At 39.5% G+C, this 61,080-nt stretch overlaps 1 protein-coding gene across 2 annotated transcripts; it reads right to left on the bottom strand.

Annotated features, from left to right (window-relative positions):
* Positions 1-14,895: 14,895 nt before the first annotated feature.
* Positions 14,896-56,105, bottom strand: wnt10b (Wnt family member 10B). Of its 2 annotated transcripts, none has more exons than XM_012957324.3 (5): positions 55,845-56,105; positions 35,980-36,148; positions 25,766-26,028; positions 20,579-20,955; positions 14,896-17,359 (listed from the first exon to the last, which is right to left on the bottom strand). In XM_012957324.3, the coding sequence occupies exons 3-5, from the start codon at positions 25,926-25,928 to the stop codon at positions 16,901-16,903; spliced, it is 999 nt and encodes a 332-aa protein (XP_012812778.1). In that variant the 5' UTR covers positions 25,929-26,028; positions 35,980-36,148; positions 55,845-56,105; the 3' UTR covers positions 14,896-16,900. The 2 variants fall into 2 exon arrangements, with proteins under 2 accessions (XP_012812778.1, NP_001072771.1); NM_001079303.1 differs by having other exon boundaries at positions 15,725-17,359; positions 35,986-36,148; positions 55,845-55,959.
* Positions 56,106-61,080: the final 4,975 nt, after the last annotated feature.

Raw genomic sequence — 61,080 nt, 5'->3', positions numbered from 1 at the left:
ATGTCCAACATATGTCTTTCCGATTAGACTTGCACTGGGAAAGCCTCTGCAAGAGCACCATGATCCAGTCAGTACTATTCTCATCTGCCTGCAGGTGTGTAACTGAGGCTTCATGTAGGCATATGACATTGTAGCAAAAGGCAGATACTATAGAAGGATTTATGGATGAACATTGTTCAATCTGTGTTTATAAACATGATATATAATGATGGTATAGTTAAGAGGGTTGAATAGAGGTTGCCATTAAATATTTACATTACCCAAATCTTCCAGATCCTCTTGGAAATAACTTTTTTCAGCCTCCTCCTGAGGCTAGACCTCCGCAAATACACTGCAGGGGGATCTTCTGGCCCTGATAAATAAAATGTAAAGATAATCATTATACCTGCATTAAATGCCAGCAACTACTCAGCTATGCTTTGTGTGAGTTACAAGCAGGAATGGGCCTAACCTCAATAAGAAGGGAGCTGTAATACTAAAGGATTTCAGCTGCCGATATCGGTCCTTTAGACCAATTTGGCAGCTTATCTGCCCATTTATGGGCAACACTGATGGGCCTCCCTGACTGACATCTGGCCTGAAATTGTCCAGATCTCGTTTGGGCAGGTTTGATGTTTCCATTGGTAAATATCTAAATACATTCAGAGGTTGAATAGTTTATACCTTAAAGAAACATTTAGAGACTATTAATTGTGTCTTTGTGCCTGGTATATCCCCTGGAGCAATGGCCATAGGGGGGCCTTTTAAAATAAAACCTATTATAAAATGATAAAGATGTTTCAGATAGCAGCTGCAACAGCCCAGCACTCATCTGTGTAGAAGCCAAAGCTCCCCAGCAGTGATTTTCCTTTTTCCATATCACTTTATCAGAGAATTAATTAATACTAAACTATAAAGAGATTATAATTTCCCATTATATCATATGGGTGCTTACTATATACCCTACAACCATCCTGTTGTTCCCAGCCCAGGAGATACAGGGATTAATGTAAAGTGAGTTGAAATGGCAGTAATAATGGGTGTGGGCTGGGTGGAATGGGGTTTGGCTTCACTGGATCAAGGCAAAATAGTGTTTTCCAGTTTCTATAATAGGAATCCTGCTCTTTATTCTTTGGGTGTGAGGTTAAGGAGCAGAATGGCCTTAATAGATGTGAATCAATAAAGGATTTACCATAAAAATCATCCAGAACAGCTTTATCCACTGAGTGTTCAGTCCTGTAGCTCCCCAGGACACTGAACAACACCTGTGAATGAAAGAAAAGAACTTTAGGAACAGAATGCTTCATGGATATAAATGCTGCTATATAAATGATGCACAATAGGATTTTCTCTTTTAAAGGCTGAATGCAGTGGTGCCGCTACCAGCATTTTCCTTGGTGCACATTCAGGGTTTGGTTGGGGCAAAATTAAATGCCAGAGCTGCGTTTTGGGGGATACAAACTAGGGCCACTACCGATAGATAGATATGGAGTATGCAAAGGGTAAAAGGGAAACTTTTTCATACTAGTTTTAACACTTCTTGGGAGGGGTCCAAATGTCTGAGATTCTGGAGCTTATTTACTGACATGACTGTAAGTGTGGGTAACTGTGTATATTAAGGTAAGGAGGTGTGGGACAAAAAAAAGCTTGAACTGCGTGTATAGTAAGGCAACACGGCAGCAAGGGATGAGGCTCTAACTACAGTATTTCCTGAAGCCTCATGTCAGTAATACACAAAGCTACATTCAGGACACCACAGATCTCCTAAATAAACTTGCCGCTATAGGACACATGCCAGAGGAACCATCTTAGCTACAATGGGTGTGGAGTCCCTATACACAAACTTCCCTCCTAATGATGGAATTATGCAACATCACAATTTACCACCAGAACCAGTTATGCGCATTGTGGAGTTTCCCCTTACACACAATGCATTTTCATTTGGTCAGGATAGCTACTTGCAGCAGATGGGGGCTGCAATGGGCTGTCGATTTGCACCACAGTATACCAATCTGTTCAAGGCTAGATTGGAGGAGGAATTCAGGTCAACCTTTGCTACCAAACCTATCGGCTACATTAATAATATCATAATAATCTGAATGGCTAGTGCAGAAGACCTCCTATCCTTCTATAGGAATTACAGCTCCTTCCATCCCAACATAAAATTTAAACTTAGTTATTTCAAAACAAATATCAATTTCCTAGACCCAATTCATATAAAAAAACACTTAATTTACTGAAAACCCACAGACAGAAGCACATTCCTCAGAAATCACAGCTCCCACCTCAAACATACAAGGAAATCCATCATTTGCATCCAAGCAATAAGATAATAATTCCATGTGCTCAGACCCCACTGATACATGGGATACATGGTTGTCTGAACTCAGGACTTCATCCAACAAGGATATAGCCCTGGCATGACAGAAAGGCAAATAAAGAGAGCAGTTGCCATACCAAGGAAAACCTCCTTCAATACAAACAGATAGACAACAATAACCATACCCCCTTTTTCGTTACCTAGAACTCCCATCAGGAATTCCTACGCAAAACCATTATGGAACTGTAGCCAATATTCCTTAGGGACAAGAGGCTGCAAAATATATTTCAGGAACCTTCACTCTTAGCATACAAGCAGCCCCCCAATTTAAAAGAATTTATTGTGAATAGCTCTCTACAAGGCCCTGCAGAAACCTGTGCACACATACACGTAGTAGACCGGGTACCAATACTGCACTTAAGACAGGAACACTAGATAAAAGGTTCATTTACCTGCAAATCAAACAACATGGTATACCTAATAATGTGCTTGAAATGCCCCACTACAGGACTGTATGAGGGAGAAACAGCATAAACACTAAGCCAACGGATGAGCTCCCACAAGTTTAATATCAAGCATGGCAACACAGATGCCCCAGTGGCAGCACACTTCTGCAGCAATAACCACAGCATCAAAGATCTTTGGGTCACAATATGAATGGGTAACTTTAGGACACAACAGGAGCGTAAGGAGTGGGAATTCAAATTGATGAGACATTTCAACACTCTAGAATGTGGCCTAAACAGAGACAGGTTTTATGTTCAGAGAGGAAGTCAAACACTGAAACATCATGTTTACAAAAAAGAGACAAGAAATCCTGTGTTCCTTTTGTAAGTGATATGGTTGTATTTAAATTACCTTTCCTTCTCCTCTAAGGCTAATGTCCCACACAGAGATTAGTCGTTTAAAAAGCGAGTTCCAGCAACAAGTCGCTCGTGTTTTCCTAACAAGTGATTATTAGAGATTTCAACAACAGAGCAATAATCAGCAGGTACAACGGATGATACCACCATGGGCAGTAGCTAGGGCAGTACAAAATATCCTCAGGGTTGTCCACCTTAAGTAGTCTGGATCCTCTACAGCAGACGTGGATCAGGGATAGAATATCACCTGATACCCTTGTAACTACTGTTGTCCCTTCACTAAGGCAGCAGAGCCTTTAGGAGACTAATCCTTAACTATCCTCTCCTGGTTGGAGCCAAGTACTGACTGACTCACTTTCCTAGAAAGCGCTATGAAAAAATAACCTGATCTAGATAACCTTGGTCACAGGATCCCTGCTCCCTGACTTCTCTAAGGGTGATGACTTCCCTTAGGGCTGAACACTTCTGGGCCATGTAGATCCCAGGCTTCCTGAAGCACATTCACACAAGTCAACTGCTGAAGGCCAAGAAGGAAGGTCCACCCCTTCTCAAATGCTATATTAAAGTGTAGTAGGGAGTGGTCTAATCTATAGGCCAATTAGGTACAACATGTAAATATGAAAAATAAATACAATGGTTTTTGCCTGTAGGGGAAGTAATGAAGTGTATGGTTTAAAGCCATAGGGGCATATTAACCCTATGGGTCCCTACACCTTCTTGCTGAACTAAAGAGGAAAAGCCATAAGCGCATCATAATTGGGACTTATTGTAGCGCTGCTCTAGCTATCTTTAAAGCCACCTCAGAGATAGTATTGCCTAACTTTGGTGAAACAATACCCATTGCTAGGCAAAGCTCACAGTGGTCACACGCTCCAAAAATCTCTATATCCCTGAGCTAAACCGATTGAGTCCTTGTACTGGCAGCCTTGTCACTGCAGGGTACTAACCCTGCCACTGCTCTACTAACTACCCATCATACTGCCTCTCCTAGAGTTAACTGTTGCAAAACTATCCTGGCACTTACTACCTTATACTGAAACCTACCTCCATTCCAGGCTTCCAACACTATACCACTCCCTCCAGCAAGTGGGTAAACCAAAAGAGGCAGAACACGTTGTGGCCCATTTTATAGACTAGGTGCTTACTCCCCCTTCCAACTGTAATACAGGCCCCTGATAGCTGGCCAAGAACCCTCCTGGGGATCGTGTTATAAGTCAGCTAGCAGAAAATCCTATCATACAGGGATTTTATTTTCCTGAACTGGAACATGGCAGTGGGCACCAGTAGGTTAGCCCACTTGACATGTAAAGGACAGAAAGTGGCATCAAACAGAAATACATTTGCTTCTTGCCTCAGAGTCATCATTCTATTTAAACTGTATGAGTTGAGCTCTTCTCAACCAAGGCATGGAATCTTGCCCACTGCCATGTTCCAGTCTTGGAAAAGAAAATCACTGTAAGTAGGATTTTCCACTGTCCTGGTCCTTCACATGGTAGTGGGCACCACTGGGACCATACCAACAGGGGGGAAGCTGCAATGAGGCTAGTTGGCTGTCTCAGGGCCAAACTGAGCCCTGAGATGCCATGCATACCAAGTAGTACAGGACTAAAAGGATGCCAGAACAAAAAAAACATTATTTTTTTTAGAAATGAGCACAGAATTTAACATAGATGTTACTTTAAGAGTTAGATGACCACACATCTCATTTCTAAAACTTGATGGACATCTTTAGTGAGAACCAAACTGCCGCTCTGCAAACATCCTCTACTGACATTTGGACCTGAAATGCCCAGGACACTGCAACAGAATGGGCTCTTAAGTAAGAAGGGACTGTCGCTGTACATATTTTCAAGATACACATTGTGATCCTGCTGCCAACTGCAGATTTTATAGACTTGGTGCCAAGTTTTAGGCCAGATGTGGTTAGCAGAAAAGTGTCATCTTTCCTAATATTTTCCACTCTAAGAAGGTGTAGCTTTAGTCACTGCACCAAATCTCGATTGTGCCACAGTTATATTCTCTCCTTTTAGGAGAAGGAAAAGAGGCTGAATTCTGATAGGACTTGGGGCAAAAAAGTTATCAAACAGTACTGTTTAAGAATGAGGAGGCCATCTGATGCTACCAATGCATCCTTAGGTTTTAGTGTATCTTTGGTTAAAGCCTGAAAAAGAAAAGTCAAATCCCAAGGCGTTGTTCTATTCTTTACCACAGGTCTGAGCCTTTTAAGAGCTTGAAAAAGATGGACAATCAAAGGCTTGACCACCCAAGTTTCATTGTACAAAGCAGAAAATGCTGAAGCTTTTAGGGGTGAAGGATTTAACACTTTGTCAAGACTGTCTTGTAGAGATTCCACAATATCTTCTTAAGAGGCAGACATACGCGTCTCAGATTTTGTAGGATAGGCCACGATTTAACATAATAAAATTTAAATGAAATGTTAACCTCGCATTTTGTAGCCACGACAAGTAGCTGCTACTAAGTAGCTCTGTGTGTCTTAGCCCTTAGTGGTCTTGCATCCCTTAGTAAGCTTGCACTCCTTCCCTGGGTCTGCGTATGTGACCTCTAATGCCTGATTAGTATTACCTGCACTATGTTTATTATATGCCACAAAGTTAGAGGGTCTATGAAGGGGGTCTAATGAATATAGTGTAGATTCAAAAAAAAGTATAGTTTCTAAATCTACACTTAAAGCCCTTACGTATGAATTCACACCACGATCAGGAAGCTAAGAGGGTCTCAAATCGATCGCGAGTCTTTTCTGGCGATTTCGGGAAATCGCGCCGCCGCGTGTGCCATCCCGCCGGCGACTTACATGTTCGCCAGCGGGATGGCGGGTCATGGCAACTCGGGGAGATTAGTCGCCCGCGAACAGGGAGTTCTGTCCCGGGCGACTAATCTCCCCCGTGTGCCAGAGCCCTGAGGGTAAGAGATAACTTTGGAGGTAGCGGTCAGTAGGAAAGGGTCAGGTGTGTAAATCTGATAAGTAGCCAGTGTAGGGGTTTGCAGAGAGGTGCAACACAGGAGAGGAGAGTTGCTGTCAGCCCGTGGGGGTTAGTAGTTTTCTCCTTTTAACTCATGTATAACTTTTGATCACTGGCACAAGGCTGCTGAGCATAGGAAGGCATGTAACATTTGATGTTCTATAATAAAAGCTAGCTCCCACTACACTGATTGCAAGTTTTAGCCTACGATATTGACTGCATGATGCTGTATGCTTGACTCTTGTCATTGCTTAGCACTCTGGACCAACAGCTCTTTGAACTGAGCCATTTCATTGATTTGGGGAGATACTGTGTAATTTTAAAGCCTTGTCGGCTCTCATTGGAATGGTATAGAGCAGTGATCCCCAACCAGTGGCTCAGGGGCAACATGTTGCTCACCAACCCCTTGGATGTTGCTCTCAGTGCCCCCAAACCAGGTAGTTATTTTTGAATACCTGACTTGGTGGCAAGATTTACTACCAAATAAAGCCTCCTGTAAGCTGATAGTGTGCATAGAGGCTGCCTAATAGCCAATCTTAGCCCTTATTTGGCACCACCATGAACTATTGTTGCTCCCCAAGTCTATTAAAAAATGACTGTGGCTCATGAGTAAGAAAGCTTGGGGACTCCTGGTATAGAGTGTCTGGCAATAGTGGCATGTTTTTTCTCTTTTTCTTCTGTGCTATTTTTACATTTCACTCTTTTTTCCACCATCTCACTCTGGTGTTCACATTGCACTATTCCGTCTGCAACCAACCTGTCTGCTCTGCTTCTATTTATGAATACATACAAAATATCCTAGCTCCCAATGTGTAATGTATGCCCCTTTATATGGGTAAACATTTTCATTTCTTTCTAATTTTTAAAACACTTAGAACAAAGAATACTTGTACACCTTTTACATTAGACTTTTTCATGGGTCAAAGTTAGTAGCCAGAGGAAACAGTTGCACTAGATGCGTATAGCTTGCGTTGGCTCAGGCTTTCTTTTTAGGTTGCTTATGAGGCAACACCATGAGGATATAATCACTAAAAGTGCTGTTGTATTCTGACCTGTTGGGTATGTGTTAGTTGATAAAATTAATATTGCAGTTCCTTCCAATAGTAGTAGTAGTAGTGCTCAGTATATAAAATAAAATAGGACATAGGGTGTGTTAATATTTTGGTGTCTGTGGCTTCTTCCTCTCTGTCAGCCCTTACCCATACAGTATACCATGTGAAACTCAATATAAGCACATAGTCATAATAGGAAGCTGACACCAAACTGCTAATGGGCTCCATCTAGATTAAAAATATCAGACACAATGCCAGTCTAATCCACAGCCCCTGGCATCTCAAATCAGCCAGTTTGACATCCCTGACTGGGATTGTAAACTATCATGACCAGAGTTATTTTACCACTTGTCATGGCTTGTTTCTCTTCGATCACAATGCAGCCCCCATTACATTTTTCATGAAGCACAGCTAGAAATAGAAAAGAACCGTGTACACATTTAGCAAGAAAAAAAAATGTCTGTCAACATTTGATTGGTCTAGAATGAAATGTGTAAAGCTGTAAGTTTCAAACCCCTGGTGATGGCTGATTGATAGATGGGATTTTCCACCCTAGTATTTAGTGAGCTACGATTATTTGGTAAATCCATATTCTTCTAAGTGTGGATATTTTCACATTGTTATTATTATTATCTTTAATATACAGTATAGAGTGCCAATATCTTCTCCTGGGCATTACAGAAAATTATATGTCAGCATGCAAATACTTAGCACAGTCTTGTGCTGTTTATTTGTATCCTTTCATGCAAAGTATAGAATTAAGTCCACCAATGCCAAAGGGGTCTGGAGGGCATTGTAAAATAAGCTAGTCTTGCCTAGCCCCACAGCACTAAGTGTTCATTTGAAGAGTACATGTCCCAAAACATGATATTAATCAGTAAGAAAAACCCCAGGGGAGCGGTATGTCATGCAATTGATAAAAGCAATTTTCCTGCTATGTTGACACTAAGAGATTTAATTTCGTGTTACACCATTCAAGTTGATTGATGAAGCTGTGCATCGATTTAGCAGAGCTCAGGTCAATGAGTGATTGGAGGAGTGGAGAAAGGCAATGAAAGCAAAGTGTAATGATCTGATTTCCTAAAGATCTGGCAGTTCTAAACTGGCAAACAATTCTGTAACCTCATAAAAAGTGATTAATGTCATTGGAGTCCATTCAAAACGTGGATGAATGTCAACTTACCACAGATTCGCAGCAAGCATGAAATTACTTTGGCAAGTTACTCTGTCCATTTTCCAACTGATACTTTTGATGATCAGTGGGTTTATTTTAAATCCAGCATGGCCTAAGCACTGTCCCAGAAACAGAAAGTTGCTCTTACCTTTACAAACCATGCATAAATAAGGATTTCCTACATATATCCGTGTTTCTGTATATATTTATGAACAAAAACAGCTTTATTTGTACCACATTCTAAGGATTTAGGACACCTTAGACTCTCCAGGATAAAAATCACTCCCGAAAAACATCTGCCAAGGCTGTTGTAAAAAGCTACTTGCTTATACTGAAATGGTCATGGAGTTGGGTCAGTGACAAATCTTGGGTGTAGGCAAGTGTAAAAAGAACTTGGATTGAACTGTAGAATTGGAGAAATTCATTAGACAGATGCATTATCCCAGAACTTCTTGTTCCCTTTTGTGTTTGCACTGTAGACCTCTGACCTCAGTGTTTTCTTTTTCAGCAAGACAAGACAAGACAGTGTTTTTATACATGAAAATCAAGTACACTGTTAGAACAGGTTTCAGGTGACCAGTCTATACTTTGAATGTTGAAAGAGATCACTTTCTGAAGACAGGTAATCTAGTATAACCAGAAATAACTGCATAACCTTGCCCAAGTATGTGAATTTTTACTGAAAAGCCACAATGGAAATGTTTTGGGTGGCCCACATTTTTTGTGAACATACACTTATTTCAGTATGTATAGTACAGTGGTGCTATATGTAGTCACTCTGTCGGCTACCAGAGCTAACAAAATGTAAATATTAAGCCTATGCAGCATAAGGTACTTCTGTGGCTTTACAACCTAGGGAAGATGCTTTATGCAATCATAACTTCACATCACTGAATATTCTTATAGTGTGACATTATCAGATTTCAGCATTTCATATTTCAGTATTAAAACCTTTGTATACAAAGCCATAAAAGGTACATTATGGGGACTTTATTTGTTGTAAAAATAAATGTATTGCTCCGAAACAAGGTAACTTCCATGTCTAGTATGCTACCTGGCTCATTTTAACTAAAGGTGGCCATACACGTGGCGATCTGACGATGTTTCGTACGACCATCGGTCGCACGAAACATCGTAAGATCCGCCACACACCATTCAGGGCTGAATCGGCAGGTAAGGAGGTAGAAACAATAGGATTTCTACCTCCTTCTGCCGATTCAGATCTGAAGGGAGAATTTTGGTCAGGTGCCTTCTATGGCGCCCGATCAAAATTTTCCAACTGGTCCGATCGGCGAGTCGTCTGATATCAGCAGGTTCCTGCGATATCGGTCGACTCGCCGACATACCATACACGCACCGATTATCGTACGAAAGGAGGTTTCGTAAGATAATATCGGTGCGTGTATGGCCACCTTTACTAGGGTAGCAGAGAATCTAATCTTATAGTTCCCAGACTTATTTATTCATTGTGGCAAGCATACAAGCTTTTCTGGGAACATTCAACCCTTTTGTTGCTATTTCTTTTGCAATTGGTACTTACAATGTGGAAATCCTTTGCTTAAATTGTCTAGAGGTCAGTTCTGGCCCTGCCCATTTCAGAGATATCAGTCTTTAGCAGATGTGACCACTTAGTGTTAGTCTAGAACTTTTGACTAACTCTATGGCCAACCCAACCCAAGCGATTGCATGTAAACTAATTCAGTGTACCAAAGCAACATCTATCAAAGTCATGCTAACATTATTTTTTACATTTGGTTAAAAATAATAATCTTGTCATCCCCAGAACCAGATTTCCTGGAATCAAAACTGCCACCCCAATTTCCTAAACCACTAATATCGGGCTGCTTAGCTACAGAAATAGGGCATTTTGGGAAATTCAGGAAACTGGATCCTGAGGATGATAAGTTACATATTTATGAATACTAAAGCAAATAAGGAAATAAGGTTAAAGTTAGAAAAGAGCCTCACTGCAATAAATGAAATCTGGATCTTTCAACTTCAAACAAAAATTATGTGAGAGTATTTTTGACCATGGCCTTACTGCTGTCGTTGAACTACATCCCTTATAAGCCCACCACTAAAGCCCATTCTGTACATACAAACATTTGTTTAATAGGTAATTTTGTAGAAAAGATTTTCTCTTTGGGGCCTACTGTGAGAATGGGGCTTAGAATACATGCTCTGTCTACCCTGCCCTTGAACTGGCCCTATAGCTTACTCTGCTTCTTAAAATTTGCTGCAGATTAATGACGGGTGGAGATGAAGGTTGACTTGTTGTTGATACATGCTCTCCAGATCCAGCTCTGTAGGGTGTAAAAGTCCCTGAGGTGTTCTTTCTTCATGCACTGGCCTGCCTGTCATGTTATTAAAAAGGAATATTATTCTTCGCTCTAGTTTTTCTTTCTTAATTCAACCAATCTAGCTAATGAAGATCTTCACTTCCACATTTATGGGCATATAAAGAGCACAGATGTGCAGTTTGTGTGGTGACCAGGTCACTAGAGAAAAATGTGGTTTTTCCTTAAAAAAATAATATTTCTAGATTATGTCAGGCTGTTTAAATCCTTTATGTTATTGTTTGCTGAAGATGCAATGTTTTTATGTATCTTTATTTATTTTCAGTTTCCAGCTCCCATGATCCATAAAAATCATTTGGCCAATCATTTGGAGTTTAACTGGTAATAAAGGAGGTGGTCCACCATGATCAAACTGGGATTAGAAGGCGCTTTAACAATTTGAGCATGGAAATGCGGGGAACAGAATAGTGGCATCCTTGGATACTCCTAAAGCATTTGATAAGGTCAAAAGGAGGTCCTGGCACTTTTGGGTTCAGGTCTATTTCCTAGCCTGGTAGTTGCACGACAAGTCACAAGGCAATAATTCTAATCAACAGCCTACCTTTGGATGTTATTCAGCTTGGGCAAGGGAAAAGGCAAAGTTGTCCCCTCTACCCCCCTGCTCTTTGCCTGGCCATTAAGCCGTTGGCCAAACATAGTTACATAGAATTGAAAAAGACCAGAGTCCATCCAGTTTATCCCTTCCAAGTAAACCCAGCACACACAAATCTATACTGACCTATCTATACACTCACATACATAAGCCATATATACCAACATCAATACTAACTGTAGATTTTAGTATGACAATAGCCTTGGATACTATGCTTGTATAACTCATCCAAGCCCCTCTTGAAGACAAATTACAAACTAGGTACTCCCAGGAAGACAAGGGCCAGCCTCCAAATGGGCAGAATGGCAAAAAATAGCATATATCAATGATATGCTACTCTACCTAGCTAACCCGGAGGGGTTTTGGAAGCTGCCCTGACTCTAGTGCGGAAATGTGGTACTTACGCAGGACTGTGCATCAACTCATCAAAATCTGTAATTTTTCCATTAATGACCTCCATGTAATAACATGATTTAAATAACTAGAGATTGTTATTCATAGAGACTGCAAGAAATTTGTTTAAACAAACATCAACCCAATAGTCCAAACATTATCCTCCAAAACTGACATCTGGCAACACCTACCCCTCTCCCTACCAGGTAGAATAAACTACATAAGGATATTTTTTCCTAAATTTCTTTACAGTCTCTACAATTTAAACTTGTAGGTTGGGTCCGGTTTTCAGAAATTACATCCAAGTAGGATTCCACTTTAAAGCTAAGTTTTTTAGCACTGCATCCTGTGTAGTTTTGCATCCATTTAACTAAACAATTCCTGTCAACAATGCCCCTGGATTTTTCTGCCTGCAACATTGGGTTGAGGCATGAAGCGCCCAAAGTTTGTGGGGGAAGTGTCTGCAGGTATGTATATTGGCATTCAGTGTATTCAGTGTATGCTTGCTCCTACTGAATGTATTCACACACTTGTGCAAGGGTTCTCTGGCCTGTATACAGTTACTGGCAGGCCTTAATCATTGCTTGGTTGCCTTTGCCTCTCCTAAAAACCTAGCAATTGCAGACTGGCAATTTGTAGCTTCTGGTAAATGCCAGAGGGGCTGCTGTAAGGTGCCATAAACAGCCTCTTGTGTTGGACTGTTTTGGTCTCTGTATACTTGAAAGGCTTATTTTGAATCTCACTCTGGACCTTAAACCAAGTCTTGATCCTCTTGTTGTTTTGCCTGAATTCAACCTTTGCTTGCCTGGCTGCCTGTCCTAATGCCAGCTTGATTTTCTGTTTGTAACCTCTATTGCTTCCCCTGACTAGGATCTGCTTGACTCTTAATTTGCTCTACTCCCTGGCACCTCTTTTTTGGCTTGTGTCTCATTGACTACTGTGCTACATTGGCTATCTGTATCATCCTACGGCAAGTTTTGTATTGTGGGAGGCACTTGTGAGGCACTTCGCTTAATCTTAATCTGTGGGTTGTGTACATCTAGTAGTACCTCTGGCTTTGAAATAGGTTATAATGGGTATAAGACCAAGGACATGGTGGGCAGTTATTAAAGAGACTAATACAATATATTAATTAAAAAAAACCTTTTGGTTTTAAACCAAAACTTAGTTAAAGTTTCAGAATTAAATGATGATGCCCATACAAGGATGTTAGCGGAGACATGTGAACCTCCGACTATATAAATATAGAATAATAACAGTAGAGCTAAGCTTTATTGGTTCTTTTTACTGTTACCACTCATTATTATTTATTTTATGGTTTGCAATTTCTTATGACAATAGGACAAATACAGTAGCTTTAATATATATTCCTTAAAAATAACTGGTAAATGTATCAGCTTAAATGAGATTCAGAGTGTTATTAGTACCAAGTCTCTCAGAACAACCCCCTCCTATTAGAGCTGACACTTACAGAGCTCCATGGCCAGTGTGGGGGTGGCAGGCAGAGCAAACAGGTCATATTTGTCTGAGTGGCAATGCCTGCTGCCAGCCTGCCCACTCCATCTGCTGCACAAGCTCTAATGAGCAAAGAAAAGATGTGATGTTCAAAAGTCTTTCGGCAAATTAATCAGACCTTGTACCTAGTAAAGAGTCAGTTTAAACTGAGATTATTTAATGGCAATAATTATTTAAAGCAATAAATTGTAGGGATTTTATTCATTAGTCTGTATCCATGGCAACCTAACATTTGCTTTAACAATTCTAACTGCAGTAAACTGATGGAATGTGGTTAATTTTTGGTTTCTGTGGATTAATGTAATAGTGCAGATTTGATTTGAAGGCATCTGAGAAATGGTTCATTTGGAGCACCACTTGTTTCAGTGGCAAAATGGGTGTGACCCCACCTGGCATACTGTCACACCTCCATGCTTTTCATCAGTGTGAATTTGTGATTACCAAATGTTTTGTAGACAAAAATGACCTGTACCACAGTTCTACGCCCTGCCTTGATGGACTGAACAGGAAACAGTGCCATGAGTCAGCTTTTCTCAGTGCTCATCCCTTCTGTTAACCGATAGAGGGAACATGTCTCTCCCAACCCACATGTTTCAGTCAGTAAATGGAAGCACTTCTTTTATCTTAATGCATGATAGGTATCCCATAATTCAACAAATATCCCATACCACAAAAAAATGTGATTTAAAAAAGAAAAGTCTTCTGTGTTTGCTTAATTAAAGCTGCATAAATGGAGAAACAACTGTACAAGTGAATAGAGAACTGCGAGGTTGAAGGCTTTATTTACCCTTTGATAAAATATGCCTCTCAGGCACTAGGGATGCTGGTAGAAATGCAGACTCCTGGACAGAGTTTAGCGCTCTGTTAGTAAAGGAGTCCCAGAGGGTTCACTCAGACACTACTTTGCGTCTGTATTGGCACTTCATCATTGTAAGAAGACCCCGACCTTATGGGAAAAGCATAAATTAAAGGAGAATAAAGTTGGGAGCTGGGAGCATTAAGCACAGTTTCCCAGCACTGAATAAATCTGTCCTTTATCCCATGTCTGATTCCTGTGTCATATAATGAAGGGAAACAAATGACATAATTATCTCTATATGTAAGATAACAGCACAATGCCTGATATAGTACAGGTATGGGATCCCTTATCCGGAAACCCATTATCCAGAAAGCTCCGAATTACGGAACGCCCATCTCCCATAGACTCCATTTTAATCAAATAATTTAGAATTTTAAAACTGATTTCCTTTTTCCCTTTAGTAATAAAACAGTACCTTGTAATTGATTCCAACTAAGATATAAATAATCCTTATTGGATACAAAACAATCCTACTGGGTTTAATTAATGTTTTATTAATTTTTTAGTAGACTTAAGGTATGGAGATCCAAATTATGGAAAGATTCCTTATCCGGAATACCCTTGGCCCCGAGCATTCTGGATAATGGGTCCTATACCTGTACTGTGAATCAGCATTTTTAATTATTTTGCATTTATAATGAAGTTTTTCATCAGTAAAATTCTCAGTGGTGAATTTTCGTGCATCTATAATTATGTTTTTTGGCAACTTCTGTAGCAAAACCAGGGCATGCAGAGGGACAGCATAATGGCTGGGTTTACAACCCCTTTGAAAACATTAGGATCATTTCTAGAAAGTATGATAGGGGACAGTTCATGAAAATGTTTTATTTAGGGGTGCAATGAACACAATAGTCCAGAACTGTTATTTCTGACAGTAATATAAAATATGGCTGAACACATTTAAAGGATCTCTGCTTCAAATGACTGTTGTGCCAACTTGAATCATTTCCATATTTTAATTTTACTGGCCATTTTTTGCATAAGCCAAATAAACTACAACATGTCCAATGTGCAGTTTCAAATGTTCAAATGTATGGGATGGGGATGGATCCAGGGCTATTTGGGCGACAAGTAGGGTACTATGAACCAAATTATAGATTGGGGCTCTTATGCCTTTAGTTAAACCACAGCCCAAAATGTCAGTTACATTATGCATTTGCCCTACAGGGCATGAAATCTGTTATTCCATTTTTGACTCATAAATCACCCAAAAATATTCTTCCTGTGTAATGTGGCCTAATTTCTGCCAGGGCCTTGCCAGTAAGTTGAGAAGTGAAATAAAACACTCATTCATATATGGCTATAATTTTAATCTGCCCTGGTGATGTGACATTATGCCAAACAGGTGACTGTGGGCCACATAAACCCCTGCCAACTCCACTCTCGCCCCACTCTGTGAGGGACCTGAGAATCACACTCTCATGTCACTTGGGGCCTTGGGGCTTCTGACTGCAGTAACCCCTGTATACCCCTAATGGTGGCCCTGATCTTTGGCTTCATATCATGGTAATCAACTTCAGCATCAACTATTTATATAGTGGGGTATCTGTCAGGTTAGCTACATTACCATTGTAATAATATTAATTTGGTATACTTAATGTTAAATATTTGACATTAAAGAATATATCACACAGCTTGATATGCAAAAAAAGTTGTGCAGTAACAAACGTCCCCGCCACACTTTAATATATACAGTATATATAGACAATATATACATATATACAGACAATACATGTCATGCTATGTGTCTCTTACATACAGCATGAAGCAACTTTTTAGCTCTTTTTAGGAAACTTTTCCTGTGGGAACCGAAATGCTGGATCATACTGCTGACTTTCACAAATGTGTCGTTTTGTGTATTTGCTGTTTCTGGAGGGGATTTCAAGTTGGTCAACATTTTTGTTATAATATACTCAGCCAATAAAATTACCTAATCTATATTTTCTTAAATTTTATGTTTAGTATTTAAACGTATAATTTTCTATAGTACCCCTCTTGTTGCTAGTGGAAATAATATCATAATATGAACATTCCCACCATCTTTCAGGTATTATTATAGGCAGAAACATGGAACGTAAAATGTTCTTTAATTTAGAAGCAATAGCCATGCCCCAATAAATGAAAGCCCTTACAGCCCTGCAAACTTTGTTGTACTTGTGTCTGCAAATATGTTGTCAGGATAGAATTTAAAATAGTCAGAAAAAGGTAGTAATCCGGCATCTTCTATAAGCTCAGCTATATGCACTGAGTGAGAGAATACACAATATGACATGGATCTATATTATATTCTTGAATATTGTCTTTTATAGTAGTTTGCAAATACTGATCAGAAATACTGCATCACTAGCATCCTTTCTGCCATACACTGCCATACAAGGGGCACTGTCTTGATATAGAGAAGACTATGCAAGTAGACAGCATGATGCTATGATTAAACCAAGATTCAAAAAAAGTGACTGGATTTTGTCACTATCCCGATATCCAAGCAATTGTTCCAGTAAATATTGGACCCATAAGGCAATAAATATGTTCTTTGTTCCTCTGTGTGCTTCTGATTTGCAGACTTCTGGAATGTGCCCACTTTTTGGAGAAGGGCTGACAAATTCTTTTGGTGGAAAGGAGGAAGGTTCTGTCAGATGGAAAATGTCTGGATCCCAGCGCCTGTTGCCTATGACTGTGATCACAACCTCCAGTGCCTCAAGCTCTTTTGGTGAGTCTCACTTCATAAGCTGTATAATCCTTAAGCAATATAAGAAAATAAATTAATTCCTATACTGAGACGTTAAATGTCCCAGAGCTGCTGAGTGTGACTGATTCACTTGCAAACATTGACCAGCTGGGTGACACGGCATTCTTCACACATCACATAACAGCACCAGTGGAAACGGCAGTTGCAACGTTCTCGCCGGGTCTGCATCAGTATATTGTGTCCTCGGCCGCAGCAAAGGCTGGCACAGTTGTCCATCTGCTGGCTTGTTTTGTTGCACACTCGCCCTTGAGTGCCCGGGGAATCCACTCTGGGATCCTTTTCACAGAAATCCGGAGACTTCTCAAAATACACCAGCTCCTTTGCCAAGCGTTTCTTGTTTAACCGTGGGTGAAAGGCCCCACTGTTCTTGTTCCTCGAGTTAACAAATACAGCCCGCTGGAGCTTGTCCCGCATTAGGGTACCAACGGCTCGGAAATCAGGGGTCACATGCCAGCAAGTCTTGAACTGGCAGCTACCAGATGTCCCATGGCACTTGCATCTACGTTTCATGTTCTCTGTGACAGCCTGGCAAAAACAGTAATAACAGAGTACACTGGTGAATTAAAGCAGAGTCTGCTATGAAATCTACATCCTACTACTTACACTAAGGATCCAGCTCTACATTTTTCATAGTGTTTAGAGCAAATCAAATCAAACTAATTTCTGATACATGAGGGGTCATTTACAGCAGGAGTGTAAGTGCTCTAAGGGACACAAGATCAGGCCCCTTAGTGATCATTCAGCAAGTACTTCTTCCCCCAGCCTGGTTGCAGTCTACACCTAAGACCTGATAAAATAATCTTGTTCAAGGTGCAGGCAGTGGCATCAGGGGGCACAGACCTACCCTTTTCTTAAGGCTTAGGCCAGGAAAAGAGTTGGAGAGCAACACAAGCATGAAAAATGTACCTGGGGGTGCCAAATGTGATTGGCTGTGTTTGACAGTACATCTGGTTTTTATGCCCATAAGTCAGGAATTCAAAAATAAGCACCTGCTTTGAGGCCACTGGGAGCAACATCCAAGGGGTTAGGACAGGGTCTGTTGCAGCCTGGGTCCTCTGACGCCTACATGCCTCCCCCTACCTGTCCCTCTTGAATGCATCACTGAAAACACAGGCAGCATTGTATTCAAGGACATAGCTGCAGGCCTCTGAAAAGATGCTTGTTTTTTACATAATGCTTTAAAGGGGTGGTTCACCTTCATAATAAAATTTTCTCCACTAAACAAGCATTTTTTCAATATACAGGTATGGCATCCCTTATCCGGAAACCCGTTATCCAGAAAGTTCCAAATTACGGAAAGGCCATCTCCCATAGACTCCATTGTAAACAAATAATTCTAATTTTTAAAAATGATTTCATAAATAAAACAGTACCTTGTACTTGATCCCAACTAAGATATAATTAATCCTTATTGGAGGGAAAACAAGCCTATTGGGTTTATTCAATATTTAAATGATTTTTAGCAAATTACAGAAAGATCCCTTATCCAGAAAACCCCAGGTCCCGAGCATTTTGGATAACAGGTCCCAAAACTTAATGGAGATACAGTACAGGAGATATGAACTTGCATAATGGCAACGGTTCCCCTTTTACATGCAGTTTGGCCACAGTCTGCTTCAAATGCTGATGCAGTCCAGTAAATAGAAATCTATACTGTATGACTGACGATGGGACATGCGCATCAGCCCTTGAAGCACTTTCTGCCCAAACTACCTATGACGGAAGACGCACTTAAAAGGACCAAGAAAAAAAGGTGATCCTGTATTGCGGTCAATTTGAGTTCATATCTCCTAAGCCATTCATTTTTGGCAATGCATATATATATATATATATTAGGGATGCACCGAATCCACTTTTTTGGATTCGGCCGAACACCCGAATCCCGAACCGAATCGTAACCCTAATTAGCATATGCTAATTAGGTTACAGAAGGGTTAAATCTTATGGAAGGGTTACATTTTCAACTTCCGTATTTACGCGTCAAAAAATTATGTGATTTTTCGGGTTCGGATTTGGTTCGACCAGGAGCATGGATTCGGCCGAATCCAGCCAAAAAACTTGGCCAAATCCCAAACCTAATCCTGGATTCGCTGCATCCCTAATATATATATTTATATTAAAAAAAAGATTGTTTAGTGGAGAGAAAGCCATATACAAATTTTATTATGAAGATGAACCACTCCTTTAAATATAGTAAATGAGCAATGAATAACATTGCTAATGTCATTCAAGATTCAAGATTCGAGATTCAAATAACTTTATTAATCCCAAAGGGAAATTGCTTATGCTCGGTTACAGGTGCTCACAGTTATCTAAGAAAAAATAATAAATAAATAAAAAAACCTTCATAAAACAGTAAATACCAACTTGTAGAAAACCACTGGTAGATATTGCACAGTAATCAAGTATATGTATGCAATCTAGACCTATACTATTGTATGAAATCTTGAATTTCATATTTTATTGAGAAGTACTATTATAAAACATATAAAACATATTATTTATGTAAATAAGTATCAATGCCCTGTTGTGAAACAATCAGTAAAAAAATCCACATACATTTGTGTATGAGTTACAGAGATGCCCTTTATATTATGATCACTCTCTGTAATTGAATCTTAATACCACACACAAACCATTATTTTCTTGTAGAATATATAGTGAATAATGTACCCCCTGTTGTAAAATATATGGATATTATAAGTCACCGACGAGTTCCATGGCCATGTAAAAGCGTGGGGCCAAAGGCCGAGTGCTTTTATACAGGTCATGGAATTCTAAGGTAACTTCTAATATTCTCATATTTTTCAACAGGGGGTACATTATTTATTATAATACACATAGTTCAGTGAGTGATGTGAAAGAAATGACATCACTAAGCACTGTTTATAACTGGTGACATCACTAAGTTCCTTTAATAGGATATAATTTGCAAGATATTCATGACTCTTGTTTATAATATATTTATGATACATGAATATCCTGTAAACTTTATCCTTATAAATGGTGCATTGTGGGTTTTTCATTATATATTTACTGCTGACATATTTTTTGCCACAGAAATATTTATAAAAAGCAGAACCTAAGCCTAAAAATGGTTAAGTATTTTAATGGAGATAATTGAATGAATTAACCATTTTAAGCAATGCCCTAAGACTGTCCTCTGTGGCAATTAAAGAGATACTGACGCCAGAAATGAAACATTTTTTACATCTATCATAACATTGTCTTTGCATGCTATTTATAAATTTGCCATAAAAGTATTTGCCCCATGCTTTTACACATCTGATCCCCCATGTTCCTCTCTGAGGGACAGTCAGGTCGGCAAAACAGTCAGGTTTAGTAACAATTATTAACTAAAGGATCCCTATCAGTGAAAAACGATCAGCATGATTTATAGGTAAATTTAATATACATTAATATTTTGAAAAGTAGTTTTTTAGTGTCAGTATCACTTTAATAGCCTATGTAGCTGTAATAAATATATTCACTGTTGCAGTTCTTATATATTAGAGCCTTTGCTGTTTGCCTAAAGCTAAGAATTTGACGTTGTATGGCTGATCTCAATCATAGATATAAATGCAAATAAGCTTAGGAACATTCTTTAATCAGAATCAGTGATATCTGCATACATTGCCAACTTTTTTTCAGCAAATTTATGGAAGAGAATTTCTATTAAATAATTGCCTAAATAATCTATTACTGGACAATGAATTGTTGTTCTCAGTAGACATTATATCCTACCTGACGTCCCACACGGTTGTTATGAATTCTCATTCTTGCATGAATATCCCTTGGAGACTCCCTGGAGTCTAGAAAGTCTCTGGAGAATTTCTCCCCAAACTCCAGCTCATGCTTGCAGCCTCCCCACTCCCAGGTATCCTGTGGGCTGGGCTCTGGTGTCTCTCGAAGAAGTGGGGTCAAGTCCCTAGGGAGCCCCTTGACTTTAGACAGAGCTTGGAGTTGCAGCTGATTCAGCTTCAGACGTATCTTCTCTTCTGTACCTCGCCTTTTCCACTCACACCCACAGCCCTGAAGCTTGCCTAGACTACAAGCTGTAGCAACTGAATGCATTACGCCAGCTGCCAGTAGAGAGAAGGCAAAGGCACTCTCCCGAAATCCTAATGAAGAGAAAGGAGAGAATCCTGAATGAAAGAATACTTAATTAGCCATTTGTAAGTTGCCCTTATTTAGCCCTGTTAGAGAGATGCTGTGAACCTGAATATTGATTTGCAAAACGAAGGGATGCCATCCTTCATTATCAGTGTAGTGACATTTATATATGAAATAAATAAATATATATATATATATATATATAAATATATTTTGAAATAAACATTTCCCTTATGAGATATCCCAGAGTTCAGGTTGTCTTGAGCTACCTTCTAACAGCAGCAAAGATCCAACACCAAGTGCAAGCAAAGTCACAAGGTATATATCTAGTATAAGTAAATCTAAAGCAACTGGATTTGCTAAATAATCATTGAAGTGTTACCATGACCTGGATGAATGAAAATCTTCATAGACATATCACAAGGTATATGTTTTCCAGTGTAGTAAAGAGTGCAGAGATCTGTATATTGGGGAGACTAAATCACCACTCAGTAAGAGACTGACAAGCGGCGGGAGCAAGGGAGCGTGGACTAGGGGTAGGCAGTAGAGGTACCTGCATGGAGCCCCCCCCCATCATTGCACCCTAGGCAGCTGCCTCTTCTGCCTACCCCTAGTTCCGGCCCTGCTCAGTGCTGAGTGGGCCCAGGGTCTTTTCGGGGCCATCTCAAGGGACCTTACCACACCTGCCTACAATCCATCTCTTTGGAAGTGGAAGGAAGCTGGTTAGGAAGGAGCAATTGTTTCTTCTTGACTATTGCAGGGAGGACTTGAAAATACTTCTGTGGAGGGCGGGGCAAAAATGCCTCTGCTGGTGAGAGGGCATCAAAAGTTCATCTGCTAGAGCCCCCCAAAAAGTTCCTCTGTCACAGCTCCTAAAACACAACTTACATCACTGAATAGATGTTGGTGGCTGTATTACCCTTAACAGGGAATTACCTATCACTAATTTGAACTGAAGAAGCCATTCAGTGAATGTTTTCAAGATTACTCAACAAGTCCAGTTGCTTAATAATTATATTTATATCATTAAGACTTGCATTTCTGTTGTTCTAGTGACACATTTTTCCATGTAGGCAGTGGCGCACCTAGAACTAGACACGATCCTTCTTGTTAATCTTTGTCACAAAAGTGAGTGGCAGTGTTTACATTGCAGAATGGCATGGGTATGGGGGGCACCATACAGCATTGCCTCCAGGCCCCCCACAGTCATGGGGTCTGCTGCACCACTAGCAGTTGCGCATGTAAGCAATATCACAGGTAAAGGACAGCAATATTTGCAAACACCTGTAACCAAACTTAAATAGGTGAGACTTTGGTGGTAAAAAAGTTGAGAATGCCTGGTCTATACTCCCAAGCCACTGGAGTGAGGGAACTAACACTGTTGCTGGACTTGAGAAACTGATAAAAACTAACAGGCCATGCAGAAATGTTAACTTACCCCTTGTTATTAAGGTGATAATGATATTTTTTTAATGCTACTTTCCCTTTACTCTAAGGATGAGGGCCCCCCAGGGTGATTTGTCACCTGTGGAAAATGAATCATCTCAAGTGCCTTTGCTACCAAGCAATGTGTTTTTCATTGTACTAGTTACTAATGTAACTTGTCACCCGCAAGTAGTGACAGATCTCCCCTTGTGCCATCACCCTAAATGGAAACATGAAAAAAATGTCTCCAAAATACCTGGACAACAAAGTCAGATCTTCAGCCTTGTTTGAGACTGAAAGGTATGTGAACGGGGAGAATGGGAGCATCATTTAATGTAATTCTGAATGCTGTCCCTAGAAATGTTTATAGCAACCATGCAACATAACACCAGCAACCTATCTAAATCTAACCATTATTTTCCAAAAGCTTAAGCTGCCCTAAAACAATTATATATCTCCTGTTGCAGCAGCTGTGAAATTGGATTAGCAAGGTTTTTTAAAAAATGTCTATCAACAAACAAAGACCTACAATTGAGCTCTGCTTTTTAAACTAAACTACCTGCAGTAAGCGTGCAGGAGGCCAAGACTCAATGAAGTTTCTACATGTAGTTGGGAATTTCCCACCTAAAGCAGCTGTGATCCACCTTCTCCCCGGTGCCTATGGCACCCTGAGCTGCAGTTCCCTTTTTTCCTGTTTCCTTGGCCCTTGTTCAATATGCTGTAAGGCTGTTTCCTATTGCTTGGGAAAGATGTTTCTCTCTGTAATTGGAATTCAGTGTGAGTCTTATCTTCAGCTCTGTAGCTGTCTTGAACTACAACCTCCTGCATCCTCTGGCTGTAATGAATGTCTGCTGTTTGGCTGGACAGCTTATTAGGTTAGTAATGGAAAACTATCAAGTAAAAAAAATAAATCAAGTAATTTGGGTAGTGAATTGCATTTCTGTTCACTTAACATGGCTCGCTCTCAACCACCCTTTAAAATCCATAAGATTTGGGTTTTTAGGAATCAAAAACAGCTGTAACACATAATGGTCAGTACTGTTAACTAAATTCCATGGTCAGTTGGACAATCTGGGAAGTAAGTGACACATTTTCACATCATAGGCATGGTTATTTGTCTATGTCTATTTATTAGGTTTCATGAAATCCTTACAGCAGCTCTCATACATTTGTATGTTCTGTGCATCCAGTTAACAACACCTTCATACAGTATTGCCATCCTTTTAGCATTGCATTGCTGTTCTGCTTCAAAGTGTAGCAGAGGTAGTAAAGTATTGTACATTTGTAGTTCTGTGCAGCACTGAATCCAGTTAACAATGGACATTCCCACAGTTCCTAAATGCAAATACCCTTTCTCAGACAAAGCCCTGATTTGTAGAAAGACCAAGATGGGGACATATGGAGAAATAGCCCTGCTCCTTAATCTGTACTATGCAGATGGGGCATATCTATAAAGGTGTGCTAAATAAATGATGTATTTATAAAGCTCCTTTCTTAATTATGCTGTAGTTGTGTTTTTTTTTTGCACAGCTTTATAAATGTAACCTGTATGTGATGATAATATAAAAGAGCCCTTACATAGCACTTTGCTCACTCTGACAGGCAGGAGTTTTGACAGGTGCTGGGGATATTTTGTGTCCTTAATAGCAGCTGTTTGAGGAGCACCGCAGACTTTACTGTGAAGCAGCTCAGGTTAATTCCCTTAGGGAAAGGAAATTCTTTAAACACAAATTCCTGTGTTCATTTTTTACTGTTTTGTGGTTTTTAAATTGCGGTCTATTCCACCAAAATTGTGAAGCTTAGTCTGGAAACCAGTGGCCACTGGAGAAGGCTGATGTGGGTCCTTGGAGATGTAGTACAAGATCCTGCACTTGCCTATCTCTAGATGGATTCAAGACTTGCCTAAATATATTATTAATTTGTAAACTGGATTTCTAACCCTGGTGGGTTTTTTTTCCCTAGGAAGGAATTGTTGGAAAAAAAACTTCCTAGAACTTGTGCACAGATGAAGAATCACATGTGCCACAGCCTCTAAGCTATGAAACCTATAAATCACTTCAAACAGAAGCTTGGTTTTCCAGAGGATGCACTGTGACTCACACTAAACCTGCTCCTGGTTTCTGGGTGGCAGAAATTCTTTTGGCTGGAAATTCATTTGAATTCAGCTTTACTGTGATGTGCCAAGAGTTTTGTGCCAAATTAATCTGAGCTATGTGCCTTGTGTACATGTACGTAAGCCCAAGGAGCAGCATGAGGGTTTATATCTGTTTTTACTTGTGTTTTGCCATAGACACGAACAACCTATTGTAATCATCTCCTCTTACTGCCTGTACAAAAAAGGGGCCAAGACCCCTCAGAACTTTCTGTCAAATGATATAACAAAACAAAATACACTTAGGGGGAGATTTACTAATCCACGAACAGAACGAAAGCGTCTGAATGCGGTTTTTCGTAATGATCGGTATTTTTTGCGACTTTTTTGTTGCCGTCGCAATTTTTCGTATGTCCCGCGATTTTGTTCGTCACCGTCGCGACTTTTTCGTATAGTTTCCACAACTTTTTCGTCGCCGTTGCGAAAAAATCGGATTGGTTTTTCCGCCGTTGAGTATCGCGACAGTGACGAAAAATTTGCGCAAAATAAGATAAAGTCGTGCAGGCGACGAAAAAGTTGCGACAAATACGAAAAATCGCGGCGGCGACGAAAAAGTCGCAAAATTTTCGTTTCCAATGTGATTTTTTCCCTTTCGGGATTCGGATTTGTGGATTAGTAAATCTGCCCCTTAGTTTTAGTTATTTATAATGGTATTAATGCAGACCCCCACCATCTAACAAGCCTGTCACTAATATACTACAATGGTTCCAAAACTGTGGGGCTAACGGATGGCTTGGAACCTTGGAGGCAAGGTACTGCGCCAAGGCTGAACCTTTAACTGGGACCTGAACCCAAAAAGTCTGGCAACCATTGATATATTACAGTATATAAAGCTGATAATCAATTAAACTGTAACTTCATTTGCCGCTAGCTTATTCCTCAGAAAGGTATAAAATTGCAAGTCAAAATTGCTAGGCAATCAAAAAGGTTTCTGAACCTAAACAGATGCACTTCTTGTTAAATTACATCTTAAAGTGATACTGATCCTATTAAAATTGATAGGACCTTGTCAGCAGGCAAGCATTGCCAACTTTAGCTAGTGGAGTACAAATCTAAATGGAATGGTACCACCTTCAGCCCATTGGATCGTGTGCTTCATGCCATCTAGGCTGTCAGTGTAAATACCACAGACTGGGCTTGAGGTGACTTGCGGGCACTTTCACAGCAAAGAAGGTCTTTATGTCACTCCTATGCCAACATTTGCGCTAACATAACCCATTAATAAATTCTGCAGTATGTACCTCTCTTCAAAATAGCGCTGTCATGGGGCATTTTACCCATGGTCTCCAATGTGGAGCAATTCCACCGTTGCCCTTTCAGCTGGTGCTGGCATTCGTGGATAGCGATCTGGATTCCCTGCAGAGCTGAGGCTGTGACATCCGGGTTACGCACACACAGACCCATCTGACGTTTGCTCAAGCCAGGTAATGTCAGACATACAGTGTTGGGAGTCAGGATAGGGTCATTTGGTAATTTTAGACCCAATATATCGTTGCACAGAACTCTGGTGAGAGAAAAATTCAAAATACAGTAAGCTGAGTAAAGAATCAGAAAAGAACACACCAAATAATACACTTACTGTGCATAAAGTAAAATATTTCCCTATAACGTACAAGAGCCATGAGCATCTTCATTATTTCCATATAAACAGTGCTTAGTGATGACATCATTTATATTCAGTGCTTAGTGATGTCATTTCTGCCACATGACTCACTGAAGCTTGTGTACTATAATAAATAATGCATGGGACCTGTTATCCAGAATGCCCAGGACCTGGGGTTTTCTGGATAAGGGTCTATCAATAATTTGGATTTCCACATGTTAAGTCTACTAAAAATAATTTACACATTAAATAGACCAAATAGGATTATTTTGCCTCCAATAAGGATTAGTTATATCTTAGTTGGGATCAAGTACAAGTTACTGTTTTATTATTAGAGAAAAAAAAAGAAATCATTTTTAAAAATTCGAATTATTTGCTTATAATGGAGTCTATGGGAGATGGCCTTCTCAAAAGTCGGAACTTTCTGGATAACAGGTTTCTGATCCCATACCTGTATCTGTCAGAATTCCATGACCTGTATAAAGCACTCAGCCTTCAGTGGTGACTTATAATATCCTATATTGTAGTGAATGCAGCTCTACAGTTAGTAGTTTAAATTATTATCTGGTTGCTCAGAATGGCATTTAAACCACAGTATGGTTGTCCTTCCAGCAGCCACTGGGTCTGCTACATCTACTGTTAGAACTTAGAGTAGACTAGTATTTAATGATTACAAGTTAGTGCACACCTCATATAGAGGGCCAGGTTCAATTTGACAAAAACTTATCTTCTCATTCAATTCCAGATTTCCCCATAGATCCAGATGGAATTCAGTAAGAAAAACTTATCTGTTTATCACATAAAAGCTCTTTTAAAGCTCGTTTAGTGTGTTATAGAATGGCATTTCTGTGCAACTTTTTAATTAATCTTAATTATTTATAGCTTTTCATTTTTCTCCTTATTCTTCTGACTTTTTTTTAGCTTTTTCAAATGGGGGTCACTGATGGCGGCAGCCAAAAAAATATTGCTCTGTGAGGCTGCAATTATATTGTTATTGGTACTATTTAGACTGTATTTTTCAATTTAGGTCCTGCCCTGTTCAAATATCAGTCTCTCATTCTAACCACTCCCTGGTTGCTAAGGAAATTTGGTTCCAAACTGTAGAGATGCTGAGTAAAAAGTGAAAATAACAGCTTTATTAAAAAATTAAAAGCTAACTGAAAGCTGGACAATCCCTTTAAAATCTATGGGCAATAACTGGAACTGGATTAGTTTAAGGATAAGTTTTCATGTGATAAACCCAAAGTTTTCCCATTCATTTGACCCAACTTGTTTTCATTTTAAGTTACTGTCCTGATGTGTGTGGTGTGCTGAATGCAAATACATTGTGAGCCTAGTGTGAGCCTATTAACCTCTTTCCAGCTACTCTACACTTGCTGCTTGCATTACAAAAAATATAAGCAAAGTACAAGTAGATTTGCCTGCAACAATTTTCATGTGAAAATCTCAGATCCCACAAGGAAACAAGAATGTATTAGAGCCAATGATGACAAATTCTCTTGACCTGTGTCAAGAGAATTTTGGTCTGGGTGTGTTGAATGACCTGTGTCCTTAAAGAACACTGGATTCTCATTGGAAACAGGTTACAACATAGTCAGATATATTTAGTAAGCATTTTTTTAAATGATCAGCCTAAATAGCACGGCAATGCCAAACTCAGTGTCTGCAGATAATAAAACTTCTTTATAATACAAAACCCGGAGCTTGGGAACCATTTTATTGTGTGATTCTACATTTTGCTACTGTTCGGCTATCCCAAGAACTTCTGTTATTCAGTGTGGTATTAACATATGTATAAAAGCATGGCTCAAATGTGTTAAAGGGCCCCGCACTGGTGAACCTCAGGTTACCCAGCTGTGCACGTTGTGAGTAGAACTGAGTACTCTCCACTCAAGATATTGCAAATCTGAGAACAACAATAGCTGATTTGTTTTCCAATATTAAATAGGTTAATATGAGTATTGGCTATTACGGTCATATGAAAATATATCACCCACAGTGGTGTTACTACCCACTGTGTGATCACACCGGGGCCCACACTTCCTTGGGGCCCACTGGCGCTGCAATAAAGCATATCACGGGCGACAGCGGAAAGTTTTCGACCCACTTGTCTGGATTTCGAAGGGGGGTAGGGCCTGTGGGAGGGCCTGGGTGCACACTCTGTACTCAGGCCCAGCCGTGGCATAGTTATGCCACTGATCCTCCAGCCCTAATAACAAATTCTTAGTTCAAATCATTTTGGTTATATGCTTTTAGTAAATTAGCTAGTTTACCATATTCAGCATAAAGCTGAATACACGCAAGGGGACATTTATAAAGTTGTGCACTGAGCTGTGCATATATGACAGTATTTGTGTTGACATGCACTCTCTATAGTTGAGATTGGCTGCCTTCCTCCTCTTTGAATCAAGCGCTGCCTGTTGACGCTGGGGAACCCTGAAGCTACCACTAACTCCAAATCAGGCTGTGGTTTCAGGGTTCCCTCAGTGCCCTGTGTCAATAGCTGCAGTGCAGAAGCCCCAAAAGAATCCAATGAACACACCATTTTGATGCCAAATGCTGACTATGATGCCAACTGAATTTAAAAAACTTTCAATGCATTTGTGCCTTATTCGCATCAAAGCACGAGCGTACATTTGATGCATCGGCTGCAACTACATCAGGTGCAACTTGCCCTTGGCGACCACATCAGTGCTGTAATTCCAGAGTGTTATGGCAGTAGGGAAAGAACACTCAAAATTGCAGTTTGCTTACAGCATTTGTGGTAGTAAATGTTATTTATTGGCTGCAGCATGAGAAGGGGAAATCAGTTTTAAGCAGTTTTTTTCGTAATGATCGGTATTTTGCGATTTTTTTCGTCGCCGTCGTGACTTTTTGTAAATTATCGCAACTTTTTCGTAGCCGTTACGAATTGCGCGAATTGTCGCGACTTTTTAGTAAATCAGCCCCTAAGGGAGATGGCCTTCCCATAATTCAGAACGTCCTGGATAACTGGTTTCTGGATAATGGATCCTATACCTGTAATCCAGGACCTCCTAAATGAGTGAAATAATGGAGTCATTGTGGATACAGTGCCCTTTCTACAATGAAGGCTGAGGCTATTAAACTACCTCTTTACAAGCAAAATTATGAAGCTAATAAACTTAAGATCCCAGCTTAGTTAAGACGTACATAAAACAATAAGTTACTTGTCTCTTCCCCTCCTCCTTCTTGCTTATTTTAAAAGTCATGTTCTTAGGTGCATTTGACTGTATTTTATTTGCAGTTGAGAGTATCCGGTCACCTTTTAGCTGTATTGACCTCAGTCTTAAAAGACCACCATAGGCAGCATGGGGAGCTTGATTGCCCCTCCTGGTTGCTTTGAACATGTAAATCAGAGATGTTGGAATTTATTCTGGCAATTGTCATTTTTTACTCAGTAAACTGTTACTAAAGGCTTTACATTTGAGCATTTATTTTCTTTTGTCCAATCTACATTGGGAAGTACAAATTTGGATAAAGTGCTGAGCAGCATTGCTGACTAACACTGAGCACTAACAGGAAACATACTGGCGTTTAACTGCTCAAAACAAACACATTGCAGGCAGGAAAGTCTTATGATTTGCAAAATAGATGTTGGGAATTCATCTGGATTCCCGAATTTGATCTATAATAAATCTGTCACTTAGTGCTTTTTACAGCGAGTCCAGAGTGCAAACTGTCAGTGTGTGGATAACAGCCAGGGTGGGATAAAGCTCAAGGCAGAGTGATCATAAAGTGGCATAATATGTATGAGCTATTATCAGGGTATTGTAATTGTTTCGTGCTATGGATCAATAGCATGATACAGTTAGGCTATCTTTACATTATGTTATACTGTAATGTGGCACTTATACTGTAATTTCACCCACTATGACCTACAGCACTTACATTTGCCCATTTGTGTCTGTTAGTTACCCCTCCCATATAGATTGTAAGCTCTACGGGGCAGGGACCTCCTTCATCTTGTGTTTCTGACTCTTATTGCAACTGCACCTTGTATTTATTGTATTTGTTGTAGAGGTATGGGATCCCTTATCCGGAAACCCGTTATCCAGAAAGTTCCAAATTACAGAATGCCTGTCTCCCATAGACTCCATTTTAATCAAATAATTCAGAATTTTAAAACTGATTTCCTTTTTCTCTGTAATAATAAAACAGTACCTTGTAATTGATCCCAACTAAGATATAAATAATCCTTACTGGATGCAAAACAATCCCATAGGGTTTAATTAATATTTTATTGATTCTTTAGTAGACTTAAGGTATGTGGATCCAAATTACAGAAAGACCCCTTATCTGGAATAGCCTTGGTCCCGAGCATTCTGGATAATGGGTCCCATACCTGTACTTTGCATTTATCCATTATCTTTTGTATTTATCCATTATCTTTAACCCCCTGTCTGTATTAATGAATTCTACTGTAAAGCGCTGCGTACATAAGTAGTGCTTTATAAATAAAGATATACATTATGTTGTATAGAGGGATACTCATTTGTAGCTGTAGCTTGATGGAAAGGATCCCCATGGGACACTGATTTCTATGCAGTTTCAATATATAGCACTAATAGGACTTTAAAAATCCTAACACTTTACAATAGGAAGGGATATTGCCTTTTATACAGGTATGGGATCTATCCACAATGCATGGGAACTGAGTTTTTCCATATTTTTTTTCCATAATTGGGACAACAATGTTACTAAAAAACATTTAAACATATGCTGGTTTTGCCCCCAGTATGGATCCATGCAGCTTAGTTACCATCAGTTTTGTTTTATTATTAAAGAGAAAAAGGGATTCTTTTTAGACAATTAGAATTATTTGCTTTAAATTGAGCCTGTGGGAGATGCCCTTCCAGTAATTCTGAGCTTTCTGGATTTTGGGTTTTCTAATAACATATATTCCATTCCTGTAATCAATAAACTTATTTAAGTCATGTGAAATGACCAATAAAAATAATTTCCATGGGGCTCTTTGTCACTGCTTATATAGCATGTTGTAACAAATGGAATCTATCTATCTATCTATCTATCTATCTATCTATCTATCTATCTATCATCTATCTGTCTGCCTATCTATTATCTATCATCTATCTATCTATCTATCTATCTATCTATCTATCTATCTATCTATCGATCTATCTATCTATCTATCTATCTATCTATCTATCTATCGATCGATCGATCTATCTATCTATCTATCTATCTATCTATCTATCTATCTATCAATCATCTATCTGTCTATCTATTATCTATCTATCTATCTATCTATCTATCTATCTATCTATCTATCTATCTATCTATCTGTCTGCCCAGTGCCCCTGCTGACAGAGCCTGTTGCTTCCACAATGAAGTAGCAGCTGATCAAGTAAAATGAATCTGAACGTGCCAACATAACTGTGCTTGTGCTTCTTTCCCACCTGAGGCACACAGTTTCAATGGAGCAGTGCCATTAAGACAGCATGTACCTCTGTAAATCACACAATACATCTTTAGTTCCAGAAGGAGTACACAACACGCTTGCTTAATTTGGTCGCTCACAGCAGTGTTTGGGAAAAGATAAATGTGCAATTGCAAATAAGCAAAAAACATGAATACATTTGAGAATGTATCCTAGTGGGTCTGTGTATGCCACAAGCTTGCTGAGGATTCTGGGAACTAATGTAAATGTACACCAGGCGGTCCCTTCTGTAGTTCTCTAATCTTGGCAGCAAGATATGCTGCATTTGCTGAGCCTGAACAACTAATCTGGATCCTAGTTTCATTAGACTTGAAATGCAGGGCTGCAGGATAGGACCTGTTACACACACAGGCAATAAATAAAACTGTAACTGTGAGTCTGAAGAAAACGACATTCCAGTGACTGTTCTTTTGTATTTTTATCCGTAAAAACCCAATTGGAAGCGCGTGTTCTATTTAATTCAAATTATTTTATCTATGAAAGGAACATGATAAATGGCAGACGTCAGGCACTAAACATGAAAAGTATGTTAAAGAGGCATGAAAGAGCTTTTACTCTGCACGTGTAACTGTACCACCAGGCACCTACAAGATTTAAGACCCTTCCTGCAAGTTAGATTCATAGCTCTACATACTGTAGCTTGCTGTAGCTAATAAACGCAAGATTCCAGCTTAGTTAAGAAGTGCATAAAAGCAACAAGCTTCATGTCTCTTCCCCACCTCTTTCTTGCTTATTTTTAAAGGCATGTTCTGAGGGGCATTTAACTGTATTTTATTTGCAGTGGAGTGTATTTGGTGACCTTTTAGCACTACTAACCGTAGCCTTATGGGTTGTGAGGGTTGCCAAAAAAGAGCCCAAATTCTGTTTTTCAGACTGGAAATTCACCTCTTCTTGTGCAGATATCGCAATGGCAACATTAGGAAGACCATTACAGAGAGTGTGGGGAGCATGATCACCCCACTTGGTTGCTTTGAATAGGTAAATTAGAGGTGTTCTTATTTTATACTGGCTCATAAGGAGTGGCCGGTGTCATCTAACTAATTCATTTACATTTAACATTTATTTGTTGCTCCAAAAATAACTGTAGAAACATTAGTAGGACTGGACATCAGCAAAAATGCCTACATACAGGCCAGAAGTAAAAATCTCATAGGCCAAGTGCCAAGAAAGCACAAAATGCGTAAGGCTGTTGTGGTACTAAACACTGTGGCTGACTAGCGCTGCTCAAAGCAAATACATTCTGATGACTGTCATAATTGAGCTTTGTTTCCAAGTTTGATCATAATATTTATGAGGTATTACCAGAGTATTGTAAGTGCATCTACTGTCTGAGTGCACCTCTGTGGCATCGCCATGGGCCTACAGAAGTATAGTTATTATGCGGTCAGGGCCAACTTTACAGTGCATAGGGGGATACTAATTTGAGACTGCAGCTATTGTTACTGCCTATGCTAAAACTGGGCTGGTACCAAGGTGATAGTTATAGAGTGTCATCATGTAAGCAATGATAGGGTCTGCTTTCTCTGCAGTTACAGTTTATTGGGCCCTAAAATTGTTTTGCTGTTTGACCCAGTAATTTTAATTATTCCACTGAGCCACAGGCTCCTGTTTTATGGAAAAACTTGTATAAAGGGAATACCCCCAATATAAAGTTCATGACAATAAAGAAAGTTCATGGCACTGTAAAGTGGTAAATTGTTTCATATAATACACACATTTATGTGAGTTATGTGACACAATTAGCACAATTGTAATTGATGATTTCACTAAGTAGCATTTATAGAATATATTTGACAGGTGTTATGCCATTTGTACATTCGAGGCATAATGAGGCTTATTCAGATGCTTCTAATGGGGTAACTGCACAGGGCCAGAGTTAAAGGATGCAGGGAATGTATGTGCCTAGGGTTGTGCCTCTTCAGTCTCCCCTAATTCTGGCCCTGCTGATGAGAACAGTGCTGAAAAACACCATGTTATGGCTTATGTCGCAGAGAGAGACTAGTCGCTGTGTGTTGTTGCTGTCGAGGGCCATAATGGACTATTCCGCTTTAGAAAACAATGATACCTATTTGGAATCAACTACAGGCAGCAAATACTAATGTCCAGTGTCACATGGACCTATGCAGAAAGCCTCTCCTGAGTAGTGATGTAGCGAACATCGCCGAAAATGTTCGCGAACCCGTTCGCGGACTTTCGCCAAAACTCGCGAATATTCGCAAACTTTGCGAACCCCATAGACTTCAATGGGAAGGCTAACTTTAAAACCTAGAAAAGCTATTTCTGGCCAGAGAACTGATTTTAAAGTTGTTTAAAGGGTGCCACGACCTGGACAGTGGCATGCAGGAGGAGGATCAAGGGCAAAAACTTCTCTGAAAAATACTTTGTAAAAAAAACGCCAAAAAAAACCGCAAGCTATTCCTATGTATATGCATAGACGATAAAACGAAGCGAAAAAACACGGCGGAAAAACCAAGGCGAAAAAACGCGGCGCCAAAAAAAAACGCGGCGAACCCAAAGTGGCGAACATCGGCAAAAGTCCGCGAATTAGTTCGCCGGCGAACAGTTCGCTACATCTCTACTCCTGAGACAGTGTCTGGCATACATACAAACCTGTAACCACTATAAGCTATGTTTCGTTTTAATTGCTAGAGATAGAGTGATAGATCGAGACATTTCTTCATTTGCATTTTTAAATGTTAAGTGTGTAAAGGCTGCTTGCCCAGTTTGCTTTCAGGAAAAGGTTATTTCTGGTCCCTTATCTTGCCCTGGGTGGGGACAGAAGCCTCTGCCTCCCTCAGAAACTCTGTGGGACGCTCCCTGCAGGGTGGGAATATATTTGTCTTCACTTCAGATCTGAACCTCAGCAGTTTCACTCTTGCTGAAGGAGGGGCAGGAAAACAGAACTATGAGCCAAGGGACCCAACGACAGATCAAAACATGTCCATGCTGAAGGGAAAATAATTCCTGTTTTATAACCTCAGTAATAAAGGCAAACTTTGGCAAAACAGGAAATAAAATGCAATAAAGCCGTATTTACATATATATTAAACCAATTTTTATAGTACTTATAGTACTTTGTGCCACAAAATGTCTTGATTTCTAAGCATTAAAGGGCAGTATACCACCTTGTTCAACATGAGTGTGACCATTGTTTTCATTACAAAACATTATCTATGGTTTTCTTGAGCTAAACAGAAAAACTGAAACCAGTGCACAGATATTCCCCCAGCATAATAAGCTTCTGCTAACAAAACAGTCACAAAGTGAGAAGGAAGGGGTTAAATACTGGTAATCTAATTATCTACCTTTCAAGGACCAAATATAGAGTAATTTCAGTTTTCCTGTATAGCTTAAAAAATAACAAGAACCATAGATACAGTAAGAATTGTATTTTTATAGGGATGTTACAGTGACCTCTGGATTATATCAGATGTCTGCAACCTTATTCTGTCCATATGTTAGCATTCTACTTCATTCTTTTGAAACCATTCATATGTAATATGAGCAGAACAGAATAGCCCTACTACAAATGATGCTTCTGAATACTGTATTTACTTAGATATTAGTATTAGACATATATTATACATGAAATTGTCTCCTGGTATAGGCCCTGCATTTATACATTTTTCTAAGCATTCTATTATGCGTTATGGGTCATTATGCATTAAATGGGCACTGTAATTATCCTGCAGTAGTGTATTGTATATGAGACTGACCATGGGATACTATGGAGGAATATATGTAGAAATTGTTTTTAATTAAATCAAATTTATATTTTCAATGAAATATAATTAAATATTAAGTGTACAGTGAGATATTAATTGCATTATTTAATAATGTGATCAAATTTGCAGTATTCCAAGTAAAATGGATCATACAACTGAAGCAATAAAGCTAAAATACATAAAGGGTGTACAAAGAACATTTAAAATCTAACTTAAGTATAAGGTTATGTCTCTACCTGATACACGTGTGGGATCTTTTATCTGGAAATCTGTTATCCAGAAAATTCCAAATTGCAAGAAGGCCATAGAGTTCATTTTAATCAAATAATTCACATTTTTAAAAATAACTTCCTTTTTCTCTGTAATAATAAAACAGTACCTTGTACTTAATGGTAATTTAGTTGTATTTAGTTAAATGATTTAAGTTTAAATTATTTTTAGCAGACTTAAGGTATAAAGATCCAAATCACAAAAAGATCCCTTATCCAGAAAGCAAACATTATAGATAATAGATATAGAATATACCTGTATCTAGGCAAAAATAAAAAATTTTGTGGTTTAAAAAGGTTACATCTACATATCCCCTTTAGATAATGGCCACTTTGGACTATCAAAATGTATCCCATTCACACATAAATAGAAACACACATTTACCGGCTGCACAGCCAGATGGCAATGGCAAGAATCCAGGGCCATGTTTCTGTACGGTTGTCCCAGGCCATCCTCTGACATTTCATTGGACAGCTGTGTCAGATGGTGAGGCTCTTTCTTCATCTCCTGGCCCGGGGGGCTTCTACCTACGTCAGTCCAACCTGCCCTGTTAAAGTGAAAGATACTCAGTTAATGCGCAGATTGTGAACCTTGCTCTGACCTAACATATTTATATATATATATCTATTTTATTTTTCACTCCTTGCTCTTGGATATGCCCTGCTGCATTATCAAAAGGTCAACTAAACCAAAGAAAACATTCAGCCATGTATATGTACTTGAGCAGAAACGCATGACAACCTAATTACAAATACATTATATTTTTAAAGGCTAAATAGCACATCAAATAGCAAACAGTGTTGGGCTCTCAATATAAATTGCAGAATCCTAAATTTTAATATTGTTTTGTGTATACGGGTATGGGATCCCTTATCCGGAAACCCGATATCGAGAAAGTTCTGAATTACAGAAAGGTCATCTCCCATAGACTCCATTATAAGCAAATAATTCTAATTTTAAAAAATGATTTCCTTTTTCTCTGTAATAATAAAACAGTGCCTTGTACTTGATCCCAACTGAGATATAATTAATCCTTACTGGAGGCAAAACAATCCTATTGGGTTTATTCAATATTTAAATGATTTTTAGCAGACTTAAGTTATGGAGATCCAAATTACAGAAAGACTACTTATCCGAAGCATTCTGGATAACAGGTCCCATACCTGTATTAAAAGAAATAGAAATGCCCTAAAATGTTTCCTTGTAATAGTTTACAGGGGTATTTTTCTGAGGAATTTTTTCATTAAGCATTCACACATTCCAACAAACCCACTGATTTATTACTTTTGCTAAAAAACATTATTACACAGAAATGCCTCAGATTAACACTTAGGGGCAAAGTGCCATTCCAGGATAATTCATGCTTAGCATGATGCTTTAAGCAAAACAATATTGAGACACTTACTTCCATATGTAATAAGCTCTAAATGTGCCCAGTAGCAGTAACACAGAGCAACCAATAAGATGTTTGCTTTTAAACAGGTGACCAGTAAATGCTGCCTGCTGATTGGTTGCTATGGGTTACAGCTCCTGAGCGAACTTTGTGCCTTTTATTACATAACCCCACAACACAAATATTTCTCTCTCACAAAAGCTATGAACTACTGGAACCTTTAACATTTTCAGCCTAAACTGAAATTATTCTACCTCATCTTTAATTTAAAGAATTCATAGATCCATAATTTTTTTTTTTGTTCTTGCTGCCTACCCTAAACTTTCCCTGTAATCAGATTAGTTTGTTTAAATAGAGATAATGAGCTTCTGCCTTCTATGGCTTATGGATATTCATTATGTGCTGGTAATTCATTAACTACACACAATTGCTCACAAGAACCAGGAACTTGGAAAATAAAAGCCATTTCAGGTTCTGTGTTTGCCCTGTTTAGCTCAAGAATAACAAAAACACTATTTGATTAAAACAATGCCAATGCTTGTATTCATTGTACATATTCCCCCTTAAAGGAAATCCACTGGCTTAACCAAAAGTTACTGAGCTCAGGGATGTTTAAAAAACAAGCAAAAGTGACACACCAGGACAGGAATATTCAGGAATAACTTTTGACTAAAGAAAATAGCAGACCCCTCAGCCATGTTAATTTCTCTTTTACTTTTATTGTATGTTGGAAAAAATGTTGCTATACGTAAAGACATTTTTTTCCTTGTGTGTTCCCATTTTTTTATTACTGATAATCCTCTTTGTTACATCTGGATATTACTTCTTGAAGCGAAAAGGGAAAAAACAAAAGAAAAGAAAAACAAGAGGAGAAGAAACGAAAAATTATGGCTGTATATATATAGTGCACTATTGTGGAGAGCAGTTGGTAAGCAATCTTTATCCTTAGGGTTTCCACCTTAATAGACCGGATCCCAGACAGCAGATGTGGATCAGGGAGAAATAATCTAACCCTGATGTATGTATGTATGTATAACTTTATTTATAAAGTGCCACAAGGATACGCAGCACTGTACAATCTTGCAAAATACAAAATTACACACAGGGAGGACAAGTGATATAATATATAAATACTATATATATATATATATATATATATATATATATATATATATATATATATAAATGCACAGGGAATAAGTGCCATGTGGTATGAGACACAGTAGGAAGGAGGTCCCTGCCCCGTAGAGCTTACAATCTAAGTGATACCCTTGTCACAACTGCGGTTCCTTCACTAAGGCAGCAAAGTCTGTAAAGTAGAATACTCCCAGCTATCTCTCCTGGTTGGAGCAAAGAAGCTGCTCTTACTAACTATAACTGACTATCTCACATTCCTATTTCAAAAGATATCCTCATTCACGAGGTCCCTGCTCCCCAACTTCACTAGAGGTGACGGCTTTCTCTAGGGCCGAGCACTTCTGGGCCATGTGGATCCCAGCCTTCCCGGAGCACCCCCGCACAGATCAACTGCTGAAGGCCAAGAAGGAAGATCCACCCATAACCAAATACTATATACCTATGTACCAATGATACATAATAAGCTAACAGCAAAATAGATACATGGCCATCTACGCAGTAACATTGAAACAAGGAAGTGGCAGGGTTTAAAACTATAGGGAATGTTAACTCTTTAGGTCCCTACACACACATATATATATGTGTATATATAAAAAATTTCTGCAACTACAGGTCTACCCTATAGGCATATATCCTCTTTCCCCACAGTCTCTGAAGCAAATGAATATGTCTGGCCTAGCATATTGAGATTAGTTGGTATGGGTTACTACTACTTCAGAGTAAAATAACCTGTTCTGTGAATCAACCTGTTTCCAAACTTTTATGATTCTATGGGGAAGAAAAATTTCCTGGAATATGTGATAGTCTCTATTTTCTACAAAGATAACAATAGTCCTATTTTGTTTTATAGTAGAGATTCTAAATATATGCTCACAAGTGAAAGTAATAAATACCCTTTTCTTAAAAGGACATTTACATTTACTGGATTGCTACATGGAGATACTTGTTGTTAATGTAGCTTGTTGTTAATGAGAGTGGAAGATATAAGGCTTAGCTAAGGCAGAGCAAACAAAACTACTGAACACTGTCAGTACATAAAGACATAAAATCTGAATAATGTGACAGAAAATGAACAGAGATAATAAAATGTGTAATTAAGTTATTGCTCCTTTTGTATTCTATCGCTGGCAGTAAGCGAGTCAAAAGTGCACCTTACAGCTGTTTATCGTAGGGTCACATTTCACCTCTCTGCCAGTAAGCCTGGAGGCTAGCCGCTGACAAGTTTTCTTTTCTACTGCTGGGAGGCCAGATGACAGAATATCTATCACAAGGATGGAGATACAGCTTCAGCCACAAGAGGAGGAGAAACCCAACACGTCTAACGTTTAGTAACATCTCACAAATGGCGCCCCTATTTACGGCTGTTTTGCTAACTGTGTGCAATTCTACTTTTTATTAAATGTGCACATCAAGCACACAAAATATAAAAATATTCCCAGAAACATGTTTCTGTTCTCATACAGCCATTGAAAGCCATTTGCCATTTAGTTGCATTGGAACTGCCCCCTGTGCACCAGACACTACAGCTATCACCCAGGAAGTGAGCATGGCCATGAGGTAACTGATTGCTAGCTCTAGAGTCCGTCAAAGGAGCACGTTTCCCATTCAAGTGAAGCTGTTTTGTACATTGAGCCCAAAGCCCTCTGTGATGTGAGAAGAAGCAACACCAATCCATTTAGCTAGATAAAGCCAAGGGGCTTACATCAGTGGTACTGTGGTCATTCTCAAAGAAGCAAACTATAGCTCTTAGGGCTGTGACAGACGGGGAGATAAGTTGCTGCGCGACAAACCTCCCTTGTCGCGGGCGACTAATCTCCCTGAAATACCATCCCAACAGCTAAAATCTAAATCGGCGGTGGGATGGCATACGTGGCGCTGCAATTTGCCGAAGTCGCGGAAGTTGCCTTGAGAGGAATTTACATTTTAGCCGGTGGGATGGCATTTGGGGGGATTAGTCGCCTGTGACAAGTGAGATTTGTCGTGCGGCGACTAATCTCCCCGTGTGTCACAGCCCTTAGAATGTTCAACAATCAAACAATGCATTATAGCTGCATTATAGCTGGACAGTGACTCCACTGATGACGGTACAGATACATTTCTCAATGAAACCTAGGAATAGGAACATATTTCCCCTTTAAATGTAATTTATCCTATCAATAATTCAATACACTCTACCAAAAGTACACAGTAACCACAGGTCCCCTAGGGCATGCCTACTGTACTAGTCGTGTGCTAAGCCTTAGCAATATTTACTAAGCTTATCAAAGGTTATATATGATAGACTGATAGATTGATTTTTATTTATTGAATTGAATGTGCCTATATACAGGTTTTTTGGCCTTATTCTCCGCTTTTCTTTTGCCAGGTTGTGGCTATTTTTTTCCAGTACAGGTATGGGATCCCTTATCCGGAAACCCGTTATCCAGAAAGCTCAGAATTACGGAATGCCTGTCTCCCATAGACTCCATTTTAATCAAATAATTCAGAATTTTAAAACTGATTTCCTTTTTCTCCATAGTAATAAAACAGTACCTTGTAATTGATCTCAACTAAGAGATAAATAATCCTTATTGGATGCAAAACAATCCCATAGGGTTTAATTAATGTTTTATTGATTCTTTAGTAGACTTAAGGTATGGAGATCCAAATTAGGGAAAGACCCCTTATCCGGAATACTCTTGGTCCTGAGCATTCTGGATTATGGGTCCTATACCTGTATATATTTTCTCCTGGTTTGAACCTTATTACTTATTTAAGGTATTATTTGGCTGCGGTACCTGGACCTATTCTCTTTTTTCTGTAACCCTTAGCAATATATCTACAAATATAACTACAACCCACATTAGTGCCTAATCTTAACACTTGCCTGTCCATACCACATGCCCATAGTGTAACATTTTGAGCAATGGCTTTGCTTATTGGATTTCTGCAGCCGATAGTCAATCACATTAAGTAACAGATATGTCATCTTTACTGAAACACAGCACTGCTAAACATGCCACCACTATATGACTATAATTATTGGGGCACCCAACATTTTACTCATTAGAAACACACTCAACCTAACTAACTTTTGGATTTTGATGTGAAAATAATAAATTAGAAATTCTACAGTTTCTACTGTTTAAACACTATGCAAGTTTAAAGATTAAAGTTTTAGATTAGAGGAACAGAGCTTCCATTTGAAGCAGTGTAGGTGGTTTTTCATGGTGAGGGCAGTGAGGTTGGGGAATGCCCTTCCTAGTGATGTGGTAATGGCAGATTCGGTTAAGGGGCCTGGATGAGTTCTTCAACAAGCATAGTATCCAAGGCTATTGTGATACTAAAATCTACGGTTAGTATTGATGTTGGTATATATGGTTTATGATGGACTCTGGTCTTTTTTCAACCCTATGTAACTATGAGTGCCAATCCATGTGGTGGATTCTCGACCTGCAGATTGGCCACATGTGGCATTACCCCAAAGAGACAATGCAAATAAAGGGAAGCAAAGCATAAAAAACAATGATAGATTGACAGCATAAACAATTATGTGACTATAGACTTGGGATGCAGGGTCAGACTGGGTCAGTGGGGCACCCGGAAACCTTGTGGGCCCTTGCCCGAGCCGCAATTCTCCTGCCTGAGGGGCCAAAGGTAAGTTTAAAGTACGCACACTCAGGGGAAAGGGTAGGGTGGGAGGCAGGGGTATTTGGCAACCCTGATGGGGGCCGCTGGGGCTGCGGCCCCGGTGGGCCCTGTACCCCCTAGTCAGACCCTGCCGGGATGGCTTATCTGGGGTGGCAATCAATGGAACAGATCAGAGGAAAATACAAAAATAAATGGGAAAACATGAAACATATTAGATATGGTTTTCAGAAGCGAACAAACCAAGGAGGCTGTTTGAGGAATTAAAGTACAACTATAATTTTTCTACAGATTTTCCATTGTTTTCTTAATCCATTATAGGGTACTAGTTACAATCTTCCACATACAAAATGAGGAAAAAGAGGTTTTCTTTTTTGCTTTCGGCTGTTGCACCTGCACTGATCTTAATCTCTCACATGAGAAATCCGGGTTTCCTTTCTTGAAATAAAGCGAGACATGTTGTAGCAGGCAAACAGATTGTACCACCCTGCCTTTGATGTTCTCTTTGCCTACTTAATGCTGAATATCATAGCAGTAAATAAAACATTAACTCTGTTCAAAACAATATGGCCTTCTCCGCCTGCCATATAACAGGGATATTTTCAGCCATGTTTTAGTAAAAGAACGCATAAAAGCCATGGGATAGAACTACATGGAGCTACAGTATTCCTCTTATTTCTGTTCCAGCAGTGCTAGCCTGGTGCAACTTGATACAGTGGAATTGTGCAGGAATATAAATAATATTAATAGGGTGGATCACCTTTAATGTAACTTTTAGTATACTATAGAATAGTTAATTCTAAGCAACTTTTCAATTGGTCTTAATTTTTTATTTTAATAGTTTTTGAGCCACCTTCTTCTGACTCTTTTTAGCTATCAGCCCCGGAAGCAAATAAACTATTGCTCAATTTTATTGTTATTGTTTCTTTGTATTACTTATCTTTCTAATCACTCCCTGGTTACTAAGATCATTTGAGCCCTAGCAACCAGATAGTTACTGAAATTCCAAGTTGGAGATCTGCTAAACAAAAAGTGAAATAAAAACAGAAATAGTAAATAATGAAGACCAGTAACAAATTGTATCAGGATAGAACTGTCTATATCATAAGGGTGAGGCGAACAACCACTTTAAATTATGTCTTCAGTGGATTTCCACAACAACAACAACAGGCAATGTCAACAGAGGCAGTAATTAAAGAGGTAGCTCACGTGGTTTTCATAGTTTTACATTTTTTTTAAAACCACAACTAAATTCATTTCCATGAATGTCAGTCATTTATCAAAACATCCGAATGAAAAAAAGCACAAACAGAAAAATATGCGAAAACCTTGACTTTTTCATATTGCCGTACAAAAGCAAGCGTCAAAAAACCCGAAAACCTCTGAAACAACGAAGCAAAGAAAAATCTTCCAGTTGTAAAAGAGATATTTACCATTGACTTCAATATGAACTCCACAGGTTTTTTGCATTTGGATTTGTCATGGGTTTGGCACACAATAAACTGGAAATCGAATTTTTTTTCCATGACAAAATATGGTTTTAGCACCAAAAAACCTGAACTAAAAAAAAGTAAATGCCCCCTTAACCTTTTCAAATTGTATTCCACACAAGAGGCTTTTATTTTCTTTCTGATTTCTATTTTTTACAGTTTGCCTAAAATGAATTCAAAACAAATTAGAGTCATTTTCCTCCCTGTCATATAAGCTCTGCAAGCATGGTCACTGTTTACTGATTTTATAAATTGTTATTAAGGTGTTAAAATCTGATACATACATTTATATGCCTCCCTACAACATTGGATAAATAGGGTTTTAACCCCTGGTTGTGTTTACCGCACATGAACCCACAACTGATACTTAAAAGTGGGGAAAGGTTAATGCATTTTAAAATAAATATTATATGTACCATATTGATTAGTAGTTACTATTTATTTGCAATTGAAAATTGTTTTCTTTCTCTTAAGGGTTTCAGTGCATATTCCAACATCATAGATCCAGTTTGTAGTACCTTAAATTGGCCTAGACCGGTTTTATTGGTAGTGTAACCTACATATCCGTTCAGCAACTTTTTCTCTCTAAGGAATTATACCTCATGAGAAAAAGGCTTGTGGCAGAAGCAACTCAGCATATAATACAGTGTTTAATGGAGGGGTGGGGTAAAACAAACAGCAAGAATTTTAACTTTTTCCCACATATTACCAGATAGCACTATACCACATTCTCTAAAATCATCCAAAGCAAAGCCAATTACAATGTACAATTACATACAACAGCAATTAGTTATGCCATAGGTTTCATTCTTATTATTCCTTATTTCAGGAGTCCCCAGTCGCTGGGCCATGGACCAGTACCGGGCCGTGAGCGGCTTTCAAGTGGGCCGCCTCAGTTCCTGCCTGCACTAAAAATGGAGGCGGCGCACATATAAAGGCATGATTTGAACGCTGTGCGTTCAAAGTTACGTGTCACGCATATAAAGACACCAATAGAGGCACAGATAAAGGGCGTGCCTAAATGTGCGTATGAACGCTGTGTGCGCACGTACCCCACCCCCCGCCGGTCCGTGGAAAAAAATTTCAGCTTGCAGCCAGCCGTGGTGAAAAAAAGGTTGGGGACCCCTGCCTTATTTTATATAGCACCAACATGTTCTCTAGCACTTTACTGATATTAAACATCATTCACATCAGCCCCTGCCCTAGTTGAGCTTACAACATAATGAGCTTATACATAATGAGGAGTCTTTTCAGCAGGCAGTTAGCCTTCTGTGTGTTCTGGGACTGTGGGAAGAAACCCACGAAATGAAGGAGAATACATACAGACATACAAAAGTGTCTGGGCTGGAATCATATCCAGGACCACAACAATCTCAGTTATTGCGCTACTGTTCTCACTATGAGATACTATCAAAAAGCAGAGGTGGAGAACACTGAATATTAAGGGAAGCTCCTATACTGCCATCTTTACAATGAGTAGCCATATCTTTATATAACAGATAGTAAAAATCTCACAATGATTATGAAGTGATTTATTAGAAAGATTTAGCCAAAGGATAGTAATTGTATTCTTACAAATTGCTTTTGCTAAAATATGAACGTAAAAATGCTTTAAAAACCCCTTTACACTCAACTGACACAAATTGATGTACCCTCATTGCCTTAGGCGAGCCACTTAAAGAAGCACTAAACACTACATTTTGTGCACTTAATTGTGCAGAGAACATCAGTTGAAAAAGAACATGGCAGGATCTGCAAACAAAAATAAGCTGGCTATAGAGGATTTGTTTGGATCTTTACTCACTTAGCTACTTTTGCCAGGACATGGTTGGCCTAACCAGGGTAATGTAAATGTTTTATTATGGGGTGGTCCCCATGGTGTAGCATGCAGAAAGGAAAGCCCTGGAGATATAAGCGCAGGGGCTGCATGACAAGGGATCCGAATAACCAGCAGCCAGATTACACTGGTTTATGTTTAGAGATTGGCAGAACCAGGTGCAACTGTGATTAGGTGTGAAGGAAAGAGTTAAGGCAGGAGAAGGCTGGCCTGGGGAGGGGCGGAGAAAGAGAGGGATGTGATGTCAGAAAAGAACTCACTTCCTTATCTTCTGAGCAGGTAGAAACATCCCACCCACCCTCCCTCTTTTTGCATATTTTGAGAAATGTCAGGAGTTTCTCTTCTTTTGGTTTTCATATTATCTATTAATAACTGAATGTGGAATTTTACCTGAATGCATTTTTATATTGTGCTTTCTGTATCTTTATATGGTATAAACTTGAGAGTCAGCTTTGTGTTTAATTCATGTTAACAACGATTTCTTGATCCAGGGACTGTTTCCGATCGCCCAGGGGGTCAGGAAGGAATTTTTTCCCTCTTGAGGCATAATTGGCACTAGCTTCAGGTTGGGTTTTTTGCCTTCCTCTGGATCAAAATAGTGGATATATGATAATATATTTTAAGTTTTATTTGTCACAGCAGCGGTAGGACCTTGCCACAGTACTGCACAGGTCATTTTAGCAGAGGGAGAAAGGAGGTTCTCCTGTGACTGCACGGTGGATTGATAGATACAGACGCTACTACTGCTTGTGCTAGGTGACAGCCTGCTTGGATTTCCTATCATCGAGACACTGCAGATCCAGGACCGGCAGCAGGGCTGCTGAACTTCTCTCATGGTTGGTAATGCAGCTCCTGCTGGTAGCAGAGTTTGGGGCCATCCTCTCTGTAGGTAGAGGCAGTCTAATACTCATTCAAGTCTTCAGCGAGGAACGGCAGAGCATAGTAGCGACCTCTTATGGAATTATGGCTTTAGAATATTGCCTTGGGTTAGGCTGGCAAGGTCCTATTTATTTGATAAAATGTGAATAAATGCTGTGGCCATTTTCTCCACCTCTGTCTCCTGGTGTTTCATTGAGATATGTAACAAGGGGGTTCAGTGGGGTGCCTCAAGGCGAAGGGTCAATTGAGGAGTCCCCTTGTCATGCATACATTAGCTTCTGTGATCCTCAGCGATAGGTAGAGAGTTTTAGAGGTATTAGGCCATTAAAGAAAATAATTTGATGCATGATGCAAACATAGTGCTCACCGTGGATTGGGTCAATGGGTTTCATGCCAGCAGACACCCATATAAATCTATGTACAATTTTATTTATATAGCTCTACTTATATACACAGTGCTGTACATTCTAGGCATTTATACAGACTCTGAATCCCCTGTGGTACCTGTGGTAGGGATCTTTTCATATTCTGTATTTTGATCAAACATGACAGGAGACTGTAGCTTGGGCTGTTTTTCATGGTTTGGGCTGGGTACCTTGGTTAAAGTAAACACTACAGAGTACAATAACATTTTAGACAAATCCATTCTTTCTGTTTTGTGGCAACAGTTAGGCCCCCTGTTTCAGCACAAGGCTCATTTTCAGCACAGAATGAACAACAGGAGGAACATAACTGGCCTGCACAGAGCCCTGACCTCAACCCAACTTAAAGTCTGTGGGATAAATTGAAGCTCTGATTGCAATCCAAGCCTGATCTCTCAGCATCACTGCCCAACTTCACTAATGCTCTTGCGGTTGGAAGCAAATCCCATCAATAATGTTCCAATAATAGAAGAGTAGCAACTGTTTGGGAATGAGATGATGGACAGGTATATCTACAGCTTTGTATAAGTATTTAGTTTCTGTGCTTTTGCTATTCTAACTGCCCAAAATAGATCAAAGCTACTTCTTAATTAAATACTGTTGTTATTGAATTTTCTTAATTGGTATCCTAATGTATAAGGACTTCCTCCTCTTTTTTTTCCTATTTTGGTCTCATAATCCTTTGAGTTTTTCATGTGTAATATAGCTGTATTGCAGGATTATCTTGTATACATTCTGGCTGCTCTGGGCCACCCACCTTTGCCCGCTCTATTTAGACCTACCTCATTACAGGCAACCAGCTATCCGTCTGGTATCTGTCTGGCTGCTCTGATAATAACATAACATAATAGAAAATACCATCTGCTAAGTTTATCTTTGAAGTGATGTGTTGCCTTTTAAATTGTAGAATGTAAGCTCTTATCCACTGTACTTCTTCTATATTCCATGACCCTTGCACTTAAATACAATGTAAGGCTTGTTAACAGCTCTGCATTAACTTGTTAGCAGTATAGAAATAAATGATGATTAAAATGACATCTTTAGTGGTTAAGTGAGTCGTATAATCTTGGTATCCACATAGCTAAAGGAGATTCCTAAATTGCCTTAAATGCCTTCGGGCATAGCAATCATCTTTGATGAAAGACTGTAGGTTGCTGTAAAAGCCTGTACAACTAACCTACCATTTTTGTCCAGTAAATAACAATGAAACTGCAGTATCGCTAACATGAGAGATGGGCATCATAAGCTTGTAAAGTCTGATTCACTGTCTGACACCATAGGGATAGGGTGGGTGAGAGGTGGGTAATCATCTCTATGCTAGTATCCCGGCACTTACAGAAATGTATTTTAGTTAGCTAGAGAGACAGACAGACAGACAGGTACACGTCTAACAAACAAAGTAGATGAAATAAGTAGATAAAACTGCTCCAGATAGTGAGAATGTTCTACCCATGGTACCTTTTGCTCAACATTAATATAAAGTTCTAGTCTAAGAAAAATTTTAATAGAATCCAAAACATTTGGTTTTACAGCAGGTCTGTATAGGATAAAGCAAGGAGTGGGACTGCCAAAGACTCCTGCACTTGGAGCAGGGACAGGAAAACTTTGGCACCAAAACACTTGATTGAGTGTCCAATGTGCTGTGGGGGCCGCCTGTCACTTCTCCGTGTACATCAGCCATGGAGCTTTCCATTCTTAACATCAGGACAGGTGACAGGTGGACAGGGGTGTTTAGTCCATCACTATTTTCTGCCAGGCAGCAGTCAAAATGCCCCATGTGCCATAAGTCAGTGGTTCTTTGATCTCCAGTATCACAATCCTGTAAGCCAATAATTTGTCCATAGAAGAAAGTAAGGGAGCTAATACAATAAACAAAACCAAAGGATTTTAGTCTATTTAAATTTTCTTTTCTTCCAAAACTTTAACAAAATTATGAGCAATTTAGTTCAGAACCATTAATCATGCTGCATTTTTAGCTATACAGACACCTAGGGGCAAATTCATGAAATCAAGAGTTCGAATCCTGAATTGGATAAATTCGGATTGGATACGAAAATTTTGAAGATCGCAAATATCACAAAAATGCTTACGAAAAAATCGTATTAGTCACGATAATATTGTATTGGCCATCCGAAAGTCACGAAATTTTCGTACCAAACTATTGTAAACAGAGGGAAAACCTTTCCAATTTTTTCGCGCAACCGTACGAAAAAGTCGTGCAGGTGTCGAAAAAGTCACGCTAGCGGCGAAAAATTCAGCGAAAATACGATCTGAGCGTTCAAATGACCGTTCCGAGCTTTCGTGTCTTAGTAAATCTGCCCCCTAGACTCAAATGAATAGAAGGAGATGGAATTCAGTGGATTCCCGTATGCACTGGAATAAGTGGCAATTAAAGAAAATGTTTTTTTAAACACTTGTCTAGATGTCTAACCCCTACTCATTGATTTCAGGTTTACTAATGTGATCTTTTTTCAGATTATAGTAGAGCTTTAATTGGAAACAAGTGTTCATTCACTGCAACTTAAAAACATTGAGACATTAAGGCCATCACCCTGATGCCTGGAGTGCGGCTCCTCTGAATGTCTCCACAACCTGTTCTACAGGAGCATAAAAGAAGTGAGAAAAAAATGTACCCCTACCATAACAGAACAATAACTTGAGCGTCTTTCTTTTAGGAACAAACAGGACACAACAGGGGGTTACATTTCAGTAATGCGTAACTAGTGAGTTAATATGCCTATAAAAGACAATGGGAAACTGAAATAGATGCTTTGCCCGGGTAACACTAGTGGCTCCTTCTACTCATCGTGCTAAGGCTGAGCAGTATCATTCAGTGTTTATTTCATTACATACCTTTTGCCTTCCTGCACTTTAGTGTAAGGGCTTAGGCTATGTAGCAGGGGGTGGTTTAATCTTGTTCCATCCAATATTTGTTTTCAGGACAGTTTGCATGGCTATAAATGTGGAGCAATTCTCGGTACCACAGTACATACCAGCATTACCATCTTTATAAGAGTAGTGGTGTTTTCTGTATGACCCCATATAAGGCAGACATTAAATAAAATTTCAAACCAAATTGTTTTCGATTTAAAGTGCTAGTGGAGCTTATTCCTTACCACTGGTGCCAAATAACACCAGTGTAGTTACCAACAGCAACCAATTGCCAGTTTTAATCGGTCTACATCTACTACATCTTAGAAAATAAAAGGGCAATTAGATTGTTTTGCTGTGGACCACTTCTATGCTACAGTATGAATAGGAACACAGACCAGGAAATTTCACTTCTCAGGGGTTAAATGTTCTATGTACTAGAGTATCATTTTCAGATCCAATAATCAGAGCCTTTGATTGGCTGAAAACATAAAATCATCCACCTATAAATAAGCTGAAACAGGCTTTTGGTTGCCATCAGAAATTTTAAGGTTGCATCCAACTAAATCTTTACAGCCCCCCACCATGATCATTTTCAGATCTAATTATTCTGAACTTGGAAAAAGGCTTCTAATTGGCTGAAAACATAAAATTACCCTCATACAAATAAGCTAAATAAGGCTCTACATGTGACCATGGTTACCATCAGAAATCTCAAGGTTGCTTACAACTAAATGGTCCCCCACCATGATCCCTCCAGAACAGCGCTGTCCAACTTCTGTGGTACTGAGGGACGGAATTTTTCTGGCCAACACAGTAGAGGGACGATAATGGAAGCCTGTTTGACCACTCCCCCTTTTCAAACTGCACCCACTTTAAACCACACCCATGTTATCACAAGAGCTTTTAAGACTATACCCCCAAATGGTTGGTGCTCACTGTAGGGATATTACCCTTCATTCATATGTGAAATAATTATATTATGTCATATTAAGACACAACCTTAAATCCCTATGCCTCCTCTTCCCCTGTGGATAGCACAGCAAACCCCAGCACATAATTACACACCTTAGGAACCATATAATGACTATTTTCAAATGCTAAAAAACTCCCAGAACAAACCCCCTGCCAGGTCCACCTCCCACAGGTAGCATAGGGCAGGCAGAGTATGGCACACACAGGCAGCATAGGGCAGGCAGAGTATGGCACACACAGGCAGCATAGGGCAGGCAGAGTATGGCACACACAGGCAGCATAGGGCAGGGAGAGTATGGCACACACAGGCAGCATAGGGCAGCCAGAGTATGGCACACACAGACAGTACTCTGCCTTCTCTATGCTGCCTGTGTGTGCCATACTCTGGCTCCCCTACTCTGACTATGTGTGCCATACTCTGTCTGCCCTATGCTGCCTGTGTGTATGGCACCCATAGACAGCATACACTGACACAATGCTGGCACTGCTCCTCCAGTCTTAGGTGTGAACAGGTGAACAATGGGGGTGATTACAGCCTGAGCCTGAGATGTGAACAATGCAGGGGGTGAACAATGCAGAAACTAAAAGGTGTGAACAGTACAGGGGATTACATATTTAAACAATACAGGGGGTTTACAGCCTGAATCTGAGGTGAGAAACATGCAGGGGGCCAGTTAATCTCAGTACTGATACCATTTGAAGTTTACACAAAGGTAAGGCATCAAAGCAGCCAGGCAGGTGGGGGGCCACACAGAGGGGGGTTGCGGGCCACCAGTTGGACAGCCCTGCTCTAGAAGGCTCAGATACTACCAGCACTGCCTGTGTGTAGAAGTTCCCAAGCCCAGTATTTCTTAATGTGCAGGCACACGCAGCTGATATGCAGCAACTAATGTGAGACTTGGGGGCAGATTTATCAAAATGTGAGTTTAGAGCTTAATACACAAAAACTTACCAACATTCTATTTATTCTTATGGGATTTTATGAATCATATTTATCAATGGGTGAAAGTTAGAACTCACCATTTGCTAAATACGCTTTTAAAAATCCCATAGGAATAAATAGAACATTGGTGAGTTTTTGTGTATTAAGCTCTAAACTCACATTTTGATAAATCTGCCCCTTGGTGTTTGTTAGCGGATATCGGCTGTGTGTGGCTGCACCCGGGTGGATTCAATGCTTCTGGGTGCAGGCACAACTAGGAGTATTTTTAAGCATAGAGGCGGATTCTTGTATCGGTTATTGATTGCTTTATATGTTACTGTATGTCCAATGTATGTAACCCACTTATTGTACAGCGCTGCGGAATATGTTGGCGCTTTATAAATAAATGTTAATAATAATAATAATTGTCAGCCTGCATTAAGTGGAGTCTGTGTGTGTGTTTTTTAAATAATGGGGATGTTTTTTTAGCAGCCTGTTTTCCTTTAAATAAAGATAAGTTAAAGAAGAAGGGCAAGCATTGGCTAAGCAGGAATAAGAGTAGTTGAGTAGTATAGTAGTAGAGGACTAGGGTTACTTAAATATTCAGGGACACGTCTAGAATTTCCTATAACTTTATTTAATCTAAATACAATCAGTGCAGCCCTGCAACATGAATTTATAAGATGTGCTCCTGAATTTTCATTCAGTAATATGATAAGTAATAAGGAGTGTGCAGCAGCTCCATGAAGCCATTCTCAGGTATCACTGCTTCACCAGCTGTGTGCAAATCCAGTTGTTACTTACGCTGATAGGTGTTCTAGCCCCGGGAAGGATCTTAACACCTACATTTTTCCCTTAAAGTGACTAAAAAGGGTTAGCTAAAAGAAAATAATCTCCAAAAGCTGACTAAAAAATAATTTGTTTTTAAGCCCCTGGGTATTCTTGATTGATGCATCTTGTGTGGTGGATTTGCAAAGAAAAGTCTGTGCAGTTCATGTGTCTTGAAAAGGGCAGATGGCTGCAGGTTTAGGGCAGGTGGCAGGCGCTTTATAATGGCAGGACGATCTTTCCTTCATGTCACATATTTTACAGAAATAGAATTTCTTGTCTTTCTGATGTGTATCCCCCCTGGTGTGTAGGATTTATGGCCATGAAGGATTACGACTGTCACTGACTAATGTCTGATTCGTGTGGATGATGAAAAACTACAGTCTGGCTAAAACTTCTCCTGACACAGGGTAAAACAGTATTCACGGATAGTTATGTATATAGTACTGCAGCAAATGTAAGATCATTGACATTGTTTGACTCAAAATGTGCTATTATTTTGTTTCCAATTATTTAATAGTTTGTCTTTGCCCTTACTTATTTCCCAATCTTTTTTTCCCAGAAATCTTTGTAAGCTTTTCAGAACTGGCTAACAATAGTGGTTAAAATGAAGCAACATTACCGCAGGTATCAAAGGGCAAGGCAACCCACAAAATTGTGGCTATAATAAAATAGTTCTAAGCAACCTTAGAATATATGTTCATAACAAATGTTCAGTGCTTTAAAATCTACTTTAAAGTTACTTTGAAATTGCTAAGGTAAGCAGCATCTGTCCCTTTCTAATGCCTGCCCTGGTGACTCAATGGTGATCCAGTGGGTCAGGTTCATTTTGTTGAGAAAATCTCCTCCTTCAATTCTAGATTTCCAATAGATTCAATTCTATGAGAAAAACTTACCTCACTGTTTATCACAAAGAAACTCTATTAAAGTCATGGGAAAACTGAATGAGGGGCATTTCAGCCCCTAGTGTTGCCCTGAGGAGGCCTAGTGGATGCCGCTCAGTGCTCAAGATCTTTGCATGGGAGAGGGCCAATAGTGCAATAGAATTTTGTCTCTTTAAGTTACTAGGAGCGTTTTTTTCCCCTCATGGCAGCAGTGCTCCCAACCTGAATTAGGAGAAACGTTTTCTTTCCTCGAATTAAACCTCAAACATAAGTTTTCATGTGATAAACCATAAACTAACATTTTCTCATGGAACTGAATCTGGTCATATGTAGCAGAAGCCAACTCATTAACAGACCTGTCTTGGCTGGAGAACCTATATCTGCTACGTTGTGTAAAAGGCCAGAACTAGGATCCCGGGAAGGGACAGACATACTGGTTTTGATTATTTTGCAATTACATTTACAAATACCTTTAAAATAACTGAAAGACTGTAAGAAATTGTGCGAATATTAGAACGTTGGTTAGAATAATAGTGTCTATTATTAGGCAACATTTTATTTTTGGAAGATTAGACTCAGTAGAGCCTTAAGTAGTCTACTGAGTTTTGCAATAGGATTATACCAATATAATGCCTACCCTAACTACATAGGGTGGGTACATTCCTTTGCAAATGTTACCCTAGGCCTGCACAGCTGAGACCTCATGAGCAGCTTTACTTCATTGCAGAACAAAATACACCCCATAAATAATCTTTTTCCCATAGCAGATTTTTGCTTTTAGGGGCTGGTATTTATTATGCAAAGTGTCAGAGAAAAAAATGCAAAATGCTTGTTTTAATAAATATCAATACAATATATATCAGCAGATCTTTTTCTGAATAGGTACTATACGGAATTAATAGAGACTGTGATCGCTATAATGGCAACATTACGCAAATTTGTAATTTAGTGTTGTTAATCTATAGAAGGTTAATAATAGAAGGTAACGGGTACACAATACACCTTATACTTTTGCACAAAACATTAAATACATTCTCATATAAAAATCCAATCAATGTGAATGTGTTTATTCTGCAAATATTAGTCAGAGCTTTCTTTGTATGCTTTAGCTAAACTGTTCTATTATTGCTTTCTCTATGATAGCTACTGTTTTACTTCTACAGCACCAGCCGGGAGAGAAATTCCATACAATAAATTCATTCCTTAGTAATAGTACAACAATCCTCTCACACCTTTTCTTTGTGTGCCAGCTCATATGGTGGGCAGGGGTTACAAAAGTTTAGGTGTGTGCTTCTAGTAGCATCTTTCAAATTACAGGTTTGTGTCAGGATAAGGCGTCTACCACCTCATCCATCACTCTTGCCAATGCCTGCACTACTAACAACTCATTCACCTGCAATCACAGGTTTGGAATTAGAAGACAAAATGCATGGGAAAATATTTCCTTTCACAGACCGGCAAGACAATTATAGACAGATGAAGATATAAAAAGAAAGACATACACATATTTATATAAGATTTAAGGTTTTCCATTAGTAGCTACCCCAAAGTAAAATTTCACTCTCCTCTCTAGGATATTAACTTGATTGATACACACACCAAAAAATACCAATAAATAACATATAGACATACAACTGGCTATATAAATAATGAACAACGAAATAGGCTGCCAGATAATGAGACAAGTGAATCGATAGATACAAACAAATGGTTTTAAATATTTAATATGAAAACCTACAGGCAGATTTATTGGCATAGTGTATGTTATGTGGTAGGGTCCTTAGGTTGTAAGCTCTGCTGATGGAAGGGACTGGTGTGAATGTTGTTTAATCTCTGTAAAAGCTCTGCATAAATGTGTTGACTATATATATTTCAGCATTGTATATTTTATATATTTGACAAATTGGACATTTAGCTTTTACCCCCTGATGAACATGGTAGTGCATCTTTTCAGAGGTTGCTTGGATCAGTTGGACAGCAGGGAGTTGCCAATGAAAGTCCCTCATAAATCTCTGTGTTCTAGTTATCTGCATACATTGTACCTGTGGTCATTTCTCTTTTGGCTTTAATGGCTGCACTTTGTTCCATTGTGGTGCGGAAGGGAAAACCTTGGTTACAGCTGACGTAATTATACATTGTTATAGATGCTGTAATTTTGGTAAATGTCCCAACTCATAAAAACCAAGGACTGACAATGCTGGACACTTGCCTCCAAGACACAAAGGCTTTAATTCTCACAAGTGCGAACTATGTGTCCATTATACAGTTCCATACTGTAAGCGCACAGGTCTGTTTAACATCTACTATTCATATACAGTGGCTACACGTGTCAGTCACAAATACAGCTGTTGCTATTCAATATCTAAACATGCCTCAGCAATGCACTCCATCCTTGTTACACTCACTCAAAGCCACCTGGCTGGCAGTACTGCAAAACCCTTTACCTACAGGGTGGTGCCATGGTGTTAGTAGGGGAAAAGAAGGGTCCCCTGACAATGAGGGAAGGCTAGGGCATTACCTAATTCAGGGATTTCCAACCTGCAACCCTACATCTGTATTTGAATTTTGGCTTCCAGTGGGATGTGGGAGTTGCAGTCCAACAACATGCTGGAGAGCTGCACAACAAACACACTCACTTGTAGAAAAGGAAACATAGTACTGAAGGAAAGGGGATTTCTTTATATCCAATGCACCCAGAGCAGCCATTGTGAGGGAGCAGGTGGTACAATGATATGGGGTCCTAGCATTGCTGGGGATCAAAAAATTAAACTTTACCAGAATACTGTGCAGCATGTCAAAAGGGGCCCCAAAAGCCCATATAGTACAGGGTCCCTAAGAAAAATCTAGGTTTCTACAGGCAGCCCTGAATTTGCCAGTGTGCTGTATGAGGTTTAATTGTGATTTTAGCAAATGCTGCCCTAAGTGGCAGCTGCCAGGTCAGGCAGTTTCCCATTGCCCCCAATGCCCTGTTGCCATACCTTGCTCTCCAGTGCCTGGCTATGTGCTAGAGATGCTCCCCTGTGACCTCTGTGGGTGCTTCATGTCTCCTGGAATGCAGCTGATCTGTGGTCCCACCAAGCGTCTCACTCTGTTTCTGTGCCACTGGCTCTCCCTGTGGATCTGTATGTAGCCCTGCTAGTTCCAGCTGTGCCTGTGACACAGTCTGTGCAGCTCCTGTTTGGGATATGGGGCTGTTTCTCTGGCAGATTGGCTGCTCTCTGAAGTTGCTCTAGTCAGTGCACGCAACAGCCACTCCCTGTGGTTACTTCTCCACTCCCCTCTCTGTCCATCACTTCTACACAATTCACCTCATCTCTCTCTCTGTCAGATGTCTCTCTTTCTCTCACAATTCTGTGGGTGGGCTGATAACCAGGGATCATTGTAGGGTACCAAGGGCATTTGCTCTGGACCCCCAGCTGCACTGGGGCTCCTTTGGGGGAAGCATAAAAGTACAAAGCATGTATTATATTGTATAGCAATTGTTTGTATAGCAATATATTTTCCATATATTCACCCTTAGTTAGGGACTCTGCTTTGCTTTTTTGTTGTCAGGGGTCCCTGCCCTCTAACCCTGCTATACTCAATGTAAGTCTGACAGACGGGGGTATGGGAGGGCACAGCTCTCCACAACTGACTTTGTTTGGGGAAATATATATTTCTTATGCTAGTAATATTTTCTGCCACATGTTAGTGCTGCTAATGTTTTTCGGAAACCAGGCTGATAAAGCTGCTGTTCCACAGAATAAATGGACTTTATTTTATTTTTATATAGAATATATAATAAACAATATTTTCTTTATTACAATAGGGACATTCTTCAGAGCAAGAAGTATGACAGCCCTGCATGCATTTATACATTTTTGTACAATTCCCACAAATAAAGTTAATTCATTGGAGGTGCTGCAGGATTATAATTTGATAGTAATTTCTTTGGAATAGGGGGACAGTTGGGCTTATTCCTAAAAAATAATAATTAGAATATATACATATAGAAATACACTGTATATGTGTGTGTATTCTGCTTTGTGCCTCAGAACAGCTGTGGCCACTGCTATGTATGTGATGTGAGTTAACCTAGACAAAGTCACACTCAGGCATATCAATGTGTACAGAAATCCCTCTTTGGTCTATGTAGCAGTGTTACTGTAAAGCTAAACATGATAGATAGGCACATGGGAAGAGGCACAACGAGCCTTGCATTTTGCTAGTTGCTTTATATTTTTCTGTCAAGAACATCTACTATATCGATCTTTTATTCTAACTTTAATACTGCTGCCTGGTTGCTAGAGATACTATCTGTAATGGACTGGCTGGCACAATTGCCAGACCCCAACCCCTGTTAAGGTCTTGTGGGAAGACATTCACTGTAGAGTCAGAGAATACAAGCCCCCTGCACATCAGAGTAGAGCTACAGAAGGTGGTGTAGGTAAAATTCTACCTGAAAATCTTCAGAAACTGACAGCTAGAATGTCAAAGGTATATGAATGATGTGAAAATAACCCTGCATCCTATGCCAGTACTTGATAAATAAAGGATAATACATTTTTTTCAGCTTAGACTAATTTGGCGCTGTTTTACTGTATAACATGCCTGAGTGCTTGTACCTCAAGTACTGCATTTATTTTAATTTCGCTACATCCGGAAATGCCCTAAAAACAAGATAACAGAATTTCTGCATGCATAATGGTAAATATTCCATTCAAATGGAGGGTTGCATTCAGCAACACAAAGTTGCACTTTTTGCTTTTGAAAGTTTTTATAAAATACTTTTTTGCTGCAAAGATACCTTTTTCATTATAGAAGGTTTTATAAGTTAGGCTTTTCCTGTGCTTGTGCCTGGGTGCAGACAGGACAGATTTTGAAAATCTTTTCCTTATAGAAGACAATGGTGGATCCCATGCATGTTGATTCTGGATACTATGCACAGGCCTGGATTTGTGGAAAGGCCACAAAGGCCCGGGCCTAGGGCGGCAGAAGTTTAGGGGCGGCATGCTGCCCCGCCGCAACAAAATTTTTAAATTTGGCTCCCATACGGAGCAGTCGGGACCTCTCCCCACTGCTCCGTATGGGAGTTTAAAGGTTTGCGCATGCGCACTCGCACCTGCGCACGGGGGGGTGTCGCGCGTTCGCGCATGTGCACAGGGGGCGGGGCGACCAACGGGGGTGGCCTCGGGGCGCCCTGAAGATAAATCCGGCCCTGACTATGCACCTTATGTTCCTATATTCTTTGGGTGTTTGTGGATTTGTTTCATTGTTTCAGATTTTATTGCAGTGAAGCTGCTTGGTGGAACAGAAAAAGACTTCTGAAAAAGACTTCAGATCTATAGTGACATGTTGCTCCCCAACCCGTTGGCTGTTGTTCCTCGTGGCCTCAAAGTAGGTGCTCATTTTTGAATTTCTGGCAAGGAGGCAAGTTTTGGTTGCATAAAATTTACACTTTATCAAAAATGAGGATCCTCAATGGCCAGTCAAAAGGGCCAAAGTAAATTGGACACAGCCCCCAGATTTAAAGGGCAAACCAAGAAACAATATCCAAACGTATCCCAAACTCAACACAAAAATTCAAAAGAAAAAAATCAAATTTTTATTCAAAAATCCATATTAAAAACATACAAACCATTACATGTTTCCTACCCTATCGGTACTTAATCATAGGCAGTGACTAAGTACCGGTAGGGTATGAAATGAGTAATATGGATTTTTGAATAAAAATTTGATTTTTTTCTTATGCATTTTTGTGTTGAGTTTGGGATATGTTTGGATATTGTTGGTTGCATAAAACCAAATATAATGCCAAACAGAGCCTCCTGTAGGCTGTCAGTCCATATAGGGGCTATTAAAAAGCCAATTATAGCTCTTATTGGCACCCCAGGAACCATTTTCATGCTTGTGTTGCTCCCCAACACTTTTTCCACTTAAATGTGGCTCATGGGTATAAAAGGTTGGGAATCCCTGGTGTACAGCATGAGCTGTGACAAGTTTTGAATCCTGCCAGCTGGAAGCCTTCAAGGTATGAGCCCAAGATGGGAAACAGTTAATAAGGTAGACATTGTACTTGCTATTATATAAGTATTAATTAGATGAAGTTTGCTAATCACTTAACACTGTGTGTTTCAGTGTCTGTGTTTGTTTTTGTTTTAGCAGAATGAATTGAGAGATGTTGGCTTGTCAGACTTTTTTAATATCTGTCAGCAAATAAAAATTCATATCATAAAATCTGCCTTTATCATAATGAGAAAAATAGAAAGGGATGTAAAAATCCCAATCTTGGACAGCAGTCTATTTCCAGAATGATTTAATAGACAGCTAACACAAGGGTAATGCTGGGCCTGGAAACAAGTAGCCCAGAACTCCCTGCCCTGGTTCCTTCCTACTCCCTTCCCAGTCTCTCCCTCCCAAATGACAAAACACAGAATGCTTATGTTATTACCCAGCAGAAAATGTATTGTTTCTATGATACAGCATATAATGACAAAATATGATGTTCCTTTCTTTCCCCTGAAAATGCAAATAAGAAAAAAATGTAATGGGGCAGCTGCTATTATTACACATACTATAATAAAGGCATATTAATTATTCTGTATATGAAGCATTGCCCTAATATAGAATAGTACTGAGCCAGTGGTTAGAGGAGGCTGAGAGACTTGCACCCTGTTTAAAGACTATTTTTGATGTTTTATTGAATTGCACATAAATGTAGATCTTTCATTTTGACACCACCATGCACCAGTGTTATAGATTATACTGATTATAGGACACATAAGGCAGTCCTGCCTCTGCAACATTATTTATTGTGCCAATACACACAACATATTTTGGGGTCAGCCCTCTTTATCAAGTTCCCCACTTCCAGTTCCCTATAGGAAGGTAGGGGAAACAAGAAAGAACATTAAGGAGCTAAGAGAAAATGGAAAGCATGTGTGATGATGATCAGTAGACTCATAGCAGCAATATACAGTGGCTTGCAAAAGTATTCGGCCCCCTTAAACTTTTCCACATTTTGTCACATTACAGCCGCAAACATGAATCAATTTTATTGGAATTCCACGTGAAAGACCAATACAAAGTGGTGTACACGTGAGAAGTGGAACGAAAATCATACATGATTCCAAACATTTTTTACAAATAAATAACTGCAAAGTGGGGTGTGCGTAATTATTCAGCCCCCTTTGGTCTGAGTGCAGTCAGTTGCCCATAGATATTGCCTGATGAGTGCTAATGACTAAATAGAGTGCACCTGTGTGTAATCTAATGTCAGTACAAATACAGCTGCTCTGTGACGGCCTCAGAGGTTGTCTAAGAGAATATTGGGAGCAACAACACCATGAAGTCCAAAGAACACACCAGACAGGTCAGGGATAAAGTTATTGAGAAATTTAAAGCAGGCTTAGGGGCTGATTTACTAACCCACGAATCCGACCCGAATTGGAAAAGTTCCGACTTGAAAACGAACATTTTGCGACTTTTTCGTATGTTTTGCGATTTTTTCGGATTCTGTACGAATTTTTCGTTACCAATACGATTTTTGCGTAAAAACGCGAGTTTTTCGTATCCATTACGAAAGTTGCGTAAAAAGTTGCGCATTTTGCGTAGCGTTAAAACTTACGCGAAAAGTTGCGCATTTTTCGTAGCGTTCGCGTAAGTTTTAACGCTACGCAAAATGCGCAACTTTTTACGCAACTTTCGTAATGGATAGGAAAACTCGCGTTTTTACGCAAAAATCGTATTGGATCCGAAAAATTCGTAAAGAATCCGAAAAAATCGCAAAACATACGAAAAAATCGCAAAGTACCGATCATTACGAAAAAAACGCAATCGGACTCCATTCGACCCGTTCGTGGGTAAGTAAATCAGCCCCTTAGGCTACAAAAAGATTTCCAAAGCCTTGAACATCCCACGGAGCACTTTTCAAGCGATCATTCAGAAATGGAAGGAGTATGGCACAACTGTAAACCTACCAAGACAAGGCCGTCCACCTAAACTCAACAAGGAGAGCGCTGATCAGAAATGCAGCCAAGAGGCCCATGGTGACTCTGGGGGAGCTGCAGAGATCTACAGCTCAGGTGGGGGAATCTGTCCATAGGACAACTATTAGTCGTGCACTGCACAAAGTTGGCCTTTATGGAAGAGTGGCAAGAAGAAAGCCATTGTTAACAGAAAACCATAAGAAGTCCCGTTTGCAGTTTGCCACAAGCCATGTGGGGGACACAGCAA

The sequence above is a fragment of the Xenopus tropicalis genome, chromosome 2 (genome assembly GCF_000004195.4).
Source record: "Xenopus tropicalis strain Nigerian chromosome 2, UCB_Xtro_10.0, whole genome shotgun sequence".
Taxonomy (NCBI): Eukaryota; Metazoa; Chordata; class Amphibia; order Anura; family Pipidae; genus Xenopus; species Xenopus tropicalis.
Note: the sequence above shows the minus strand (reverse complement) of the source record. Positions and strands in the feature narration are given on the sequence as shown.

Excerpts from the sequence above, each read along its gene's own strand:
- wnt10b (NM_001079303.1), bottom strand. The coding sequence starts at position 36,053 with ATGGCCTGGGACAACCGTACAGAAACATGGCCCTGGATTCTTGCCATT. Across the intron at positions 26,029-35,985 it reads GCCATCTGGCTGTGCAGCCG|AGTTCTGTGCAACGATATAT; the intron begins GTAAATGTGTGT and ends TTCTCTCACCAG. Across the intron at positions 17,360-20,578 it reads ACAACCGTGTGGGACGTCAG|GCTGTCACAGAGAACATGAA; the intron begins GTAGGATATAAT and ends TGTTTTTGCCAG.